General features: G+C 32.0%; 2 protein-coding genes across 4 annotated transcripts; one reads left to right on the forward strand and one right to left on the reverse strand.

The window, feature by feature from the left end:
* Nucleotides 1–10,446: 10,446 nt before the first annotated feature.
* On the reverse strand, nt 10,447–25,917 carry LOC143047150 (uncharacterized). Of its 2 annotated transcripts, XM_076220105.1 has the most exons (4): nt 25,779–25,917; nt 14,694–15,749; nt 13,452–13,633; nt 10,447–11,154 (listed from the first exon to the last, which is right to left on the reverse strand). In XM_076220105.1, exons 2-4 carry the CDS (start codon nt 15,746–15,748, stop codon nt 10,532–10,534), a joined length of 1,860 nt encoding a protein of 619 aa, XP_076076220.1. In that variant the 5' UTR covers nt 15,749; nt 25,779–25,917; the 3' UTR covers nt 10,447–10,531. The 2 variants fall into 2 exon arrangements, with proteins under 2 accessions (XP_076076220.1, XP_076076219.1); XM_076220104.1 differs by lacking the exon at nt 25,779–25,917 and having other exon boundaries at nt 14,694–16,857.
* Nucleotides 25,918–29,681: 3,764 nt separating this feature from the next.
* On the forward strand, nt 29,682–52,068 carry LOC143047151 (uncharacterized). Of its 2 annotated transcripts, XM_076220107.1 has the most exons (17): nt 30,004–30,108; nt 31,163–31,267; nt 35,193–35,470; nt 36,353–36,455; nt 36,905–37,134; nt 37,389–37,517; nt 38,105–38,275; nt 39,299–39,435; nt 39,964–40,069; nt 40,463–40,546; nt 41,435–41,615; nt 44,586–44,675; nt 45,017–45,085; nt 45,954–46,014; nt 46,712–46,774; nt 47,181–47,366; nt 49,684–52,068. In XM_076220107.1, exons 3-16 carry the CDS (start codon nt 35,264–35,266, stop codon nt 47,233–47,235), a joined length of 1,686 nt encoding a protein of 561 aa, XP_076076222.1. In that variant the 5' UTR covers nt 30,004–30,108; nt 31,163–31,267; nt 35,193–35,263; the 3' UTR covers nt 47,236–47,366; nt 49,684–52,068. The 2 variants fall into 2 exon arrangements, with proteins under 2 accessions (XP_076076221.1, XP_076076222.1); XM_076220106.1 differs by lacking the exon at nt 31,163–31,267 and having other exon boundaries at nt 29,682–30,108.
* Nucleotides 52,069–72,089: the final 20,021 nt, after the last annotated feature.

Below are 72,089 nucleotides of genomic sequence, written 5' to 3' on the forward strand. Positions count from 1 at the left end.
ATTTAGCAAGAAAACAAATTCATTGACCCCATTTTTTCTTTTTCTTAACTGAAATCATGTTATAATAGCAATCTTCTGACATTTTATCTTACGTTTTCTTTTTATCACACAAAATTTGATTTTCCATGCATAATCTGTATAAAATCTGACAATTTTGAACAACCTGTAGCATGAAAAAAGTCCAATAACCCATGATTTAAAAAAAAAAATTTTTGAAGCAAGAGTGCACACGCTGAAATTTCTCGCATTCTTTACTATCCATTGATATTATGTCAATACTGACAATAGTCGAACTGTCCCATAAACTTAACATAATCAAGTTAACTTAACATTGACCAATGAACCGTGAAAATGAGGTCAAGGTCCGATGAACCATGCCAGGCAGGCATGTTCAGCTAACAATTTTTCCATACAACAAATATAGTTGACCTATTGCCTATAGTATATGAAAAAACAGACCAAAACAAAAAACTTAACACTGTGCAATGAACCATGAAAATGAGGTTAAGGTCAAATAAAAAAAAAGTTAAAAAATCCATACACCAAATATAGTTGACCTATTGCATATAGTATAAGAAACAAGAATGTGTCCTCAGTACACGAATGCCCCACTCGCACTATCATTTTCCATGTTTAGTGGACCGTGAAATTGGGGTAAAAACTCTAATTTGGCATTAAAATTAGAAAGATCATATCATAGGGAACATGTGTACAAAGTTTGAAGTCGATTGGACTTCAACTTCATCAAAAACTACCTTGACCAAAAACTTTAACCTGGATCGGGACAGACGGACGGACCAACGGACGGACGAACGGACGCACGGACGAACGGACGCACAGACCAGAAAACATAATGCCCCTCTACTATCGTAGGTGGGGCATAAAAACATCTAACAGTCCGTATAACTGTGATTTTCAACAATTTATCAAGTCCAAAGCCAGCAATTTCAGCAAAAATTAGTGAAGAGGAACGAAACACAAACTTGATCTGTAACTCATCATGGGTTAACTCACAAACCAAAAATCAGTCCAATATCAGAAGGCGAGAAAAAAAACCTGTATGATGGTTCAATTGTTGTGGAATGACGGAATGACAGAATGACGGAATTAAGGAATTACGGAATTATGGACAAGGGTAAAACACTCAAACATGAACTCTTGATCCAACCAAATTTTTATAACAGCTATCAAAATTATGAAATTCCAATATAAGACATGTTAAACAGACCACCTGCTTATCTAATATGCCGTTTACCAAATTTTGAATTATTCTATCATAATTAAGCATAAAATCAAATTTCCATAAAGACTATACAAGTTTTGTAGTACTTACAGTCCCATCTGCATGTGTTTTAATTGTATTTTGTATCTCAATCAAATTATCCATACATTTTATTGAAGTGTCTTTTATAACCTAAAAAAAAAATAACAGACTTGAATACAACAATCAGACAAACAGTCAGACAAAAAAAAAAACCACAGACAGACAGCTGAAATCCTGAACAGTTGGGGCAAGTATGGACACAACATTCAAGCTTAATAGAGCTCTAAATTTGGATTGTGATTAAATAGTTGACACTGCAAAGGTTTCTGACACAGAATGAATGTGGTTTAATGAACTTAATTTGTTTTTGCTTTTGAGCAATACACTAAAATCTGAAATGAGAACATTTTGACACCCCACCCCCCTCCACAAATTAATTCTTATTTAAACAACCCCTCCCCCCCCCCCTATTTTTCTTTTTTTGTTTCCCATAATTCCAAAAATAATCTCAATTCAAATTTGTAATGGAGTTGGCAACAATAACTACTCATTGAAATATATAATAAAATATTAAAATAGAAAAGGACATACAATCATGGTTAAAATTTATATTAATTAACAGTAACTTCTTAAATTTACAGCTACACAATAGACAATCATCATTTTTCAATCCATAATTTTCAAGCAGCTTAAGGGAGGTAATCAAGTAATCAAACATATATAACAGTGTTCTTTAAAATTTAATTGGATTACCTCCCTTTACTCCTCTAAAATTGTCTAAATTGTCCTTTACCAGAAAAAAACCTTGTTTCCTCCTTTTTGCCCCTAACTGCTTACTGATTTGAGCAATAACCTCCCCTTTAACCATCCCTTTGTAGTATAGAAATTTGTGGTCTTATTTCAGAAAGATTGTACACTTAAATACAAGTTATTGACTGAAAACTACAAAAATGCTTATTTGGGTCCCTTTTTTGCCCCACTTACCTTTTGAAACTTCCTTGGAACAACAACCCCAAAACTCAATTCCAGCCTTTCCATTCTAGTAAGACACCTTGAGGTACAATGTCAGAGAGATTCGTACAGTTATACATAAGTTATTGTCCAGAAACTACAAACATGCTTGTTTTTGGACCTTAAACCCTAGACTGTTTGCCCCATAACCCTTAAAATAAATCCCAACTGTCTAATTAATGATATTGAACATTGTGGTACAATTTCAGAGCAATTGAAATATTTATCATAACTTATTGTCCTGAAACTAGATAAATGCTTGTTTTGGACCCCTTTGGATCCCTAATTCCTAAACCCCCATAACCGCCAAAAATTAATCCCAACCTTCCTTTTGTGGTTATAAACATTGTGTTAAAGGGGCACTAGCTATCAAATTCATGGTCACCGATTTGACTCAAATTCTCATAGTTGATTTATAACAATGAAAAACATTTATCCAAACTATCGAAAGTCTAAAATAAACAGTTTACAGAGCATGGGGTAAATAATATATAGGTTTGTTTCGTGTGTATTTTAGTCCAGACGTCATCTAATTAACTATCGATTTGACCCCAGATGACCATATAAGCGATGTAAACAGATTAAACCAACACGTGCAATTGGATTTTTATAGGTCTGTTTGATTTTATTTTATAGATTAAAAATAGATGTTTCTCATTTTTTTTAACCGTATAAGAATGATTTTATAGTGCATCGAATTAGTAATCAAATGATTTACCATAGTTTCACTTTCATTGTTGACATTCTTTTTTTTTTAATAACCAGCATTTAAAGAGGTCGACTCATTCACTTGCAAGTGAATAACTAATTATCAATGTTTCTTAGCATAATTCAACAAAATTGAACCTTTCTGGCCGCAAAAAGCGAATTGTTATTTCATTATTTCACTTTCATTATTGATTGAACAAAAAAAAATCAAACTTTATATTTTTTATATATCTCGTAGCTAGTGCCCCTTTAAAATTTTATTGATTTCCATTCACTGATACTAAAGTTATTATCTGGAAACCTTATGTCTTCAGACAATGCTGACAATGACGACTACGACAATGACACACATACCAATGTACGACCAAAAAATTTCTAATTTTTTCGGTCGTATAAAAACTTAACTTATACAACTGAACCATAAAAATGAGGTCAAGTTCAGATGACATCTGTCAGTTGGACATGTACACCTTTTAATCATTCCATACACCAAATTTATAGTATCTGATATATGGACTTGACCACCAAAACTTCACCTTGTTTACTGATCCATGAAATCATGTGAAGGTAAAGTGAAAACTGTCTGACAGGCATTAGGACCTTGCAAGGTTATCACATACCAAATATAGTTATCCTATTACTCATAAGAGAGAAATTAACATTACAAAAAATACTACTTTTTTTTAAATATAGTCACTAAACCATGGAAATGAGGTCAAGGACAATGAACATGTGACAGATGGCATATTCGTAACATGAGGCATCAATATACAAAGTATGATTGAAGCATCCAGGTCTTCAACCTTCTAAAATATAAAGCTTTTAGGAAGTAGGCTAACACCGTCACCGTAGCCACAGCTACAAAAGTCGCAGGCTCGACAAAACATCCTGCACCTATACTAAAACATCAATCAGTACACATCCAACATCTTAAGGAATTGGTGTAAAGACATTATAAACAGTCACAGAAAAACATGACCTTGTGCAATGCCAACATACAGGTATCAACAAATTTTAGATCAATGAATGTGTATATGCATATTACAATAATATTTAGTTTGCTTTTAACTAACTGATACCAATAAAAACAATATTCAGTGAACTTATTACAGTGCTGAATTGGTAAACTTTTAGTATAAGTTTATCTAAAGGATCAATAAGTTTACCAGGATCGTTTCTTAATTTCCAGGCATGGTAAACAACTTTTCCGTAAAAATTGTAATACACTGTCAAGGAATGCGGCATAAGGAGGTTCAATGATTTTAAAGTCGGCACTATAGGCCTTCAGAAGACTTAAAGTCTTCTTCCACCAAAGATGAGGATGTTCTTTCCCGTTTGAAATAAGTTTTCTACAGGTACAACCAAACTTCAAAACCAAATCTGTAAAGGTTTTAAGTAATTTGTGGTAACAAAATTCCTGGCTTAATAATTTACCAATAATACATAGATAAAGTTCGTTTAAATCAAAAACGTCACAACAGACACAGTCATTATGAACGAGTAGTGACATATAAACGCTGTAAGATGGTGCCAAAGGAACATCACAATCCAAAAATGAAAAATTAACAATAGGGAATGTAAATGACCCCTTTTGTCATATATGTAAGTGTGGAGTTTCATGTTTAAAACTGAAATCTCTCAATCTAGGAAAGGACCATTATTACTGTTTAAACTTGATCTATTTAAAGAAAGTTCCTTTGGGTTAATTTTCACAGTGTATAGTGAAAATTCTTCATTATTTAACGAGGAAATATCAACAAGATAACATTAAGTGTTGTTGAATTTATCAATTAAATGCAATTTAGATGGGTCTTTACTAAGTTTGGTATTATCAAGGAGAAAATTAACAGCTTCAATCATCTCATCAAACCTCCAGTAAGAATATCTAGCATATTTACCTTTCTCATTAGAGAAGAAGGCTTTAAATGAGTTGCAGCAAATATATTTGCATTCAGATTTAACAAACGACCATTTAATTAAATAGGAAAACTTTTGTATGATTCATGCATGTTCATATGTGTATGAACAAGTTGCTTTCTTTAAAAAAAGAAAAGCAATACATGAACCTAAGACCGCTGACTGCAGGGTCACCAAAAGATTGTTACTGAATTTGTGTTTGCTTTTGAACTGAAATAATTGCCTGCGAATAGAAGAAGCCAGTTGAAAGTATATATTTACAGCTTCTATTTGAATAGTTATTTTAAAGCTCGACTATTTTATTTATATTACTTGGGAATGTACATAATGTTTCCGATTATTACTCTTTAGCAAATCCTAATTTCCACTAACCGGATGATTTATGCAAATTGCACAAACCTATCGCAATATAAATTTAGACACTCAGTTTGCTTTATAATCTAGAATTCTTGATGCATTTATTTTATCTATCATATCTTTATATTTTGCTTAAATCAATTCAAACATTATACAGGGAAACTTAGTTTTGCCGAAGAACTTTTTAATTCAGAAGTTTATAAATACCTTTACACACTTTCGAAATAACCAATTTATATAAAAAGGTATGCAGATATAAAAAGATACCAGAATTAAAATGATGTTCGCCGGACACGAGTTATAAAGTCTACAAGAAAAGCATTAGTGACGCTCGAATGAAAAAAGTTAAAAGGCTAAATACATTAACATTTCAAATTTAAGGAGTATTCTTTGGGTAGACAATCCTTAGCTTTTCGCACAGGTCAAAGTTTATAATAGAACAGTGACTCAAAAAAGAAATAAAATAGAAACAACTCGAGGTCAGAATACCGTTTGTAATGATGACCGTGCTTGAAAGTCACATGTAAAGCTCTTTCTGCCGTGTCCTGAATTTAGATAACAAAAACAAACATAAGCTTTCACGAGTGAATTTAATAGTATTGCATGCAAGTAGTATTTAAGCACACGAAATAGTAAATAGAAAGCATCTCACTGATACTCAGGAAAATCTAATAGCTGAATTCGAATTTCAAACGGTCTACATTAAATGTTTTGACTCCGGATTCATTGACATTTTATCCAGAATTTTTGAAAACACAAACCGATAGTGCGCTTTTGAAATGTGATCTATAATGTGAATGAATCAAGACGTGTAGGATAGTTGGTCAACACACCCATACATTTTATTTATCGAATGAATCTTTTTTCAAATTCAAACATTCCACTATGTGAATATATTACTATGCAAAATATAAGCAAAGGCTTCTAAATCCATACTAAAACAGTATAAAACAATCAATATTATGGTCGTAATTAAATTTTGTTGTGATAATTGTACACTATTTTTACGGTTGATGTGAGCTGCAAGGAGTTAAAATCATGCTTTATGAATTGAAAACACACAAGTATTTTTATTCACGACCGTTTAAAATTTGAATATTTATAAATTTATCTTACTTTCTGTTTTATGTATATATAATAATACAAAAAAAATAAATGATAATTACATGTACTCATAAAACCCAAACAACAAAATGGTATGTAATACATAACGTAGAAATATAAGGATTATTGTTTATAAACATTTTTTGTATGATGCAATAATTTATTAAGATTTAATTTTTATGTTTCCTGTACAACTGAATATTTAAAAATACCAAAGCAGAGTATCTTGTCATATAAAATGCTTATTTCTTAATTGCAACTCTGAAAACATTCTGATTTCAATCATTGTTAGTTTCTTCAGAAACATAAATACAGTATATGTTTTATACATATTTCTTTGATTCGCATTGAATAAAATAAATTTGATAAGAATAATATTATCTTTCTGTTTTCCGATCTAATATTAATATTTGAACCAGAATGTTCTCTCTCGTAAGTCTATGATGAAATACACAGTATCCCGTGGTTCAATCTTCAAACATAATTAGTTTACATGTTATCGAGACAATAGACACTACCACGTTATAATTGACCTAGATATACACAGTGTACAGTGGTCGTTTTAAACATATAATTGCATCGTCAAGGGCCATCAAGGGACCACATCAAAGACTTGATAACGACCTGTTAAGACTTGTATAAATAACCGAAAACTTTCGAGACGTTCCGAGAAATTGATTCTGACTTCCGGCCGAGAGATATCGAGTGGCCCATAGACACATCCAAAACTCGCCAATAAAAAAGCATGAACCAAAAAACTTAATAAACAGATTGAAAGTCAACTAATTATAGTTTAATCCAATCAAATTGCATAAGATTCAATTCAACTGGTCCTTCATCATAATATGTACATGTGTTGTAAACTGGGTAGGGGGATAATGACAGATATTTTTAGGTTAATTTTTTTGCTATAACCAACAAAATTTTGTAGACCAAAAGTTTTGCTTTACTTTTAAGAAAACATGTCGTTCTGTATTGATATAGTTTTCAATTTCTTCTGCGTTTTTAAGGCAATAAAAAGTTTGAGCATCAAAATAAAATTGAGAATGTCTACATAATTATTGACTCTAAACAAAAAATACCCCCTTTTTGGAAACATTATGCTATGGCTGATCCAGAAGGGATGATAGAGGGCATACTAAGCCCCCCCCCCCTTTTGTTTTCTTTTTTTTTCAATTAAGACTTTAAAATGATTAATCAGACCATCTTTTAATATATTATCAAAGACATTTTAAACCCTTATTTAATTCACTTTAACTAACTAATTTTATTTCAAATTATATTTTTCATATCTTAAAATATAAAAATATCCGCTTTTTCGGTTAAGTATAATTAAAGATTTTAATGCTCATTCGACAAGTGGAGTGCTCCGATAAAACGGAGATATATACCAGAACAGAACAGAACAGAACTGAATAAGTTTCATAACATTTGGTTTAGTAATATAAAGTTAAAGATCAGAAACCAACTTTGGGACTTATGGACTTATGGACACACCTAATTAAATGGGCATTCAAAAAATCAGAATGTGAATATATATGTTCAAACTCTTTTAGGTCATTTTTTAGTAGCAATAAACAAAAAAACTATGTTAATTGGACATGCTTTGATACTATATATGCCCTTGAATTTTTACTAGATAACATTTTTGTTCGCTTTGGGGATTCCGTATATCGTCAGATTATCGGAATTCCAATGGGGACCAACTGTGCACCACTTATTGCGGACCTGTTTTTGTATTGTTATGAGTTACAATTTATGACAAAAATAAGCAAAGACCCATCGAAACAACATCTGATAAACAAATTTAATAATACTTTTAGATATTTGGATGATATTTTGGCTCTCAATAATGACGACTTCAGTATGTATATTAATGAAATTTATCCTGTTGAACTTACTTTAAATAAAGCTAATACTAAGAATGACCACTGCCCTTTTCTCGATCTTGATATCTATATCACTAATGGAAAGCTGAATACTAAAATTTATGATAAAAGGGATGATTTTTCATTTCCTATCGTTAATTATCCGTTTTTAGATGGTGACGTTCCCTTGTCACCATCTTACGGTGTTTATATATCTCAACTTGTACGATTCGCTCGTGTATGTAATAATGTTTTAGATTTTAACGAGAGAAATTTATGTATTACTGAAAAATTATTACACCAGGGTTTTCGATATCACAAACTAGTCAAAACATTTACTAAATTTTATCATCGGTATAAAGACATCATTCATAAATATAGCTCAACATGCAGACTTCTAATACGTTCAGGTATTTCACATCCAATTTTTTATGGAAATATTCTTTATAAAGCACAAAGGTGTCAGTATTCACCTCAGAAACTTACAAAACCTTTGAATAGACTTATTAAGAAGGGATATAATTACGATACTGTTGTCAAGTCATTAAAGATTGCATATTTTGGTGTTAATATTGAGTCACTGATAAGGTCTTTGCATCGGAACTAAACACATTTATTCTAAAAACAGTTGTTGGCATGACACGGGTTATGTTCTTCTCATATATGTTATGATGGTATGATACTAAACCCCTAACGGGAAGGATTGTGCCTGATGTTCATATGATGAAATCATAATCTTTTAGTCAGTTTAATTGAAGTCTGGAGCTGGCATGTCAGTTAACTGCTAGTAGTCTGTTGCAATTTATGTATTATTGTCATTTTGTTTATTTTCTTTGGTTACATCTTCTGACATCAGACTCGGACTTCTCTTGAACTGAATTTTAATGTGAGTTTTGTTATGCGTTTACTTTTCTACATTGGTTAGAGGTATAGGGGGAGGGTTGAGATCTCACAAACATGTTTAACCCCGCCACATTTTTGCGCCTGTCCCAAGTCAGGAGCCTCTGGCCTTTGTTAGTCTTGTATTATTTTAATTTTAGTTTCTTGTGTACAATTTGGAAATTAGTATGGCGTTCATTATCACTGGACTAGTATATATTTGTTTAGGGGCCAGCTGAAGGACGCCTCCGGTGCGGGAATTTCTCGCTACATTGAAGACCTGTTGGTGACCCTCTGCTGTTGTTTTTTATTTGGTCGGGTTGTTGTCTCTTTGACACATTCCCCATTTCCATTCTCAATTTTATTGTATACATACAGAAATACATGGGTAAAACTTAATGCACCCTCCTCTATGGTGTGTGTGTGGGGGGGGATAAAAATCTATGTTATTATTGTGTCACATATTATACAATAAGGTTAAAACCTAATAAAACCACATGCACTTGTTTCTGTCAATGTGTGGTTTACGCTCTTTACAGAGTGGAGTGGGTGCAAATTATGTGTTCTTCAATTGGTTTTTTTACACAATTATCGATTTACATTTTAAATTACAGCATATATTCAGACCGGTATACTCGACTTTACAGAAAACAATTTGAACATAAATATTCTGTCCGAGAAAAATCAGAAAAAAAAATAAATGTCGTACCCTAAATACATCTAAAAGTGGTCGTAACATACATAATCTTCCTGTATTTATATCTCGTTCTCGGCATTAAAGTTAAACATTCATAATATTTAAAGAAAATACTTTATACCCAGTTATTATTATAATTATAGTCGGCCATTTGTTTTGTCAATAAGGGAGCTACCATTTGATTTTTAGGGTGGGCTAGTATGAAATTTGAAAACAAGGCAAGTCATGAGTTTTAGGTCATAAAAAGACAATAAGATTTTTTTTTTGTAAAAAAAGTCAGGACAAAAAATAATGAATAATAAAAAAGGATGTCAGAGACTACAAGTTAAAAAAAATGCAGGATAATTTTTATTATCCTAGCCCCCCTTAAATATCAAATGGTACCTCCTTTAAGAAAAAAGACTGACCTAGTCCCAATACGCTGTTGCTAAACCGCGGAAACGGAAAACGTTAACAGAAAGGATTAGCATATACATTTTACATTTTCTTTTTGGTTATTTTATCTACATATATAGGCCTGTTGTCTTTTTTTTATAGCATAAAATATGTTTACAAAGAAAGATAAATAGATGAATGCATTTAAAATAAAAGATTTCAAATATCTTTCAAACATGAACAGTATTAGATTTATATCAATATAATGCAATTTCGATCCAAAAAAAAATTAAAATAAATTTCACAGTTCTTCAAATTATACAGTCTGGAGAGATTTTAATTATATATTCCTTATTCTTCCATTGTCTCTATAATCTCCATATCGCTATCAAATTGTAAAAATTCTTCCCTTATTAAAGGGGTCTTTACTCTGGTACTTCTTCTATTATCTACCATGTCTACAGATGATTTAGTATATGTAGCATGCTGGTGGAATTCAGCAGTGATTTGTTGGTTACATTGCTGCATATTTCTTTTTTCTTCCTTCTTCTGTCTCTTCCTCTCTCTTTCCTCTTCCTTTTCGGTGTCTCTTATTTCTCTGTCTCTTTTCTTTCTTTCTCTTTCTTCTTTCTTTGCTTCCTTCAAAACTTCAGCTTCTTCCTTTTTTCTAGCTCTTTCTGTTTTTCTTTCTTCTTTTTCTTCTGCCAACTTTACTGCCTCATCACGCTTTGACTGTAGTTTTTGAAGCATTTCATCCCCTGTTATTACCCTGGCTTCTGTAATGATTTTACTAGAAGTTTTTTTTGCTAGAGATGGATTTGCTGGAGGTAACAGCACATCTGCTAAACTTTTTGGAATTAAGTTTTTTGTTACAAGTGGATTTTCAGTTGGTTCATTTATGCTCATCTCTATTTCTTTAACATAGGAGATAGTGTTGCCACAACAGTGACAAAGAATTGTTGATTCCTGGAGCTCTGTAAAAGAAAAAAACTCGAGGTACAAAAATGTAGAATTTAACAAAAGATTAAATAACTCAGAAGTTAATGGGCAAGCAAGAATAACACTATTGAAACTATTAATTTGTTGCTGTGTTACATTTTTTTGTTTAATTATTTTTTTGTATATTAACACATACGATACATACACCTTTAATTAGACTAATTACCGGATTTGTTATCACATAAGCAACATGACTGGTGCCACATGTGGAGCAGGATCTGCTTACACTTTGGGAGCACCTGAGATCACCCCTAGTATTTGGTTGGGTTCATGTTGTTTTTTTCATTTTTAGCCATGGCGTTGTCAGTTTGTTTTAGATTTATAAGTTTGATTGTCCCTTGGGTATCTTTTGTCCCCTCTTTTTTTTAAATGGCTATTTAATCCAATCCTGGAAAAACAGTCATTTGTATAACTTCCTGTTTGGGTCAGGCCGCAGGTCCTCAGTAGTGAGCTGAGGGAGGAAAAACTTTAGAAAGCGATCATTAAGAAACTTTGATAGGGTATGATCCACTATTTCGAAATTGAAAATGAAGAAAAAGAATATTTTGTTTGAAATATGTGCGGTAGGTTAAACAGGTCTCATGAAAAAGCATCATGTATGTCGCATGGTTTAAAAAAAATCCCATTTAGCTTCAACCATTTGTCAACTGGATGAAAAAGTTGTGTAATTTTAGAATGGAATGATTAGTGATTAGGTATATTTATAGCCTGTCCCAAGTCGAGAGTTTGTAATTGTTTGTTTATATGTAATCCCCATTGGTCAATCAATTTTCCCCAAATTAAGTGAAGAGGTGGGTGTGGGGGTCAGTGAAAAAACTATGTGAATTAAGTTTTTTATCCTACATTGAAATTTTGATGTCATCAATAAGTCACCATGGGAAACACAAACAAATGTCTTCGTTTAGAAAACCACTGAACATGCTGAATGGAATGAAACCAAGCATAGCATGAATGTTCTTAATGAGATAATGACCAGTAGTTATTACTTTTTAGCCAATCCAACTTCCAAGATGCCTAGATGGCCACCATGGTGGGGATTAAGTTTAACATAGGACCCTATGGGAAATACATACAAATTTCTTCTTTTAGAGAAACACTGAATGGAATGCAGTTAATATTTTTATACGAAACACAAAAATTAAGAAGTGTTGGTCGTATATTGGTATCACATCATCATTGAGAGAAAAGTAAAATCACAAAGATACTGAACTCGGAGGAAAATCCTATCAGGAAGTCCATAATCACATGGCAAAATCAAATGACAAAACACATCTAAAATGAATGGACAAGAACTTCCCACCTCTAAACAGTCAGCAATATTCTTGACTTTTTTTTCAAAACTACCTCCACCCTTTTTTATTCGAAAATATGCGTAATTTTCATCAAATTGGGAATTTTGGAATAAACGATGAATTTGACTGAAACTTCAATTTACAGACTCCATTTCAAGAGTCGAACCCTGCTTTGAAATAAAACCTCTTTTTGTCAGTGATGATACATAACCAGACCCTCAAATCTGCACCTACAGTAATTTTAGGCAAGAAAAAAAGTTAAAATGAGTGTTTGTCAGTTTGAATTCATGCACAATTAGTACGGAGACTGCACTGTTTGGGAAAAAAGTTGTTTTTGGGAATATTTTAAGCCATTTTTTTTCAAATTGGGATTTTCCTCCAGGGGAAAAGCCTTTTTCTCCATTAATATAAGGCAAACAATATCACTGCTTAACAATATGTATTCATGTATGGGATAAGGCCATAATAAATAATAGGTTTGTTTGCCCAAACGTACCTACCCAGAAAAAAGCTGCCTACTCAAATTCTTTTATTGTCCTGATTTGAAGAAGTTTTTTTTTTAATCAAATAGGCATGAAGACTAATAAACATCTGATACTTCAATTTCGTTTTGCCTACCTACCTACCCACTGTCTCAACCTTTGGGTAGGGTTTGGGCAAACCAAAATATTTTTAAGTATGGCCTAAGGCCTTAATTAATATATTGTTTGTTTTTCCCAAATCCCGATTCTACGAAGCCAGGTGTGGGTAGGTACAATGTAGGTATGGAAATAATTTTATTTTTCCAAAAAGCTTGAACATTATCGGACAATCCTGCAAGCCTGAAAATCAGAAATGAATAAAATAATATTCGATTTAGTTATGACAATAAAATTTTATTATGAGTAGCACCATTTTTGCAAGGTTTGTCGGGATTTTGGAAACAAACAATATTTTATTTCAGGCCTAATATAACAAATCAAATGAAATAAATAGTTTACCATTATTGGTGATTGTTGTTGTATCTACATCTGTAGTTTCTTTATTTGTCTTTTCAGATTTGTTGAAGTCGGCGGGCGCAAGTTGTGAATTTGGAATTATGGATCTGTCTACAGGATACATTCCAGATTTCCTGAAAGACTCTTTGACCCTTGCTAGTGTTGTAGTCTGGTCAATTGCAGTGCTGCAAATAAAAATGATACCTATTACTGAAGAAAAAAGTGTAAGTTGCATGTTCTTGTCAGTGTTTATATATGTTACAGAAATTAGATTATACAGTTCATGTGAAATTGAAGTTTGAAGTCTGCTGACAAAAAACTGAAAATCAGTAAGTATTTAACACCATTAACTTAAAAAATACTTGTTGAGGCCAAATAAAAATATATACTGCAGCTGTCCTATTTGAGCAGTCAAATTGCATTGACTGTATATTTATATGTCATATACAGTCCATGACCGTATATCACCTTGTTTATGAGGTTGACAATGCGTTTCCGTAGAATTTTATTTATGACGTCAATAAAACATACAGGTTTTGGAAATTTTACGTCGTTCGCTCCAAATTTAAAAATGATTGTTTTTACACTAAATACTTCATTTAAAACACTTATATGAGTTGCAGTATATAAAGGATAACCATACATTGTCTCGAAATATCAATCGGTTATTTGTACTCGGCTCGAAACAGGTAGAAATGCTTGGCACAGCCTCGCTTTCTACCTGTTTCTAAGCCTTGTACAAATAACATTGATATTTCGAGACAATGCAGCCGAGCATTTCTACCTGTTTCGAGCCGAGTACAAATAACCGATTGATATTTCGAGACAATGTATGGTTATTCTATGTGTGTGGTTCCAGTTACATACTTTTAAAAAATGAGGTCGGTAGGTCGGCAAATAATTTTTTATTTATTTTTATTTTTGAATGTCAAAATCTGGAAAAAATTGTGTGTTTACCGAAATTGTTTCCAGTATTATACACACCCCAACCGGAAGTCCACCATTTTTAGATATGTTTTGTTGTAAAATAAACAGTCATGATATGTTTTTAGTTAATTTTGTTGCATTCTGTTATGAATTGTTACATTTTAGCCATATCAGATAATTGTGATGGAAATTCAGATGATAGAAATCTATGAATTTAATTATTTTAATTCCCAATCCTCAAAATTTGATTGCTTGAAAATTCGGTTGTACCAAAAAAATACATAAACATATAATCCAAGCATATGTACATGTAAATACCTTAATAAAGCAGGAAACTTGGCTTTGCCTATGGTGGCACACTTGTTCAGGTTTCCCAAGGTAACTGATAATTGGTTCACTTTTTCTTTTAGAGGTCCAAAGATGGCAACATCCAGTGGCTGCAGCAGATGTGTAGTATGAGGTGGTAAACCAATGATGTGAATGTTGTTAGCTTTGGCCTTCTCTATCAGGTCAATACTGATATGGGAATCGTGGTTATCAAAAATCAGCAGTACTGGTCTTCTTGTTCCACAGAATGGTATGAAAACTTTGTCGAACCAGTTTTCAAACAACTCGGTATCCATGTACCCGGATTCAGAGGATCCATATAACCAGTTATCTGGAACACCATCCTTAAAGCTCCTATGAGGCAGGCAACCATCAAAAATCAGAAATGAAGGGAGGACATGTCCATCCGCTGCTATGCACATGTGAACTGTAATGTGACCATGGACTAATACTTTCTGTTGGTAGCTGTGTGACCCTTTTAGTGTTAAAACTTTTTCCTTACTTTTTTCTTTACCACTGAAGCCAGACTCGTCACAGTTAAATATCTGGTTGGGTTTATTTGTTAATCCTAAAGAGTCGACTGTGTCCACTAGCAACTTGAAATATTGGTCAACCACAGTGATATTAGACATGCGTCTCCTGGCTTTGTCCTGCTGTTCTGGTAGTTTTTCCGACAATTCAGGGTGTCTGTTTAGAAGTTTGTTGACCCATTTGTTACTAGGACCTTTTTCCATATTGAATAAAGTTGATCTACCTGATTTCTCAATGATAGAAATTACGAATGCTTTTAACATTCTTCTTGTCAAAGGAAAACCTCTCTCTGCCATATACTTGACGTAGTTTATTAAAGATGTCTCTTCCTCATCTGTCAGCATCTTTGAAGGTCCATTCAAATGGTTGTCATACTTCCCATTGACATGGTCTGATATGGTTGTCCTTGGTACCCCATATTCTGTAGCTGCTTTAGAAATACTTAATTTGTTTGAATTTACTGCACCAATGGCCTTATCAAGGGACTCCTGCAGGTATTGCTTTTTTTGTGGCATCCTTAAAAGTAAAAATAAATACATTTGTATATTTTGATAAAAGGTCAATGAAGGCATATATATATATGAAGATTTAATCTACAGAATAAATTTCTAAGGACACAAGAAATATAATTGCCAATGAGAAAACTCTCCACCAAACCAAACTTTAACAATGAGCAAACCCAATTTAGATTGTAAGCAAAATAAAATAATGCTTGAATAATTATTGTCAAGTCTGCCAAAAACTCACAGAAAGCTTGGCATATGGATAGTTACAACAGTGGTGTACAAGCTAACTGCTTTTTATCTTAGAAGGTGAAAGACCTGGATGCTTCATACTTTGTATATAGATGCCTCATGTTACGAATTTTCCATCTCACATTTATATTGACCTCATTTTCCTGGTTCAATGGTTATAGCTTAGTTTTTATACGACTGCAAAAATTGATTTTTTTTTGTCTTATATCATTTATATTGTTATCACGTTTCTGTCGTCGTATTTGTCTGTGGGGTCCGATTACTTTTAGTTTTCGCTCTCGAACTTTAGTAAAAGTGAATAGAAATTTTAACACAAGATTTATGGCCTTAAAAGGAAGGGTGGGATTGATTTAGTAAGTTTTGGTCCCAACAGTTTAGGAATAAGGGGCCAAAAAGGGCCCAAATAAGTATTTTTAGCTCACCTGGCCCGAAGGGCCAAGGGCCAAGTGAGCTTTTCTCATCACTTGGTGTCTGTCGTCGTTAACTTTTACAAAAATCTTCTCCTCTGAAACTACTGGGCCAAATTAAATAAAACTTGGCCACAATCATCATTGGGGTATTTAGTTTATAAAATGTGTGGCGTTACCCGCCAAACCAACCAAGATGGCCGCCATGGCTAAAAATAGAACATAGGGGTAAAACGCAGTTTTCGGCTTATAACTCAAAAACCAAAGCATTTAGAGCAAATCTGACATGGGGGTAAAATTGTTTATCAGGTCAAGATCTATCTGCCCTGAAATTTTCAGATGAATCAGAGAACCTGTTGTTTGGTTGCTGCCCCTGAATTGGTAATTTTAAGGAAATTTTGCTGTTTTTGGTTATTATCTTGAATATAATTATAGATAGAGATAAACTGTAAGCAGCAATAATGTTCAGCAAAGTAAGATTTACAAATAAGTCGACATGACCAAAATGGTCAATTGACCCCCTAAGGAAAAGACGGGTTGGAATTGATTTTGGAAGTTAAGATTCCAACAGTTAAGAAATTAGGGGCCAAAAAAGGGCTCAAATAAGCATTATTCTTGGTTTTTGCACAGTAACTTAAGGATGTACTTAGGTGAGGTTTTAGAATTTGTGCCAATGCTTGTACTCCTTGGTGTTTTTCCATACAATACAATGTGAAATATTTTGCCCCATAACACCCATTCATTTTAAGACTAAATAGCTCGTGAAAGGTCATCTACCAAAATTTTAGAAGATTCTTAATTTTCTTTCTTTTGTTTTGAGACCTAATAATACCAATGCAAATATAAGGTAAAACTCAGAGTCGGCCTTTTCCGGCCATATTTTAAATCTCGAATATCTCGAAAAGGAGGTCCATGACCTATCAATATTTTTAACTTAATTTTATCCTTAGTTGATGCTCTACCAGCTTATAGTATCAATTTTAACTTCTTACTGTGTATGTAGATTCTTGATTGTTGGTCCCATTTTCAAATTGGTCTACATTAAGGTCCAAAGGGTCTAAAATTAAACTTAGTTTGATTTTAACAAAAATTGAACCCTTGGGGTTCTTTAATATTTTGAATCTAAAAATGTACTTAATTATTGGCCCAGTTTTCAATTTGGCCCAAATCGAGGTCCAAAATTAAATTTTGTTTGATTTCATCAAAAATTGAATAATTGGGGTTCTTTGATATGCCAAACCTAACTGTGAATGTAGATTCTTAATTCTTGGTCCTGTTTTCAAATTGGTCTACATTAAAGTCCAAAGGGTCCAAAATTAAATTAAAAGTTTGATTTTAGCAAAATTTAATTTTTGGGCTTTGATATGCTGAATCTAAACATGTACTTGGATTTTTATACGACTGCAAAATTTGAAAAAAATTGTCGTATATTGCTATCACGTTGGCGTCGTTGTCCAAATACTTTAAGTTTTCGCGTTTTTGCACTCTAACTTTAGTAAAAGTGAATAGAAAATTATGAAATTTTAACACAAGGTTTATGACCACAAAAGGAAGGTTGGGATAGATTTTGGGAGTTTTGATCCCAACATTTTAGGAAATTAGGGGCCAAAAAGGGCCTAAATAAGCATTTTCTTGTTTTTCGCACAGTAACTGTAGTTTAAGTAAAAAGAAATCTATGAAATTTTGACACAAGGTTTATGACCACAAAAGGAAGGTTGGGAGTGATTTTGGGAGTTTTGGTTTTAACAGTTTAGGAATTGGGGGGCCAAAAAGGGGTCCAAATAAGCATTTTTCTTGGTTTTCGCACCACAACTTAAGTATAAGTTAATAGAAATCTATGAAATTTGAACACAGGGTTTATGACCACAAAAGGAAGGTTGGTATTGATTTTGGGAGTTTTGGTCCCAACAGAATAAGGGGCCCAAAGGGTCCAAAATTAAACTTTGTTTGATTTCATCAAAAAATGAATTATTGGGGTTCTTTGATATGCCAAATCTAACTGTGTATTTAGATTCTTAATTTTTGGTCCTGTTTTCAAATTGGTCTACATTAAGGTCCAAAGGGTCCAAAATTGAACTTAGTTTGATTTTAACAAAAATCGAATTCTTGGGGTTCTTTGATATGCTGAATCTAACCATGTATTTAGATTTTTGATATTTGGGCCTGGTTTTCAAATTGGTCCAAATTGATGTCTAAAGGGTCCAAAATTGAACATTATTTGATTTCATCCAAAATTGAATTCTTGGGGTTCTATGACATATGCTGAATTTAACCATGTATTTAGATTTTGGATATTGGACCATAATAGGTAAATGTCCAATTTAAAATTTTAAAGTTTTCAAGTTTAAGTTCTTAGACCACATTCATTTTGTGTCAGAAACCTATGTTGTGTCAACTTTTTAATCACAATCCAAATTCAGAGCTGTATGTATAGAAATACCCATACTTTATAACAGGAAAATTTCTATGAAACTTTGGTGAATTGTTAATATCTATTGATGTAAGCTCCCTTTCAATTTTTATAAATTTCAGATTTTAAGTTTTGGCTTTATGGGGCTTTATTCATAAAAAAAAGGGGGATTTTCAACACTTCGGACAATAACTCAAAAAGGCTTTCACCAATGTCCATGAAACTTTGGTGAATTGTTTATATCTATTGATGTAAGCTCCCTTTCAATTTTTATAAATTTCAGATTTTGCATTTCCGTGTTATGAATTTTTATGCTTAAAAAAGGGGGGATTTTCCAATTTTGGGACAATAACTAACACTTTCACAAAATTTTATGCAACTTTGATAAATTGTTTATATCTATTGACATAAGCTCCCTTTCCATTTTTATAAATTTTAGATTTTACGTTTTCTTAAGTAATGAATTTTTATACTTAAAAAAGGGGGATTTTATGAAACTTTGGTGAATATATTAATGTAACATCCCTTTTGATTTGTATATATATTTCTAGTTGATCATATAAATTCATTTAAAGCATAAAAGACAAGTTAAAAGAGCAACGGGCGTATCATGCGCTAAAGCGCAGCCCTTCATTTGGTCGTATATTGGTATGACGTTGGCGTCGTCTTCGTCCAAAGACATTTGGTTTTCGCACTATAACTGTAGTATGAGTAAATAGAAATCTATGAAATTTAAACACAAGGTTTATGACCACAAAAGGAAGGTTGGGATTGATTTTGGGAGTTTTGGTTCCAACAGTTAATATTAAAGAATTAGGGGCCAAAAAGGGGTCCAAATAAGCATTTTTCTTGGTTTTCGCACCATAACTTTTGTATAAGTAAATAGAAATCTATGAAATTTAAACACAAGGGTTATGATCATAAAAGGAAGGTTGGTATTGATTTTGGGAGTATTGGTCCTAACAGTTTAGGAATAAAGGGTCTAAAATTAAACTTTTGTACTTAGATTTTTTATTATTGACCCAGTTTTTGAAGTTGGTCCAAATCGGGGTCCAAAATTAAAATTTGTTTAATTTCATCAAAAATTAAATAATTGGGGTTCTTTGATATGCCAAATCTAACTTTGTATGTAGATTCTTAATTTTTGGTCCCGTTTTCAAATTGGTCAACATTAGGGTCCAAAATTAAACTTAAGTTTGATTTTAACAAATTTAATTCTTGAGCTTTGATAGATGCTGAATCTAAACATGTACTTAGATTATTGATTATGGGCCCAGTTTACAAGTTGGTCCAAATCAGGATTCAAAATTATTATATTAAGTTTTGTGCAATAGCAAGAAATTTTCAATTGCACAGTATCCAGCAATAGCAAAAAATCTTCAATTGTACAGTATTGTGCAATAGCAAGAAATTTTCAATTGCTCAGTATTGTTCAATAGCAAGTATTATGGCATTGGTTGTAATAGTATTGGCAGATCTCTTTTCTATTGATGATATTTGACCCCATTCCCTCAGTCATGGTCCATGGAATGCCATTTTTATTTCCACCAAAACACGATGGTACATGCGTCAATGAAGCAATGTAATTTTCGTGGTGAAGTTTGTTTCATAGAAACTAAACAATAAGTCGACTATATTGTGTGTAGGACTACATGTATTTCCTGTATTGTTTATCTAACCTTGGCCTCTTATTCTTGTAAATGTTGTTGTAAAGCTTTATATGTTAAGGAATGGTTATTAAAGGAGACCGACATATTAGTGAAAGATGAAATATGGTCACTTTACATGGTTTTAAAACCACTATAACGACCAGGTTGTGCCATTAATCAATTGTTAACAAACTTGCTCATTCACACTTCTTTATTGGTAATAATACGACTAACTGTTGTTCATATTGGTGTGACTGAAACCCACCAACATAACTAAGACATTTAGCATTCAGATTTCCAGTAACTAGTTCTCATCGGTGTATGTTCCGAAAGCGAGCTAATTGATTGTCTATATTGGAGTTTTTTGGTGGGTACGTTTCACAGACGCCACAAATATTCACTCTGTTATAGTTTTTGTTGAGCCCGCAACTTTTGTTGCAGAAAGCTCGACATAGGGATAGTGATCCGGTGGTGGCGTTAGCTAACTGTTTAAATTTGTGAAGGTGGAAGACCTGGATGCTTCATACTTTGTATATAGATGCCTCATGTTACAAAGTTTCTGTCGGTCACATGTCAAATGTCCTTGACCTCATTGTCATGGTTCAGTGACTTCTTGAAAAAAACTTCATATTTTTTGTAATGTTGAATTCTCTCTTATTATAAGTAATAGGATAATTATATTTGGTATGTGCGTACCTTGCAAGGTCCTCAGTTTTCACTTTACCTCGACTTTATTTCATGGATCAGTGAACAAGGTTAAGTTTTGGTGGTCAAGTCCACATCTCAGATACTATAAGCAATAGGGCTAGTATATTCGGTGTATGGAAGGACTGTAAGGTGTCATCTGACCTTGACCTCATTTTCATGGTTCAGTGGTTATAGTTAAGTTTTTGTGTTTTGGGCTGTTTTTCTCATACTTTATCCAATAGGTACACTATATTTGTTGTATGGTATGATTATAGGGTGTACATGTCTAGCGGGCAGATGTCATCTGCCTCATTTCATTGTTCAGTTGTCAAAGTTAAGTTTTTGAGTTTTGGTCTCTTCATCTAATACTACATTGTATCAGCCATAGGTAAACTATATTTGGTGTATAGAAATATTTTATGATCTATAAGTCAGTGGCGCAGGTTTTGTTTGACCTTAACCTCATTTTCACTGTCTACTGATAACGAAGTGTTAAGATTTGGTGTTTTGGTCTATTTTTCTTAAACTATAAGTAATAGGTTAACTGTAATTGTTGTATGGAAGCATTGTTAGCTACATGTATATGTCTGCCTGGCATGGTTCATCTGACCTTGACCTCATTATCATGGTTCATTGGTCTTTATTTAGTTATCTTGGTTAATGTTAAGTTTATGTGACAGTATTAATAAAGCTTTATACTTAGCACTATCAACATAATATCAATGATTAATAAAGAAGGCGAGACATTTCAGCGTGTGCACTCTTGTTGTAATTTTAATAACTTTCTTTAAACATAATGGATTTCTACCAAACTAGGACATGCAGAAGCTTGTTTATGATGATAAGATGGTATCTAGAAGTAAACTTTGTGAAAATAAAATTCCATTTCTTCCGTATTTTACTTATAAATGCACTTAGTTTTTCTGCGGGAAAACATTACCTTCACCCTGTGGTTAAAGTTTTGTTTCGCCTTGCTGGAGTTGAAAAGCGAGACGGGTATGCTTTTGTCGGCGACGGCGTCAACAATGTATTAGTTTGTGATTAGGTCTAGTTTATGGTGAACCACAAGTGGTAGGTCAATCATATTTGGTATGCAGTTGTATAATATTAAAAAGAAGATGTGGTATGATTGCCAATGAGCATACCACATAGTCCGCTATAAAAGGCCCCGATAAGACTAATGTAAAACAATTCAAATGAGAAAACTAATATTGCCACATCTCATTTCCATGGGGGATTATTTGGCCCTGCTCCCTCAGTCATGGTCTATTGACTTAACTTTTGCTTATTTTATATGTATTATTTTGTGATTAGGTCAGTTTATTGGGCACCACAAGTGGTAGGTCAATGATATTTGGTCTGCAGTTATTTCAGCATTGGCATATCTCATTTGCATGGACATAATTAGGCTCCGCCCCCTTAGTCATGGTCTATTCACTTTGAATTTTTTTCTTGTTTGTCATGTATTCGTTTGTAGATTAGGTCAGTTCAAGGTGAACCATTAGTGGTACGCCAATGTTGATTGGAGTTTGTTTAGCCATGTTTCATTGACTTGGAATATTTGCATAACTTGTGTAAGATGTTAAAGCATTGCTATTTTTATTTCAACATTTTCGTATCGAAATTAAAAAAGGCGACACATATCTCTGATAACAGCTTATTAAAACTTTAATAACTTTCTTAAACTATCCTTGGTCCTTGTTGGTTTGTGCCAAACTTGGACAAAAGCTTGTCTATGTCGTCGTATGATCATAAGAAAGTATCCAGAGGTAAATTTTGTAAAACGATAAATCAATTTTGTTCGTATTTTACTTTAAATGGACTTGGATTTTCTGCCAGGAAACGAAAAATTGTTACCTTTCTTGTACTATTTTTGATTCGTACCAAACTTGGACAGAAGCTTGTTAATGATTAAAAGCTTGTATCTTGAAGGAAATTTTGTACCTGTGTTAGTGTGTATCTGTATTTTACTTGTAAATGGACCAGTTAACAGTACGTCCAGTCTGCAGTTAAAGTTTACAAACATTTATTAGATTCATTTACTATCCTGGATTTTTACCTAACTTGGACAGAAGCTTCTTACAATCAAAAGATAGTATCAAGCGGTATATTTTTATTGATTCTTTTCCTCATTTTTGTTGACCCTTCAATTTACAGCAGAAGTAGGCGGGACACTGGGTTCTGCGGAACCCTTACAAATTTTTAGGTCTTGTCCTCTAGTTCATATTGGAGCGTTTTATGCTGTTTTGTGTACTCATCTCGCTGTTGTTGTATGTTATGATTGCATGTTGTACTTTTTCGTTGGAGTTTATTTGATGGTTGTACTCGGAAGCCTTTAAAAGCCTGTAATGTTTTACTTATACATGTTATACAAATTGTGACCTGAATGGACAGTTGTCTCATTGGTAATCTAGTCACATTTTTTTCATATCTATGAGCATTTAATGTGGTATACAAAGTCCGTTTTAAAAGCGGGGGACTTTCTATACTAACTGGACTGAGTACTTTTAAAAACGATGCACAAATATTAAAATTATCGACTGATCTCGGCCGAGCTAATATTGGTATAAAAAGTCCCAGTTTGAAAGAAACCGTTGTTTGTTTCCTTGATTTAAGTACTGTATTCTGGTCTATTTGTTCGATGATATGACTTCTCTGTACGTCATTTTTTTCGATGTAGACCTTTGTGTTGGAGTTGACATGATGATGGTTAAAAGAAGAAAGAGTATAAGTGCTAGTTCTCCCACTCTATTTGAAAGTCACAATTTGTAAACCTAGTAAACCATTAAAGGCCAAACGGACGGCTGTTGATACAAACGTTTGGCTGCCGCTATAATGCAAGCCTTAAAAATACACAGAAAATGACTAGTGTAAAACCTTAAAAACAAGAAAACTAACTCTGGTACACCCACATTTCGCTAGTTCAGTGATAAGCTCTTGGAAGCCTCCCGAATTATTTTTCATAATTAATCAAATGTTTGTTACTGAAAACACAGAATTTAAACTGGAAGTACATAAACAAAGAATATGGTATCAGTAGCGTATCCAAAGAGGGGGTGGGGTGTTAAAACACTTATTTTTGCCATTTTTTCTGCATTTGAATGTGGACAAACAGTTAGACACCCCCCCCCCCCCCCCCCCAAAAAAAAAATACACACATTTTAAAATGGGTGGGATAGGTATGACTTGCAACTCTTTATAATAGATAAAAAGCAATGCCAAACGTCAAGTAATTCCGTCCATGTACAGGTTAACGAATTTAACGAATTTTGTGTACATTGGTTGTGAATATCCCTTATACACCCCTTAAAAGTAACAAGTGCTTGCTTGCTAATACAAAGATGTGACGTAATATCATAACAATGGCCTTGACTTTAAGCGTTGCAGTTTGTAAACAATGCTGGAGACGTACGATTTTATTCTCAAATGTGCATGATTTAGAATAGAATAGAATAGAATATTTTATTTACCAAATTAGGGCCCCAGGAGGGCATATGATACAGACAATATTATTATAAACAATAACATATGCAATACACACACAGTAAAGATATGTAACAAGTGTTATAAAAATAATAAAATAAAATAATATAACACAGAAAATACACTCAACGAAATAGTAGCAATGTATTATTATTCAATGTATACTATGTTGAAAATGACTCAAGTGCACCCGGTAAGTGTATCTTCACTTTGAGAAGACAAACATGAGGCATTAGTAGTTTGTGCGGAGAAATGTCAATATATAAAAATACAAAAAAATACAAAAAGAACCCAATAAAAAACAAAGCAATTAAGCACTCCCACATTTGACTATGAGGTATACTGCAAATAACAAAGTTTATTTAATAAAGGATATTTAATATGACTTATCTGCAGAAAGCACCAAGAGTCGGTGCTTAAAGGGGAGTCCCTACTTGTACTTAATGCAGATGAGTCAAGCTCCTTAATTATTGAAAATATATTTTTAAAACATATTTCTAAGATTATAGATTCTGTGTCCAGCCAGCAAAGATCATCAAGGGACGGTGCCAAAGAATTATGTTGTACAACCTGCAAAGGCAGTCTGGATCAATTTAGGAATAACATTTGTGAATTCCAAAATGTAAGTCAATATATTATTTTGTTATTAAAATCTCTTTTCTGGAAGGGAAAGCGTAATATGGTGTTTCAAATCAAGTAATGCAATGAATCAAATTTGTAGAATATAGGATACAACAGATATATCTTTAATGTTTTCAATCTAAATGTTATATTATGTGTTCAAATATACGAAATAACATTTTCAACATCATTATCAAGTAGGAACAACCCGAAAATACAGCCACAAAAAGCAATATACAACGTCATTCAGCAACCATTTTTGCATCCCAGGTAAAAATCGGATAAAATGGCTCCCATTGAGAATCTTGGATGACAACAATTTTTATAAAATAAATTTGTATTCAAAATCGTGAAATGAATGGCTGAAACGATTCCCAAATGACGAACAGGGTTCTCGAAAATATGTAAACAAACCTTTTTTTGGTCAGTTTCTATTTATTTTTGCTACAAAGGATTCCCCCGTCTGAACATGCGATGCGAGGGTTAAAAAAAAGTGATTTTTGACAAATAAATAACCAAAAACTGATACTTACTGAACTAAATTTTGTCAACAACTTCTTGATGCTTGTCCGTTAAAAAAACACGATGACGTCATCGGATTGACCACGACGTTTCGCGGAAAAAATGCAAATGACGGTAACTGGTAACTGACGGTAACTGGTCGTCGACCAGTAGCAACAGATGATGAGGCTTTGTTTTTTGGTTTTTTTCTCTCCGAAATATTAGATAAAGTCATGAGTACATCGTTTGTAGTCTGTTTGGTTGTTGTCGTTGTTCTTATAAAAAAAAACAGTAGGATAGATGTCAATAAGATAGTAACTCAACTTGTGTAACAACAACAAAAAAAACCTACATACGACCTAAAAACTTTTAGATAGACATTGGCATCGATTCTATAGATAAGTTGTAAATTTTAAGTGAACAAATTTTGGAAAATTGATTTTAATCGTTTTTTCTTGTTTTCTTTTTTTCAACTGCCTTGAATCAGAATGAGTGATTGGGTATCTCTTGTTGCGTTATTCTACCACCCGATGCAACTGAGGTTTTCCTTTTCAATAGGTGTTAGGTACTGCGGGGTTATGCTGTTCAACTGTGGACATGGTATACCATGTTACCATATGGTATCGGGTTTTACTATAGGAATAATAGAACATAGATAAGAATAATATTAATTGACCAATCAAAGTCACACAGTTCTCAGCATCATCGGCATATGGCATCCATATTGAAAAGAAATAACAGTAGGTTTATGAATTTGAAGTATTACCCTGAGAACACAAAACACTACAAATTTCTAGCAGCAAACTTGCACAAAAACTCCTTAATATATAACACAAAGGAAGGCGGCTCCAAATATCATGAACATTTCGTCTTAATCAGACCTATGTCGCCTTCCATGATTTTGAGCTTTGGGAAATTTCCACACATTTTCGAAGTATATTAACTCCGTGCTTTGAGATGAACAAGTATTGTAATACTATATTATTTACTTGTTTCAACTTGTGAAGTGGATGACTATAACTAATAGTTGGATAGTTGTCTAAAATTCACGTAATTTAAAAATATCTCGAGGCACGTTTTATAACCCTTGAGTTCACTAAAAAGCCGACTTGGCGATTTAAAGCCTCTAAGCTACTAAAAATTAAGTGTTGGTCGCTATTTGGGGAACATTATTTTTACAACTGGGCTACGTTTTAAAAACCCTTACCCGGATTTAATCGGGTCTGATTTGGTTACAGATTCAAAAATATCTTCAGCGATGCGCTTGAAAGTAAGGTGATTACTGACTGCAGCAGCATCAAGCATTTTATTAACCATGCCTATTTATATACACAACACTAACAGACTAAGTCAAAGAATACAGAATGCTATAAGATGAGATCTTCTTCTGTTTCTTTCTTGTAACACTGGTTCATGGTTACTTTCTGGCGCATGCCGGATATAAGATAAAAATAAATGATTCACAACAGCATGCCATTAAACAAAACATACAAATAAATACTAATAAAAATATCAGGTTTAGAAAATAAGCCTGAACATATAGCTCTACCGAGCTTTAAACGTTATTACAAACATGTGACCATAGTCTTGGACTTTCAATTATCTTGAAAACAATGAAAAGTGGTTTCAAAGCATACAGATTTTTGCCCAAAATTTTATGGATATGAGTAGTACAAGATTAGTCTGACGTCCAACGTCTGTTTTGCCAGAAAAGCTTGGGCCATGGGACGTCAGAGATAGTCTTATATCAAAAAGTAGATATTTGCCTGTCCAAAATATGTGCGCTGCTTCCTTGCTTCTGGTGCTGACTAACGGCCTTGGCATTATATATGTATCAATTTGTTCATTTTTATACAATCTTATATACTATCATGTCGTTGTCTGCGTCTTCCGAAGAGACATTTAGTTTCCAGACAATAACTTTAGTTTTAGTGAATGGATCTCTATAAATTTTTACCAGAAAGTTAAATATCACTAAGGCAGCAACCATTTGATTTTCTGGGGGGGGGGCTATGGTTTTTTTTTCTGGACAAATTATTTTTTTCGCGGCAAGTCGAAAACAATTTTTTTCTTTCAATTTTAGCATTACATATAGTGGCAGCTGAGGGTGAAACAAACAATTTTTTTTTCTCAGAATCAAAAACAAATTATTTTTTTCTCCAAAAACTGGAAACAAACTTTTTTTCCAAAAAAAAACCATAGCCCCCCCCCCAGAAAATCAAATTTTTGCTGCCTAATGGAAGGTTGGGATTGATTTAGGGGGTTATGATCCCATTATTTTATGAATGAGGGGCCAAAAATGGGGCATAAAATAAGCATTTTTGTGTTTTATAACCCTTTTCTCCATGGACATTTTTTTTGCACACTTGATTTGCATAGGATTTTTTCATTAAAAAAAATCATCAGGTTTAAAGTATCAATGCATTGGAAAAACAAATATTTCATCAATGAAATTCCAGTCAAGATATTCTCATGAATATCCTTTTCATATTGGATACAAATTTTCTTTGCTTTTTCCAAATTTTTGAAAAAAGCTTAAAGAAGAAATCTTTATTTGCACAATATTGCACAATAGATTTGTAAGATTTTGACATTTATTTAGGGTCAAAAACTCATATATATTATGTCAAAATTTTTATCGAAATCCAAATTGAGAACTGTATCAAGCTTGACTGTTGTGTCCATACTTGCCCCAACTGTTCAAGGTTCAACTTCTTTGGTTGTATAAAACTGCACCCTGCGGAGCACCAGGTTCATTTATCTCTTCACTTATGTAAGTTTCATCAACCTGCCACCTATTAGTTTCTCATATTTAGACAGTTCACAGTGACCCATAGCTTCTTGCATTTGAGGATATTAGGAACAGTTTCTGTCACTTAATTATCTAACCATTAAATCATAGTTTACAATATGAATATTCATGTCATATATGCTATTCTATAGCTAGAAAAGATGTAAATTTGTAAAAAAAACAAAAACAAACATGCAGTCATTATGTTATGAATTCAATAGCCTTTTTCCCTTTCCCTAAATCTGAACTCGGGCCAAATAAAAATATGTGTGGTTCCAGTTTCCCAACCGATCCTAGTATAAACCTGTTCCGACCCTAAACTTTTTTTTTCATTTCTAAAAAAAAATTTTTAGACGATCAAATTTTCAGGACTTTGAATTCAAATAATTACAATGAATTAAATTCATCAATTTCTGTTATTTGAATTTGCAGCAGAAGTTTTCTGCTATGGCTAAAAGTCAACATATGGTAACAGAATGCAAAAAAATCAACTTGCAAATAACAAGACTGTTTATTTTACAACCCAACACATATAAAAATGGTGAACTTCCAGTAGTGGAGTGTATAATACCGGAATAAAATTCAGATTTTGACAATCCAAAATTTTTTATTTTTTTCAAATGAAAAAAATTTCAGACCATTCAACCCTCCTTTTTAAAAGTATGTTATTAGAACCACACATATATTTTTATTTGGCCTCATTATGAATTATGTCCCTTGAAACATTCAAAATACACTGTATACATACAAAATATAAGTAAGAAGATATGGTATGAGTGAAACAACTCTCAATCCAAGTCACAATGTATAAAAAGTAAACAATTATAGGTCAAAGTCAGGCATTTAACACAGAGCCTGAGCTCACACCAAACATCAAGATATAAATAAATTTGGTGTATTAACTGTCTTCTGATTGGTTAAAATTATTAGTTTTATTTTCAATGTTGTCAATTTTGATGACGACACGCCCACTCTGACGTTGTGTATTCATACGCCAACATGTGACTGTGTACGTTGTACGTTGTTATTGTTTATATAAATAATATAAAACATTCTTTGAGCCTTATTTTTGATAGAAATTTATTTATAATGAATGGCAATAATTTATTTTGATTTTATTGAACCATAAAACTAATTTTTGACTCTTCACATTTGACATAATCCGCTTTGCGGATTATTCAATGTGAAGAGTCAAAAATTAGTTTTATGGTTCAATAAATTCAAAATAGATAATAACCATTCATTAAATAAAGGGTCCAAACATGACAAGTCTTAACACAATTCAAACAGAAAAACCAATGGTCTAATCTATTTACAAAACGAGAAACATCTATGAATCATATCAACATTGATTAACAGACAACAACTACAACTCTTGTTATTCTTTCAGATTAAAAGAATTCATTTTAAAAGAAAACCGCCAAAAGTGAAGAGAACTGTATTTGATGGGACACACACTAAAACCAAGTATGTTCGAATGACACCTGTGGTAGCTGAAGATGTCAAGATAGAAGAAGTGACCTATCAAAATAATGAGAAAAGAACTGTCCAGACTATTTTTTCATGTCCAGGTACTCTTACTATTAATGTAAAATATGTAATTTTTTGCTATTTATAATTTAAACATGGTCATCATGATACATTAGTTGGCTAATATACATTAAGGTCAAGGATCAGTAAATAAACTAGTCCATAGATTTTTTTAAAACTTAGAACTCGATTAGATATTGAAAATATACATCAGAAAATGTGAAAAAAAGTATATGTCACCGACTTCGTTTTCAAGAAAAATCCATTTTTAAAATGGACCGAGAGGGTAGTAAATTACATTGAATATATAGGGTAAATCTATATTTTTCTTCTACAATTTTCGGTTTCTGGTATAAATCACGAGAACCGCTCCATAGAATTTTTTTTTAACTTAATATGTTTTTCCTCTTTGTCTTACGAATTAGATAATATTAAAAAAAAGTATGGTCACCGACTTCGTTTTCCCTGTAGAAGCGACGCAAACTCAACATTTTGACAAAAAAAAACATCAAAATTCGTGACGTCGTAATTTTTATCATATAACGTCAAGTTATCATGCTAATAATTTCCAACGTTCTTCCTGTTGATTATGCACGATGATTATGTGTTTCGTATTGATAGTATGGTATTAATGAATGGGTGTTTTTATAATGGCCCTGTTATATGTCCAAGGTCTGTAATAATGGTCGAGGAAGTCTGTAATGGCCCGAGGCAACGCCGAGGGCTATTACAGACATCCGAGGTCATTATTACTGACCAAGGACATATAACAGGGCCATTATAAAAACACCCATTTTTTAATACATTTATTAACCAACTGAACAAAAGTGTATGTGTTGCTGCTAACTTGATGTACTGTCTTACACTTTTAATGACAGTTTAGTTTGAACAAAATAATTTGTACTTCACCATTATAAAGCTTTAAATATACCAAATATCCAAGATATTAAGTAGAAAGAGATATGTGTTAAAAAAAACAGGATGAACAGTGATCCCTTTATATGGTTCTTTAATGTTGGTTGCTGGTTACTAAATTGAATAAAATACAAAAAGGTATTATACTCTTATATATACAGAAAAACAGGGCCATTACAGAAAAACAGGGCCATTACAGAAAAATCAGGGCCATTACAGAAAAACAGGGCCATTACAGAAAAAAACAGGGCCATTACAGAAAAACAGGGCCATTACAGAAAATATGTAATTTTTAATAAACAGTCAATTTTGGCAATAATGCACATAGTTGGTTAATAAATTCTTTTTATCATAAGAGTCTGGATAATTATCATAAATTTTTATTTAGTATTACCAATATTCTTTATTCTTTATATTTTAGCACCTCATTATACACTTTTTCCTTTTTTTTCTTTTTTGCATTTTATTCTGCAATTTTTGCCCATTATTCTGTATTCCGTAAACCTCAATCAGACCCTCTTTTATGGAACATTTTAAAAAGAAATTATACGTTGTAAAAAATGTGATACATGTATGTTCATTATCAATAAACATATCTAAAACAATTACTAATTCAGACAAAAATACGTTGTAAGTACATGAACGCAAAAATGGTAAAATCTTAAAAATAGAAATCATCAGGGTTACTGTCTACAAGTTGACGCAATAAAAGATGTAATTGAAGCTATATTTTTTATGCCCCCTCAACTACCCCTGTACGTCTGTCCGTCTGTCATTTTCTGGCCACCCGTCCTTCTGTCCGACCGCCTCCCTTTATAGTTTATAATTATTCCGCAAAACATCTACAGTTTGAATCCTAGAACGTACTTTGCTGTCTGTTTGCATGTGGTCAGGGTTTTGATCTTTATTAATATTTGCTCTAATGAGAGATAGTTGAACTTTGTCATTTGTGGGTAACAAATTCATAAATCTCTTAGACTATCTTGTAAGTCATCTGTTTACACTTTTTCTCCGTTTCGATATATGATTTGGCCACTTTTAAAAAAAACCCGATTTTTTTAGCAACGGAACATGTAAAAGCTTGTGTTTTGGTACTATATCACGACAGAACGTGTTCTGTCCATATACTGCTGCTTAACATCGCATATATAAACAAACATTATATCAATGATTCTACAAATTCTTGAAAGAGTGTCGTGTGGTTATTTATACATCTTCAAGTTAACAAGTAAAACACGCAGACTAACTGACATCTTTGTTAATATCTTTTTTTGTTCTGTATAAAATTTATTGTATACAAGTCTACAAAAATGTTTTAAAAAGTTTACTAAATGGTCATTGTTCCATAAGTGTACATATGTATGCTCGAAGTATATATAGAATCAGTACATGATACACAACATGTGACAAATAAAAGGGGGGTAGTAATGACAGGAAACTAAATTAAACTAAGGCTTTGATGGATGTAAAATTTAATAAAACTCGAAGTTACATAAGTGGAACAGGAAAATAAGAATATATTGCATCACTTACAACAGTGATTTTTTATTCATTACTGACCAGCAACACCCGAGATAATCCAACGATTTTTACTTGTCCAAGGGTCCATATGAAGTGTGGACCTTAATGTTCTTTATCTTTAGATATAACGCTTATTCTGTAAAATCTTCAATTAATGATTTTGTAAAATTCTGTACATGGTCTACACTATTATATTAAGTAATTATTTTATTTTCCGTTGTTATTCTTTATAATTTTGCAAACTTTTTTGTTCAATTTTGACATTCGCCAGTATTCCTTATTCTGCAACTCCCTTTGAGATCTAATCATGTGTGACAATAAATTATTGTGCTTCTCTCTCTGAATTTCTCTTTCTCTCAAGACATTTGTAGTCTTTGTAGTACAGTGTATTTCGGTCGTTTAAAAACATTTCCGAGGAAACAAAATTAACGGAGGTTGAGACATATGACATAAAAACAGATGTACATATTTATGTTTGATATATCTACAACCCCCCTCCCCCTCCCCCCCAACCGAAAAAAAAACAAGAAAAAAACAATCGCACACAGGCTGAGACATGACTGGTAATATTGTGTTTTGTTATTTAGTCAATCTACACAAATGAGGGGGGACCTTAAACGGGACTCCGGGATCGCGTGTTTTTCAGCACGGGATTTCGGGATTGATCCTTTATGGATCCGGCTATTCTTTTTTTCGAATTTCGGTATGGCGGGATTGAAATTTCTATAAATTCGGGACCTCGGGATTTCATGTTTTTAATCGATATAATCTCGTTCTCAACCTTCAAGTTTTATGAGTGAAATAGAATTCAAAACAGTTCTATTGCATATTTGAGATGCTACTTTCACCTAGGGTACATTTTTTTTATTCGGTTAATTTTTACCCATATATATATATATAACAATTTCCTTTGAGAAGACAACCATACGAATCAATACTATTAGGATATTAAGCCCTGTATAAATCTTCAAACCATATACAATTTATACATGTATCTATTTAAAGATTTGTGTTCTATTTTTAACATCGAAATTGCGAACGTGAAAGAAAGCACCATTACAAAAACAAAAAACAACGTTAGATTACAAAATGTAGCGATGGATTAATGATCGTGAAACATCATTTTTGCTTATTTTTAATTTGTTATAGTCTAAAACTGTGTATGAATATTAAACTATTGTTCCAACCGTGAACATATTAGTTTATGTGGTTCATTTCCGTTTTCTCTAATTTGAAAATATTTTTACATGTTCCGACTGGTGTGATAATTTTCAAAATATGGGAGATATTATAGTCTTACCGACACCGTACAATTATACTAAGTTTTAACTTTAGTATTAATGTCCCAAACTTACACCCCTTCTGCTTATTTTCTGCTAGACGATGTCTTTTCCCAGTGAATATAGGGTTTTTGAAAGGACAGTTTTGACATACTACATATAGAATACTTCCGAGACCACACTGTTTTTTCTCATCACAATTATGTAGAAATAGTAGTGAGCAACAGTTTTCACACTTGTTTTAACTAGTCGGCAGATATACAAACTCTACCACCCTATGTCCTGATTTTCATTTTGAAGATCGTCTTCAGGACTGTTTTCATATTCATTTTCAATTTTTAATTTTAGAAAAACAAGTTCATTCTAATAGAATTAACATACTTTCCGTCAAATTTACCGTTGACGTTGTTCCATCGAAAAGTCGCCGGGTGCAATTTTAACAAAGGGACGTAATTCATACAAAACGTCGCAATATTTCGCGGAATCCGCTAGACGGCGTTCATTTACTGTTACTTGACCTTAAATGGAAATATATAACTTTTGAATAAATATTGATACTTTAGTATGTTCTTCCATACCTTGTGTCATGTGATGAAGAACTATTGGTATGTGAAATCCTATTTGTTTTTATGCCCTAGTTTATGATGATCTTAAAATCTGATCCACTTGAAACTTAGTACACATGTGTCCAATAAGAGGGTAGCAGTGCTTTTTATTGTCAAGCATCAAACCTTTGTTTTTTGCTACTATCAGCTTCAAATCATGAAGTTAGCCTTAATTTTTTATCGTCATTTGCCAAATCGCATGTTGACTTTGTTGTAGCTACCAATAAGCATAAAATGGAGTTTGATATTTATCATTAACATTTTTTCAACAAATTTTTTACAGTAATTTATCATATAGGGTACCCAAATACTTCTCTCCAATAATTATTTCTAAATTTAATGACAAATTAGATTTTTAACCCATTTTTATTGTCCACTGAACATTGAAAATTATAGTACAAGCTGGTCGCTCATAATTGTATTATGTATTCATAATTTGATTGTGTATGTGTCATTTCATCCTCTAGTTTTCGTGATCCTCCCATTTTTATCGCACCTGGCCATAGGTTAGCTCACCTGGCATTTATAGTTGTGACACATTCAGAAACCTATGCTTAGTCAAATATTTAGCCAATCTTAACTAATTCAGGATGGTATCAAGCTATAATCAATTGTCATTAAATAAATATGGGATGAAGTATCCTATTTGACTTACAGTTTTATGCAATACATTCATAATGGTAAATACTATCCACCCTGATTTTGTCCACTCTTGCTATAGAAGTTTTAGTTCTGTTTTGGATTACTTTATGTAACCTATTGATTTGCATTATCATGACGTTTTGGGCAAAATGTATTTTGTAGAAAATTCAGGCAGTTGCACCTTGAAAACAACCAAAGGTAATAATACCTATTCTGAAAAGAGAAAAAAGGTTATGGAAGCATGGGACCTATTAAGAGAAAAACTTCTGGTGACAAGAATAGAAGAATTTTCACCAGCATCATATTCCTGCTGCTTCTGTGATTCACAAGAGCAGGAAATAATTTATTGCCAGGATTGTGGTCCTACTGCCTACTACTGTCACACATGCTGTATGAGAATACATAAAAACATATTGTTCCACAAACCACACCAATGGAAGGTATGGTCATATAAAAATATATAAGGTTTTAATTATTGAAAATTGGTTCTTGAGTCATATACTCTAGAGTATAAGAAAACATATTAGTATAACAATCTTTTGTTTATATTACCAGTTACCATGCCAGTCTCAACCTTAAATTTGGAATTAGAAATTGGGCACTAGTACCACAACTACATACATATTACTCATTTTACTTGATAATCATATTTATGACAATAATGTTAACTCTGACCAAATAGAGATGAATTTCCCAACTGATCAGAAGTTGACCTATTAATCAAATACTTTGAAATTTTACAAACAAAAAATTTAATGATATGAATTGAAAATAAATTAATGTTGCTGGATAAATGTATTATTCATAAAATTTGAAATTCAACTGACAATGAACCGTTATTAAACAATCATGTTTACATTTTAAATGAAAAAAATGTTTTAACTTTACTGTTACATATATATTTGATTACTTGAATCATCTATTATATGACAGAATAACCAAACTTATGATAAAGAACAAAAGTGAGATGTTATTTTCCTGTGTAAAGAAAAATATGTTTGAAAGAAGGTATACCACTGAGAAAATATCTCATAATAATGTCCTTGTATAAAATATTTATACATGATTAATATGCATCAAAATGCAAGTGATAAGTCTTTTAAGTTTTATACTTTGCAATAATGGTTGTTCAGAAATCTTTTTATTTTTTTGTATGATAAATATAACTGACAAAATCAAAATCTCTAAATGTTTTGTCAAAGTAGTTTTCAATGAGTTTAAATATTCTTTTATTTACCTCCCTTTTCTTCACCTAAATATAATGCAACTACACAACTTATTAATTATGTATTTTATTTATATGTAAACTACATATTTTTCAGCAATCAATGTATGTACCTATGCTAATGACCAATGAATTAGCTAGGAAAGACCATGTTTGTGAAACATCGTATTCTTCAACTATTTATGCTGTTGACGTAAAAGGTAAATATAAAATTGGATAGACACACAAATACTACTAGTGTTTTTGACCACTTTGTTAAAACTAAAGGCATTAAAAAAATGAACTAACAAGGAAGAATTGATTGGTGAGAGCTGCTAGATTAATACTACAAACAGCCCCTTTTGCTCCTTCTAGCTGTATAAATAATATTGAAAACTGATTATGTCATTATGTTTAGTTTAGTTTTTCATGACATCTTATCAATATAATTTGTATTGGACGTTATTAACATACAGTATCGTACTTGACTTTTTATACTAATGTATGCAATGTATTTTGTTTGATTTTGTTTATGAGAGCCTCAGGGAAAGTTAGTGATAAAGCTAACTGTTTATTACTCTTGAAAATAAAGTAATGTTTAATCTTAAAAATAGCAACATCCGTGTTACAGTTCACAGTCTACAATTTTGAAAACTATTTCCTTTTGCAGGTTCCCAACATATATGTAGAATCAAGTTATGTAGGTGTGAAGATCCAGCAGTCACCTTACTGCGTTACAGCCTATGGCCAGCTACACCAACCAATCCAAGAATTTCATTTGATCTTAGATTCATGGAGTTATTATCCATTTTACAACTTGAATGTTGCCTGCCTGCAAAATCATTTTGCGAGGCTTTAGAAGCTTTACACTCCAACTATATCAAGTTAATTTCCAATGCTGTAAGTACTAATAAAAATTCACCTGAAATTCTAAAATGTCTTGTATGATGCTTTGGTAATGTATCTTTAATATCAGATAAATTTTTAAATGCTTAATAGACATGCAAATATTAGATAGTCTATTAAGATTTATTCAACCAAACTCTCTAGGCTTTAATTGTTCAATATATTGTGATCTACAAAATCAAGTTCTTTTATTAGAAATTGATAAATTTTCAAATTTTCTTGTATTTTAAATACATAATCCTTTCCAGGAAAAAAACATATACCGTTCTGTTGTTGGAGATTGTCTCACAGAATATAACTATCATAGATCATCATTAAATACCAGAAAGAATGTCACAGAATCTTCTTTTTCTACAGAATGTCCAATATGTTTGAAGGTAACAGTTATTAACAGTTATTATTTATATCTGATAATCTAAAAATGCATCTTCTCAACATTTTATTTTTTTATAACTTTTTGACATCCTTTATTGCAGTTTGCTTAAGGTGATGATTGAATAAATGTATTGTGCCAATTTGAAACATGAATCAGTCAAAAATATACTTATCAAGGTCAGATAACTAGTGTGACAATATTTGATTATGAAATTTTTATCCTTTGTATTTCAAATTATAAAAGACCAACACCTGTTTAAGGACTATTTAGGTATTGATAATGTCTTAATTTATATGTGGCAACAGGTCTTGTAAGTGCAACTCCTTAACCATGTAATGCAAACTTTACACAATTACAGTAAACTTCCAGAGAATGTGCATTAAGAAAATGTTCCTAGTCGGGTATAGTTCAAGGGAGATAATTGCAATGATTTAGTCCAACATTTTAATTTATGACAATAAGCTGTAAGTCCTCCTTAATGGCTTTATCAATATTGATAACAATTTACAGTAACAGGACACAATCTGGAAAATATGCACTCTTGTTTTACCTGTTTTCTCAATTTCATACGTTATAATCTTTTTACAGACTCCATCAATAGTATCTATGGATGCCAACTTTGACCTTGTACACAAGTGTTCATCTGGAATTGATCAAGGGAGGCAGTCCGCTAGACACAAAAATCTATTTTTTCTTGACCATGGTGATCTTAAAAAATTTATTGATGATTATGCAGTTGAAACCAAATCAACTAATAGTGTAAGTTTATTAGGACTTTTCCAGAAATAAGTGAAAGGGGCAACAGGCACTTTTAATTTCACCCTACAAAGTACAAAGTTTTAAATGTACTATACTTCATTCATACTTTACCAAATAACAACCACCCATCAAATTTGACATTCATTTACATGTATTACTAATGTGGTTGTATTTTTCAATATTGTTTCTACAGCAAATTCTGTCATGGAATACTAGACACAGGTTACAGCACTTTCAATAATTGTGTTTTCAACATCTGTCTTGTACATTGATAAGTCTGTCTGATAATAAAAAACGTGCCTGTTTGGTAGAGAGATAAAGTAAACAAAGGTGTTCATTATCTATTCTAACATGACGTCCTTCAAACGCTTTGAGTACACACCCGTGGTAAAATATGAATATATTGGTTGGGCTGTTCCGATTGTACTTTCACGTCATATGATTGTTTATGAATGAAGTACACGACGTCATATAATGATGACGTGATAATTTAAGCATTTTACGGGAAAATACACGCTTCTGATACTGAAAATCATCACAACAAGGAAACGTAAACAAACGATACTAAAATGTGGTATAAGCCCTTTTTTATATACAGAGAAGATATGTAAAAAAAATTATCATTAAAATTCATCCAAATCTATCTAAATATATTATTGTAAATAGTTTGAGCATGTCACTAATTCTGTTTGCTACGTTCTTTACCGCCAATCTAAAAGTGCGTTAATTTATGGGAACGACAAATATTTGCCTCCACCTAGAGCGCTTCGATCCAAAGGAATTGCCATATTTGTCTCATTAGAATCGAAATAATTCATGGGGGCTTGAATATATCTAGATTTTAACACGGGTTGTTCCTTTATGCCGATATTTTACCCCTCGCTATAGCCCAGGGTAAAATATTTGTCATAAAGAGCCAACCCGTGGTAAAATCACGATATATTCAAGCCCCCATGAATTATTTCTTAAATATAATAAATTATATATGTAAATTGGAAGAGTTTGTTTCATTTTATATTTCAGGAGTGTTCCAATTTCCAGGCTGGAAGTGTCATCAGGTCAAAAGTTAAAAACAAAAAACTAGATGTCACTGGAATATTTGGTAGTGTCTGCAAGCATGACATACCTATTTATTTTGCTGATTTGGCCCATGGAGAAAGGTATTTTTACTTGACCTCCGTGAATTTAAAAAAAATATTGGAGTACCCTTAGTGACTTTCTGTGACCATGTTTCTTTTACTAAAGGTTGTAAGATCATTCACTATTGAATATGAGGCAGTTATTTGCTTTCCAGCAAATGTAGGTTGAGGTGATCTACATTTTGCTGCTGTGAATTTTGTTGAATTTTCCATTCAAGTTCATGTCAGGCAACAACAGGTTGCAAAATTATGTAAGCTTGCTCACACAAAGAAATCACATCTTTATCAAGTCAAAAAAGTTCACTGCATTTCTTTCAATGATTCAATTCAAGTAGACAGCGGTTTTAACAAATCATTTAAGCTATTTTATACATTTTTTAAATTTTTATCATACATGTCATACTTGTACCTTGATTCTTGAACTGTTTGTTTGTAAGATCTATCTGATTAGTGTTAAAAAAAAAAATATGCATTTAAAACTACAATAAATAAGAAACTATGCATTGTCATGTTGATCTTCCATATACTATATCATAAATGTGTTTTCAGGTTGAGTTATCCAGTTTACATTTTGAAATGTGTATTGGAGAATAGACCTAATGATCATTTGGTTGTCATGTATGATATTGCTTGCATGTTACATAAACATTTACAGGTAACTATATTCTTATTCAATACCCTGATTTATCTTGATGAACATTTCAATGAAATACAAGAATGTGCGATTATTGAACACCCACTATGGAGACTTGGAAGTTTATAATACCTTATCACCATTTTTTATGAGTATATGATTCATTCTGTTTGTGTCTGTCCATATGAATGATTTTTAATGAAAGTTTGTCCAGTTGTAGTAAAACAACTGCATAAATGTAGAGAAAAAGTATGATTTAAAGCAAATGTTTATGCGTTTTTAACTTGAACCATTCTGATGAGTTTGATTGAACTAAAACCAAGTGTTTTGATTGACTTAAATTTTATATACATCGTAATGAAAAGATTATCTATTTAACACTTTGTATTATTAACAAAAATTTTCTATTTTCAGAAAACCAATAACAATGATCTATTAGAAAAGTGTTCTTTTGCTGTGCCAGTCTTTCATAGTTTTGTGCACAATACAGTATGTCAGGTAATTTTCGAAATCGTGAAAATCTCTCTTGAAAAACTTTCAAATATAGTTAACAGTTCAAAATTTTACCTTTTTGGTAAACTTAAAAAAAAAATTTAATTGGAAGACTATACATATACACATTTTCCTTATTTGTCAAATCAGAAATAATATTAAATATTAGAAATTCCCTTATAAATGCAATTAAAACCCACTATCCTCATGTTAACCTGCTTGACTCAAACTCAAAACTTGAACAAATAACTTTAGAACTTAATAAAAATATTTTGTTTTATCTTAGATAGGTATAGGAAGATAATGTATAAGTGCCAATGAGACAACTCTCCATCCAAATAACAATTTATAAAAGTAAAAAATTATAGGTCAATTATACGGCCTTCAACACGGAGCCTTGGCTCACACCGAACAACAAGCTATAAAGAGGATATATAAAGATATCAGTGAATATTATAAGTTATCTACGTTCATATCCGTAGATATGGAAATCAACATGGGTCATTTGCATAGCTAGGTCAGTAGTCCCATTCTTTGAAAATGTGGCAGTCAAGTGATGCATTTAATGAAATGAGTGTAAATGATTGGCAAAATAGGACAAAATTGTAAATGAATTAAATATGTAATTACAAACATCACAGATAATCTACAGAATTCAATATTTCACAAGGAGCAATCATGGAACTAAGGAAAACTTATCCCCGGGATAATGGTTAGCAACGTCAAGGGATATGGGTTAGCAACACCCAGGGGCTATGGGTTTTGTAACGACGTGCGTTAACCAATCAAAATCCTAGATATATACTTAGCCGGGGATAAAATTTGTTTATACAATTTAAGAAATTTAACTATATGTAGTCAATCAAAAACATTTCCTGATTTCGCTTTCTTCAGCTTACATATGGCCAAAGATTTGCAGATTCAACAGGTATGACCCATGGAGAAGGAATTGAAAGATTATGGTCATACTTGAGAGGCTTCCGTAAAATAACAAAGGAAATGACCATAAGTAACAGGCAGGACCTGTTAACAGAAGCTATGCTGCACCATACAGAAAAACAAATATGGGGTATAGGTATGTCATACTGATAAACCATACTATATCCATCATAAGAAAGTTCTAGTTTTGCTAAAATATATGTTGTAGTGGATAATTTTAAAAAGAAATTTTAATGGTTAAGGGCTTATGGTCTTACCAATCACATATATATGTATTAGCTTGGATGGATGGTGATGGATGCCTTTTAAATATAATATTTCTAAATTGTAAGACAGAATTGCATATAAAAGGACAGTTTCATGTTGATTTACCTTTTATTTCATCCATTTCATATCTTGACCAGTTTTTAAGCAGTTATATATATATAAGCTGCTTTATGCGAGCACCCTAGATTGATGTGCTACCCAATAAATGCTGAAATATGTGCCACTTTTATTATCTGGCTGGCTATCATGTTATTTATAACTAATTGGACACTTTTTTCATACTTTTTATTCTGGAATAAAAAAAATATTACCATAAAAACGTTAAATGGATGTCGATTTTCCCAAAAGTTTTGAAGTTGCACACAGGAAGTAGTGCTCGATAGAAATCCTTCTATAGTTTTTTATTCCCTGTGCTGTTGGTTAAGATGTCAAAGAACAATTGTATGAAATATTTGATCGCCGAAATTCTATAAAGATGAGTCGTTTACATTTCCCAAATGGCAAAAGTCGTAGGAATATTGTTTGTTATCGATACGTATAATTACATACGTCAGTAGTCTATTAATCAGCTGATATAAATTGGCGGTAATTTCAAATTACATAGAAAACGGAATTTACGTACCTTTTAAATTGGGAGGATTCTGATGATACATAGGTACTTTATTATTAATCATTTTATTCGTTTTTTGTCTGAAATGATTGAGATTATTTAAATCATCTTAATTCAGTAATCTCAAATGTATGCTCATTTGTATTCTTGTTAATATTATTCCGTTATCTCGCAAATGACCTCCTTCATGCTTGTCAAATAAAGTTGTTGTTATTGTAGTTTTCTGATTGGTCAATGTCAAGGTCATTTTAAGATTGTTTCGCTTTGGTGTTACAATGTAACATAATGCTACACGTGCTTTGATTTACCTCAATGTGCTTCAATAAATATTGAGATTAAAACTTTAATAACTGTTTTCTAAAGGACGGCATTATTTAACTTACAAAGTCGCATATTCTGTAAAATATTAAGTCCGAATCTGTGACGCGTATCACACCGTAATTGTTTTTGATTTTCAAGGACTTTTCGATTTCCGGTACAGAAAAATACGACTTTTTTGTTATAATGTTTCTTTTTATAATTTTTCACATTTAAACACTCGTTAAGTGTTCTTGAATCAGTTCTATGCGGTTCCTTCAGCAACTTTATGCTGGTAAACGATTTCCCCATGAAAATAATGTGAAAAGAAATCGCATGATACGATAAAAAGGTTATAACGACTAACGAGGCTCGAGAAACGTTTATGTTTTCAACAAGTTGAAGTTACAAACAAGTTTTTCTTAATTCCTACTATTACAGTTATTTAAAGTTTAAATAAATGTTTTTTTATAATGATATTAGTAATTGAAGACAGTTAAACCGTAATCAAGATATTTTAATTCAGTTATAATTTGAGACGTTAATAAAATGGCACTAGCTACGGTTACATGTAAATGTAACAATAATAAAGAATATTACTGTTACATTGGAGACTAAATGCCGGAATGCATGTTTGGGTAAGGACCTGTTTAATTACGAATGTAACAATAATTATTGAGGCTATACATTGCGTTATTGTTACATGAAAAACAGTAATGTACGATGGGACTAGAAATATGTGCTAATAATAAAAGTTGAAGACATTTATTTTATATTTACAATACATACATTTATTACATACAATTTATTTACTGTAATTTTTTATTTACAATGACAATTTCTACAAATTCAGTAAGTGTTTTTTTAAAGTCCGACACATTTTTGATGAACGAAATTATGTCCTCCACTGATACGTGTACATACAGAAGTTCTTAGTATTTAAGTGACAGTTAGCAAACTTTGCTTTTGATGTATCAATTTGCGTCAAATTGTATAGCTGTATGAAATTTATGTCTTGATATTGTTTTAGTTTCCTTTAAAACGCATCCCAAGTTTTAATGTTTTTCATCCTAAACAAATTGATTCAAAGTATAATGACAGTAATAAGGGAAGGTGTGCAGTTAAATACTTTAAAAAAGTGAAACCATTGAACTATATTTTTCGCCTTTGGCACTCCTAATCTTGAGTAGTATCTTTAAGAACATCAAAACCATTAATATGTAAAACTATTCAAGTTATACACCATTTGTTGAATAATAATATTTATTTTTTATCAGTATCAGGGGCAGATCCAGCTATTTGATAAAGTGGGGGGGGGGGGGTTTCAACTATATGCTCCCATTCAAATGCATGGAAAGGTGCATTTATAATGTGGCGGCTTAAACATCTTAACTGGCAAAAAACTCTCCCCTGACATTGGACAGTGTATGTGTATAATCTCAGACATTGAATCTTTATAAATATAAATTGGAAATAACTTTTGAAAGTGGTAGGATTGCATAACATAAACATTACTGTACAAGCATTATTCATTTTATTTGATACTTTAGAAATAGCTGAGAACAATGCCTTAGATAAATATTTTGACTAATTTTTTACACTATTTATCTGAACTTTGCCTTTGGGTTTTTGATTAACTGCCTATAGCACCCTTTGGTGCTTTGATTATGATTAGGTATTAGATATTTGACCAGTCAATGGACTCAGGAAGTAAAATAGGGTTTAGAATTTATTGGCTCAGTGTAACCTAAAATTCAAATAGTAACATGACTATATAGTTGATAAAGTGCCTTGTGTTTTCTATGATATGCAATGTTCTAGTTAGCCCAAAATTGAGGGCACGTTCCATCTGATACACAATTGTTTTAGAACACTTATAATGTCTTATTCAGGCTTTATACCTCTTTTTGTTAACTGACATTTGTTTTTCAGGTAGCAGAATGGCAGAGAAACTGAAAAAGTGTGATAAAGTTATGCAGGACAATGATGCTATTATTTCAGAAATTCTTGTTGAATTTGGAGGTGACTAAGTAGAACTTAAGAAATATCACATTTAAATTTATTAGGATGTATTTAGTGATAAAATGAATATCAAGTTTGATTTTGACAAGTATTGCTTTCCTTATTCTAGAGTTATTGAAAATTGATATTTGCTGCTTCTCCCTCGAGCACACAGCATTAGGGAATTAGAGCAAAAACTGGTTGGCTTGGAGTCAGAGTAATGTGTCTGGGTATGGTGACAAGTCTTTTTCTCTTTGTACTGTAGGGCTAACAGTATTTAATCATTACGTTAATTGAATAAAATACTTGCTTGATTTTGATTTATTCAAATATATTACTTAACAGAAATTTTCTTTTTTCAGAACCAATAGAAGTGATTGAATCCTGGAAGGGAGATTGGAAATCACAGTGCAGCAAAAAAAATAGCAAAGGTAGCATTTGATATAGGCAATTTAGAAAATGACTAACCCTTTTATATTTATCTCCCCCAAACCACATCAAGTTTCGTTTTAAGAGTCACATCAGATAATAATTCAACCTGTCTGTCATACTGTCCATAGATCTTTTCAATGTCACAACTCTTTCAAACATGGAAGGATTTCAAATCAACTTTCTATGTAAATTTACTGAAAACAGTTATTGTTTTGCTGATGTATGAATTAAGGCTGTTAAAATTTCCACTTGTATAACCAGAAATATACTAGCCTGATGTCCTGGACGAAGATATTTACAACTTGGGCAGTCAAAACTTGTAATCCAAATGCCTGACAGACTAGTACAATAAATTCTTAATAAAATAGAAAGTGGAAATCCCTTCCTAACTTTCATTACTTTTTGGATAACAAGAAGCAATACATAGATTGGCTAATTTTATTTGAAAAAAAACATGAATTTTGGCAACAAAATATCAGTATCATTCTTTGAAAACATGCTGTAGATAATTTTGTTCTACTGATCATGTGCAAAATACAGGAAGTATTGCATAAATTGAAACCTTTTCTAGAAAAATCACTTAATCGTTATATTTCCCAGATTTTACGAGTGACTTTTTTATGACAGGTATGATAAATATTTTAGTATGCATCATCAGTTTTGGTGGACTATTAGTTATTCAAACAGGACTAATTCAATCTTGCTACCAATAAGTCCTGGGGAAGTGATCTGTTACAACAAATAGTAACCCATGATAACCCATAAATTGTTATAAATTTCTATTTCAATTTGGATATAATGTTCAAATTTGAAAATTATCATTTCTCTCTTCTAGAATTAGGGAATAATAATTCTTTTTATTTTTAGCCCTGTATCTGAATGCAGATGAAGAGTATGTTGAATGTTTAAAGCAGATTGATTCTAAAAAGTGAGTTTATTTTCTTTTAATTCTTATATGATTTGCATATTAGGGAATACACTGATATGATTGGTCGAGAGAAATTCTGGTGGTTGATCTAGACATTGGTTATTTTTCCATAGATGACGTTGAAAGAACTTCTTTTCGTAACCAATGTAAACCAGATGACAGCGATCAAAACACAGACGTTATCAAATTTATTTTCACTGCATGTTAATTGTTGAATAAAATAATACACTAAAACATTCATTTGAATGATAAAAGTTTTTGCAGTTTACTTTTTATCAGATAGAAAATTTCATTGAGTACACCAATTGAGTTAACCAACAAATATATTCATGCGCCAGGCATATTCAATGACATAAATATTCAATTCACGTGGGATAGAGGTAACGAGTGTGGAAAATGTATTCCTTATCTCCAATAATAAAGAATTATGAGGATTAAACGCCTTTTTAAAGGAATTTGTTGGTGTATAAACTGGACCAAGTCACTCACAAACATATCATAAAAGTCCTTCAGTGATGTACTATAAGTAGATGTAAATAAAAAATCTAAACATTCTAAAAAAATATTAAAATTGATAGAAAATACTTTATTTATGAGGCTTAATATAATGATACAACTTATACCACTTTTATTATTTGCTTTGATGAATGAAATTTAATTCGGCATAATTTTTTTTATATATTTGTATGTTTTACAGGCAATTGTTCGAGTTAACTGATACAGAGGATGAAAAAATGGAATTAGAAAGATGCATTGAAAGGTAAAATATGTTCTTAAACTTGTAAATTTTAACCATCAATGCAGATTTAATTCATATTGTTGGCAAACCATCTCATAATTATTTTTTAGCACCTGTGGTACAGCTGTGGAGAGGTAGTAAGTTCTACCTCTGTATGTCATTCCACCCATCCATTCATACGTCAAAAATTTGATTGTCTATTAGTAACTTGAGTAGTTAGTAGTAGTATTTTTTTTAGGCCAGGCCAAACAGAATTTCTACTGATTATTTTTTCAATCAGTTGATTTGAAAGTAAAAAAATTTTTTTTTACATAATTTTATTACTGGTTGATAGGTTTATTACTGGTTGATAGGTTAAATATGTTGTAAAAATGTTTTTGATATGAAATGTGTATCAAATTTGATGTTGTTTTTTTTCTCTCTTCAGACTATCTGTAGAGCTGTACAAAGTTAAAGAAAAAATCAAGTTTCAAAGATCTTGAACTTTCATCAGAGAGACAACAGCAAATTTTCCAATCAGCCAGGAAAAAGAGAATATATTCCAGCTTGGTCAAGTTAAAAGAGCTTGCGACTGACCGCCAATATTTGTCTAGTCTAATGAGAAAATATGCAGGTATGGTTTTTCAAATGCATATACTTTTATTGCAATGCTCACAAAACCCTAGACTGTCTAGGGAAAAAAGCAATTAACTGTCATTATTTCACATCTTCAATAAAATATAGATAAAATATATATGTTTATTAATTAAACAATGAAAACCAATCAAACAATAATTCGCTATTATGTAATTCCAAGCCATAAAAAAAAGAAACATCTAACATCTATCTGAATATGTGACACTTTAATAAACAAAATTTATATTATATTATATTTAAACCACATGTTTCAAAACAAGATTGGGACAAGGTTTTCATTATTTAATCACTACAGGTGTCTGTTTTATTGGAAATTATATACCACTACCCCTATATGAATTCCAACCAATAATTAATATATGAATATAACATTAGCTGTAACGTGCAAAACACTATAAAAATTCAATATGCAGAGAAAAAAAAAATTATCAATGGATAGATCACATCGGTCTTCAGGCGTGAATAACAGAATGATACTGTAAATTCAGAAATTGTTGCGCTGTTTTTAATTGCAAAAAAATCGGACGGGGTTATAATCGCCATAATTTAAACTCTCATTTTGAAAATTTTATGTGAATTAAACAGTATTTTTTTTTTTCATGACACAAAAATTAAAATTTCATTATAGTCTTAAATGATAAAATCGCAATAACAATTGCACGCAATAATTTCTAAATTTACAGTAACCGGTAATACAAGAAAAATGTTTGAATAATTAATCATTTTTAACATTTAAAAAAAGGGGAGTACTGAAAAGGCATACATGATACAGGTCACTTTCAAAGCTATTGTGTAACAACACCTTGCAGTTCTTGTGAATTACTAAATATCAGTTGCAAAAATTGGTCTGTTTTAAAATGTTGAATTTTAATAGGTCCAATGGCAAGATGTATGTATTCTATTAATATGATATGTCCACTGTTATAAACACTTGCCTTATTATTCAGGGTTTCAAATGTAGCAATTCTATTTGATTGGGCTCAAGTTTAGTGTTGGATAATCGGTTGAAATTACCAACCGATTATCTATTACAATCGGTTGACAGCAACCAACCGACTATAGGTTATAATCGCATCATAATACCTTGCCCTTTTGTTTAAATGAAATCATGCATTTAGTCTCATTGTACATGTCTAATGTGAATATTCCATATCATTGCAGAGTTTATATATTCATATTTGATCTTTTGTTTCCTTTTCATATTCTGGCGTACTAAATTATAATCCTGGTACCTTTGATAACTATTTATTTAGCAGTTAAAACAATGAATTGATAAGAATCAAGATTCATATTGAAGATATTTTATCTCATAATTACAACATTAATTACCAACAGTGACACTAACATTTCTAAATTTCAGTGGTGTAATTAACTCACAATACAATTTCAATAACATAGCTGTATAAACATTTGAATGCTTCTAATTTAGAAAAGATATATAAAGTTTTAATTTTAAGAAATTTAAAATTAACAGAAAAAAATAAAACAATGCATTTGCATTATAATATATACAGTATAAACAAAGGGAATTAAGCCAATGTCTGTTAATTCGTGTAGAATGCTTTTTTTTTCTCACTTTTGTGATAATTATTTTCTGTCAATTGTGTCATTCGTGCGTCTGAACTTATAATTGCAAGAATGCAGAATTATTACATAGTTGAACCGTATCCGATTCGTGATTCTTATATTTATAACAATGTATAAATGGCGGACAAATTTCGGAAAATTTACAAAAATAAACGATGTTTGGCAAGCAATTTGGAAAGGAATACATGTATATGACGTTTTTTTTATGCTACAAATGAATAAAATATTAATAAAAGCAATTTGCAACACGTTCTAATGAAGCAAAGAAATTATTTTGTCTAAAATCAGAATGATTTGTACGCTCTCAAGTAACAAGTACCGGTATTGAAAGAATGTATTTCATACAAAGTTATTAATCTTAAATAACATTCCATCAATCTGCAAATATGTATAGTCAATGCCTTTGTCACGTTTATAAAGAAGGAAATTGGTTGTCTTTAATTATAGGAAGTTTGACATTGTTATTGTCATCGACCGGGTATTTTTTGTTATTATTTGTTTGACTGCGCATATAAAATGCAAACCGTAAACGGACCGGAAGTTGACAAGTTAAAAGTCCGGAAACTTTAACGACAATCGATTGAACAACATCCCAATCGATTATCGACATCGCCAGTCCCAACCAACTGATTTCCGACTTATTCCGATCATCGGAACAACACTACTCAAGTTATTGTTTTGCTAAAATTATCAAATCTTTTTTTCAGATGGACAAGCTATTGGTATACGAGTCAGCAAACAGTTTACCATCAATTTGAATAAGATAAAGAAAGAGGTTGAGAATTACAATGTTGTTGTAAATGAGGAAAACCATTTTCAAATGTTTTTGACTCCAGCTTCAGAAATTTTTAGCCAACTTGATTTGAGGAAGCTTTCAGAAAAACAACAAAAAGCTGTACAATCAAAATCTTTGTATGAACATGCAGCTGATGAATACAAAATGATCCTCAAAGAAATTACAGACTTCTTTAACTATATATCATACCAAAGCAGTGAGATAACTAGATCTATTGATAGTTTGATATCTCAGGAACAAACACGCTACAATTTAGGAATGATGCAGTACCTGTCATTGAAACATTTCAATATAGAATCATTATTCAATAATTGCTTCCGTCTTTTTGAAGATCTTGTAACAGATTTTCAAACTGTGCCTAATACTGTCCATGACCAGTTAATCATTCATATGTCCAATTCAACCAATAAACCCTATGAAGAGGAATTGGAAATTATACTACAGGAAATTGAGAATTATGAAAACAATGAATTGGATGGTAGTGGCGACAACTTTGTTGGTGATGATGATGATGTTATGGATGAGGATGATGATGATGATGAGGAGGAGGATTGATACTCATCATTATGTCTTGTATACATGTTAAAGAATGAAGATTTGATGTGAATAGTTTTATGTTTTAAATGGATTTTGTTTGTCTGCTATGGACCTTAAATCTTATTTATAGGTGATGAAAGTTATCTATTCAAATTAAAACTCAGTATTTTCAACATGAATATAGTCACAATTAATTCTAACAGATTTCTTTTTTAACTGAAATTGTCTTGTCCGTAGACATTACCACAATATATTTGTATCCAATTTCCTTGATTTCAGCCTAATTTGATAGGTAAAATGTATGTTATTTTTTAAAGAGAACACATTCAACTATGTCAAAATTGAGTTTTAATAATAGTTTGATTGTTTTAAGCAGTCAGATATATGGATTTCAGTTAAAAGAATGTGTCTTCAGTTTTGCTTAATCGGTAAATTATTGAGATATGTAAAGAATTATGGGTACATTTTTATATTTTCCAAAATTTAAAAAACACAGCTTAAAATTTAATTAGTAACTTTTAATCTTAACTTTAACAATCATCTTTGAAAGCATTTAATTGAATATCAATAAAATGTCTTGTCCGTAGACATTATCAAAAGGTATTTGTTTCCATTTTCCTGGAAGTTAAGCATCATTTGATAGATAAACCTGATAAAATGTATGTTTTTTTTTTTTCAAGAGAACACTTTCAGCTATATCAAAATTAGGTTTTAATAATGCATTTCATTAAATATGAATACAATGTCTTGTCCGTAGACAAAACATATAAATTGTATTGCTAAGTTTGATTGTTTATTGTAAGAATATGCATCAAGTTATTTTAATGTTCTATACACCAAAAGAAAGTTTTTTTTTGGAAGTTTTGTTATTTATAGATAATTTTAGATACAGTTTTATCAGATAAGATTAATGATCAAAGAAAGCTACTGTTGTTTGAAATAACTGTGAGTTAAACATGTTCTTGTCATTTTTTTTTTCAATTAAGGATGTACACCTCTGAGGAGCCAAAAATTTCTTGAATTAAACTTTTTTTCTTAACCTGATTTTTTGGTTTATAAGACTGTAACAAAATAATTGGTGAAGAAAAAATCATATGGTGGTGCACTTCTTTTTTTGCTACGGCCCTTTGAAAATGCCCGATTTTAATGATTTTCCCATTTTTCATCGATTTTTACCTATTTTTGGGCTATTATCATGAAAAAAATGACAGTTCCACAATTAAACTTTTTCTCATACTTTCTATAAAGATGAAGTGGACCAATCTGAATAAATTTTACTTACAAAAACTATAGGTAGGTGTTAATATAAGAAAGTTTTATCATATTTTGACGCTTTTTTGTGTAAAATTTACCATGCTGTCAATTTTGTATTTTTGTGATTTTTCTCAGTTTTAAGAACAAAATGCATATTATTTAAACTTTTTTGTTATAAATGAATGAAAAAAGACATATCAAAGAAATTTGAAAAGACCAAAATGATATGGGATGTACATGATTCTTGTAAAATCATTTTTTGTATCCCTCACCCATTTACTCAAAATTTTGGCTAAAAATACTGACTTGATTGGTTGTAAAATTTGAAAATTGGATTACGCAAAAACCATTCATTGTAAATACACAATTTTTTAACAGATTTATGTTTGCTTTTAAGATTTTTAAAATTCATTGATATTTTTCACTTCTATCACATGTTTTGGAAATAATTCAAGAACGAGATTTCAACGAGACTGAACGAGACTGAAAAGTCAGAAGAATACATCCTTAAAATGTTTGATATTCAATAATTCTAAACATATTTTGTTGTCTTTGTCATTGACCAAAAATCTGACACTGGTGACCATGTCTTGAAGCCAACCATTAAAGAAAGTTATACAGTTTTTAAACACCATTTATGTAATAAAAATATTAAATATTTCTTCCAAAAACTGCATGTAATTATATAAAATGCTTCCAGTGTTAGCCTAACGATAGCAATTTTTCATAATTTAAACCATTTTTGAACCAAAATATAAAAGAGTTTTTCCCTGAAGTGATACTCATTTTTGACTTCATGTGAAACACAAAATGCACATCTGATCTTGGCTAGGCCGAAAAGGGCGTGTATTTTTAAATTGTGGCTGTTCTTAGATTTTGACCTCAGTATTTTTTAAAGTAATAAAATTGCTCACTTAATAAGGAAAAAGTAATATTCATTTTTGTAGTTTTTTATTTCACTAGCTTTTCTATATTATTTTTTTGTGAATCAAAATGTTTTGTTTTATAAAATTCAAAATATTTACCAAACCTGCACAAACAAAACATCATTGTTAAATTGAATTATCTTATTTTAAGGTATAACTTTACTTTGATCTTCAATTATAATTTATGTGTTACTTTATATAAACGATAAACATCATTGTTATATGTCATTTCTTCATCATATTCATTACTGTGACTGAAACAGATGAGATGATGTAATGGTGAATTTATTTGAATACAGCTTTAGCCCACCTGGGGGTATATAGGAATCACCTTTCCGTCAGTCAGTCTGTTTATCTATCTGTCTGTCCATATTTCTGGTAAGTGCAACTTGACACAGTTGCAGTACACAACCTGAGAATGTGTGCAGTCGAGTGGTTTTCTTGGCTTTAGTTGACACAAATAAAACACTTCTCAGGTTTTGGATTCTATTTATTACAATATCAAAAAGTTGTTAACAAAAAACCCTCACACTTAGATGCGAAGGTCAATAACAATATCCCCTCATGGGATGGAATCAATCAGTACATAGTAACTACTAAATGAATAATATGGTGACAATGTAACACAGTGACTGAGTATAAAGACTCAAATGGACATGAGAATATAAATTAAAATTGAGAATGGAAATGGGGAATGTATCAAAGAGACAACAACCCGACCATAGAAAAAACAACAGCAGTAGGTCACCAACAGGTCTTCAATGCAACGAGAAATTCCCGCACACGGAGGCGTCCTTCAGCTGTCCCCTAAACAAATATATACTAGTTCAGTGATAATGAACGCCATACTAATTTCCAAATTGTACACAAGAAACTAAAATTGAAATAATACAAGACTAACAAAGACCAGAGGCTCCTGACTTGGGACAGGCGCAAAAATGCGGCGGGGTTAAACATATTTATGAGGTCTCAACCCTCCCCCTATACCTCTAGCCAATGCAGAAAAGTAAACGCATATCAATACATACATTTAAAATTCAATTCAAGAGAAGTCTGAGTCTGATGTCAGAAGATGTAACCAAAGAAAATAAACAAAATGACAATTATACATAAATAACAGCAGAATACTAGTGTATATAGTTCAAAATGTCTGCCTTCATGCTGAGTAAAACCAAAAGAATACTTTCAAAGAACAAAGAGATTTCCATCCACACATATACATGTGATTCAACTGACCAATGAGAATAGACAAAGTGACCAATACTGACCATCAATACAATGAATAGGCATTTAAAGGGTTCACATACCAGAACTCAGGTCATTACCTTAATTAGCATATAAAGATAAACAAATCCAATAAATATGTTCCAATGGATATTTTATTATAAAGAAAGCCATAATATCATATAGATCAAAGTACAATTTTGAAAGTTAAAACTATATACATACAAACCATTGAAATTTCACCGTTCCACATGTGCATGAAGAAAAATAATCCTGGTTCAAACTGATTTCAAGAGAGATAATTAAACTTTATTATTGCAATATGTGGTAACAGGTAATGCAAGCACAACTATGCCTTAACAGATTCATCAATATTAATGAAACTTAATATAATCATGCATGCAGAACACAACCTAAGCATGTCCATGAAGGAAAATAATCCTGGTTTAAGATATTCAAAAGGAGATAATTGAACTTAATTAGTTTATTGAATATAATAAGTGAGGGTAAAGTAAAGTAAAAGTAAAGTAATCTTTATTTAAAGTCGGGGTTTCATATATACATAATAACAAAGAACATGAGCTCTTAAGAGCTCTTTAACCGACTGATATTAATAAACAAAACATACATGTAATAACATCAGATACACATACAACACAAACATACAGACATCACACATATATATTAATACATAGATAGCACATGCAGAATAAAAGCTAAGCAAGATATATTAAAACAAATGTCTAATATCAGCACATATATAGTAGCACATAGTATTTATATAATAGTAGCACATGCAAACTTAAACACTTTAAGCACAAACAAAAGACTGCATGCAGCTATAGCAAAGGTAATGCATAAGCAAAAGAAATAAATGGCTAAATAAAAATTAAAAATAACTGCAAAAAGATAAAACCATAAAAAAAAAAGCAAACAAACAGCAGGCTTCGAGATCAAGTTATGGGGCAGCAAGTAAGTACATTATTTACAAGAACTGCATGTACATTTTTCTGAAAAACACCAGGTGGAGATAAAATTTTTGAACTGGCCAAAAGTTGATAAGCTCCTTGCCTTTTAGTGAGTTGATTCAGTTATATCCAATTTTTTTCTGCTTCCCAAACACAGTCCATAGTTCGTCTATCCCTGTGCCACGAAGTAGCTTAACAGTAATGACAGCATCATCAGTAAAGACTTCGAATCACGACTTGTTTACGTTCGTTTTTTACTGCATCTGACACATGTGCCATAATTCTAGTGTCAGCATCTTAATGTGAACATGGTGCTAAACTTGAAATACATGACGTAAAGATAGAATACCCTGAGCATTTGTTCCTACAACTACCATACGCATCCAATAAATCAGCCACTCTTATAACAGTATTTCAAGGTATTTTTTTTAAGGTAAGGACATAATACCATATCAACATACTAGTTATGAAACACCTTGAAACTAACAACTGTGGATATAATCTTGGATACGAACATAGACAATACCAGTGGTTTTAAGGCTGCTATCAGAAGCAAAAGCTACATTAAGGGGAAAGGGAATACACAGGCAAATCCAGGGTCAAAACAAATTCCTCAAAATCTTCTTTTCACAGTCAATTATTTAATTCAAAATGTAATTTCTGTCCTGCCTTGTTTTTTTTTTTTTTTTTAGTTTATCCTGACTTTGTTTAACATTAATTGTCATCCTGACCTTATTTTTTCAAATTGTCTCACCCTGCCTCTTTTTTAAACTCAAACTCCTGATTTACCTTTTTTCAAATTTCATCATAGCCCACACAAATGGTATAGCTCCCTTATTAACGTATAATCTACCTCTCCTTCGGTTTTAGCTCCGTTTGGTGTACTTTTTAAATGTGTAACAAAACTCAAAAGTGAAATGTTGATTGAGTATATATTAATTACCATTCTTTTTCTCAATAATATGCTTTGAGGGAGATGGACCAAGGGAGAGTTGTACCTAAATTTAGAATATTAAGTAAACTGGAAAAAAATGTTTCTCTTCTCAATCTTTAACTTCCCCATTTTTTCTACTGTGTTTATTATTGAAATGATGTCGCATATAAACAAGGTCTGATTTATCTGCAGCTACATTTTGTAACCCCAGTCACCCCCTCATAAATACTATTGAACTGTGCAGTATATCTGAGGTAGTTAATGCACACCTTTGCTGTGCATTATCCAGATCATAGATTTTACCCATGTCAAGTGTTAATAAATTGTATACTCCGGTTTTAACATTGCAAAGAAAAATGTTTGGACATTTAAAACATATGATTGACTATAGTGCCTAACAAGATTTTGTGAGGTAGATGAAATTGACTTTAAAACGATCGTTTTGACTTTTGATGTGCAGAAATAGGCAGATCGGACATATTTTGACTTTAGTTACTTACTTCTTAAGTTTGGGATTAATTGTAATCAACATATTCCAATGAGACTGAAAAATGCTTTTTTTTATTATGATAAATAATAATTTTACCTGCCGTAGTCGTGCGTAAAATATATTTCGGTATTTCTCTTACGAAAATGACTTGTTTAATGGAACAAAACGTATTATTTGTAAACTTTCTCTTTACTCTTCACAATAGGCTTTTAAAAAATAACCTTTCAACTGTATATTCCGAAAATTTTGTGAAAATCGAATAAGTGGCAATTCTTACCTTTCATACCTTAACTTTCATTGATAAAACATAATATTGACTCGTCCAGTGTCCAGTTTGAAGGTCATTTTAGTTACCGTACACATTCATGCACGTTCTAATTAGTCAAAAGTCATGTATGAAAAGCATAAACAAGTTTGAAGGTAAACTAATAACAACTTAATCCAATCAAATTGCCTACGATTCAATAACAATGACCAGTCCACATCATAAAAATGTATAGGGATAAACTGGGTAGGGAGAAAATGTCAGATATGTTAAGTTCATTATTTTGCAATAACGAGTAAAAATTTGTTAACCAATAGATTTGTTATAATTTCATAAACATGTCATTATGTATTGGTATAGTTTTTGGATCTTTCATTAGCGTATTTAAGGCTGTAGAAAGTTTGGCCTTCAAAAGTCAACATAATCATTGACTTTATAAAGAAAATTCGCCTTTTTAAAACATTGAATGTTTCACAAATAATACGCGACAACAAAGCAAAATCATTTCTTAAAACACTGCAAAAAAAATAATTCTGATTGATGCAGTGGTATTGTCATAAATTGCACTGGAGTGAACAGTGGTACATCAAACGTCGAATTCCCTCACACAATGTTATCACACACTATAATAAAGAGTAGGAAGATGTAGTATGAATGGCAATGAGACAACTCTCACAATTTCTAATATCAAACCATTTAATATGGGTCAAATTACGGTCTTCTACACGGAGCCTTATCTAACACCGAACAACAAACTGTCAACGTATATTTGTTCCACCTAACAGAAGTTCCAGTGGAAACTTTATTATAAACAATGTCATAATACCTGTACCTGTCGGAACAAATATTCTATACTATGTATCCTGTTAGGACATCTACTGTAATATTTATTCCTGTGGAAATAATATTCCAGAATAGTTTTTCCATTTGGAACTTATATTATGAAGGAACTTCTATTCCGTGACAAAACTACTAGGCTCCAATAATTATAAATATGATAATAAATGTACATATATAGTACATGAAACACTGAATAAAATGAAGTAATACTATATTTGAAATGAAAACTCAATGACTTTCTTTCAAAGAATCTTTATCAGATTCTGAGATTCGAAAAAGAATGATTCTTTATTGATAATTCATTTTAAACAGGTCGGGAACTCTACCTTATATGGATATGCATGTATTAGCATACTTATGTCCTCGCACATGTGATTGTTTATTTACGTGTGCATGGCGTATCATAAGGGTCAAAAGTATATTTTGTTGCAAAAGCTATATCTTCAATTGCAAATGCTATATTGAATACTGCAAGTGCTATATAATTAGTGCAAATGCTATAATAAATACTGCAAATGCTGTAATTATTATAGCAAAAGGTATTGTACCTGTATTTGTAGCAAATGCTGTATACTTACGTATCAAAAGGCTCAAAAGTATATAATGGTGCATTTGCCATCATAAATGTAGCATTTGGACTAATAAGTATAGCATTTGCACTAATATTTATAGCATTTGCACTAATTAAAATACCATTTGCACTAATATTCAGTTACCATTTGCAATTATAAATATAGCATTTGCAATAGTTCAAATTATTTAAATTTTCAAGAATTATGGAAACGCCTTGTTATTTCTTTTTACTTGAGTCTCCACCTATTTCTAAAATTACCTCAGCCTCTTTTAATTACATGCTTGACATAGCAGAATAAGAACTCTTCTGACATTATTCCTGTAAAATTGGTAAACTTCTACCACATGTGCAGCGTTTTTTCGTTAATGGCGTATACCAATAATTTGCACGGATTTCTGAGCGTATTTCAAAACATTGTTAATGACAAAGAACGTGCTTTAGACAATGACGATGCTTTCTTTAATTTTATGGATGATGCATTGAACCGGGTGAATGCATTGTAAATAAAATTTTCAAAACATCTTTTTGAGCAAGTAAAATACATACAAACTACTCATTGAAGTATAATTACTACGAAAAGGAGTTATAACAGCTTGAAATTAAAAGGTCTATAGTAGGGGGTTAAGTATGCTGTTTTTTTTTAATTTAACGTCCATAGTAGGGGGTTCAATGTAAAATACGGGGATCGCCCCGATATTCCGACACCCCATTAGTCCGACACTCCAATAGTCCGACAAAGTTTAATAACTACAGGAATAGAAAATCTTCTTCATGAGGGTGTGGATGGTGTTAACGGAACAGAGATTAATGGGTGAACATATACAGAATAAAGAAAAAAGGACCAAGAAATAAAGAAAAGCATTTAATAAGATGCTAAAATATAAATACATACAAATTAAAGTATACAGAAATGTATGACCCCCTTCAAATCCAGACCCTCCTTCGTAGAATCGTTGTTGACATGGTATTTGAACTACTCTTTTTTATATTAGTATGCCACAACAGATAATACCATACCATCTATCTGGTATTACTATGAAACATATATACAAAATGTGATCTATATGGGAACCGTGACGTTGTACTAAGAAGGATATGTCATCAGATGTGGAGATGTCTCTCATCATAAAGAATAATGTTCACATGATTAGGTCTCGGATACAGTGTAAAAACTGTAAAAAGTGTCATTTTACCATAAAGTGGGACTATTGTATCGAAACATTAATATTTACATTCATCTATACTGTACACGAAACAAAGATCAAAAACTTTAAAACAAACAGAGAGTTATCGAATTGTTACATTGTAATTGATAATACACTCAAAAATTGGCGAGTTTAAGTTTAAACTGTGACATCGATAGTAAAATTTTCAATCGGTGACAAGTGTGGACACAGATCAGTGTGAATAGTACGTTTGGATGTTTGACAGTGTTTTCTGACAAAAAGAGTTTTCTGGTTTTCCGCATAGGGTTCTATGTTGAACTGTTGTGCCCAGTGACAGTCAACCTGTACCAAATACTGAAAATGATAGTCGTACATTCAATATTGTGTTTTACCGTGATCAATATATATAAAAAGATGTGGTATGAGTGTTAATGAGCGACTGTTACTCTCCATCCAAGTCACACTTTGTAAAAGTAAACCATTATCAGGTAAATCAAGCCTGTCGTGAAGGAGACACTTCTTTAAATCAGTGCTGACCGATCATATATTTTATTTAGCTAGACATTGCTTTAAATATTAAATCTACACATATTTGGAAGAGATATATAGCTCTGCATTTTTTCATGTTAATCAATCGACAAAACTTCACAAATAGATACTGTATAGGAAAATGTGGTATGAGTGCCAATGAGACAACTCTCCATACAACTAACAATGTATAACAGTTATAGCTCAAGGGACGGCCTTCAACACGGAGAAATGGCTCACACCGAACAACAAGCTAAAAAGGTCCCCAAAATTACTGGTGTAAAACCAACGGTCTAATCTATAGAAAAACCAGAAACGAGAAACAATTATGAACAACATAAACAGACGACAACCATTGATTCACAAAGTGTGTTCACTACTCCGCGTCTCAATTATTCTAAATCATGCATTAAACGTTGTTTGAGAAAATATATCCAACTATTTTCACTAATACATAGTTACCAACCAACCTTGATAAATTGCATTATCTGTTCTTAGTCATTCGATGGACAAGGTCAAGTGATTTTAATATATTATGTACAATGCAAGTGAATATAGAAATATGATCATTTGGTCTTCTTCCGAATGGCAGTAAACCCTTGCCAAAGTTGGACATCCGTTTGGTGTGCGGGATGCAACAACAAATGTCATGCAGAGTGGTGTATATAGAGAGTAACACGCTATCTGCAGGTTAAGAACCATTGCAACAACTTCTTGAGGGGCTGTCGGTGAGTTTTGTCTGATCCCATTGCTAGGCAATTTCCTGTCCATATTCAATATTCTGAGTGTCCACTCGCAATCCAAGTTTTTATTGACCTTTTTTCATCGCGGATAGCATCTGTTACAGGACCTACCTATAATTATATTTATTATTACATTGTTTTCGACCTGAGCATTTATGTAATATTTGCCACTGGACATTAAGCAAAATTTTGATATCTTAAGTACTGTATGAATATGTTATTATTATTTTAAGGGATTAGTTCTTAACTAATGGGGTTATACTCTTGAAATTAAGATTATTCATATAAAATATTGTTCAACTATTCCATGTCGGACTAATGGGGTGTCGGACCAATAGTGTATCGGACCAAGGAGGTTATATGCTATATATAACCTCCTTGATCGGACTAATGGGGCGTAGGCATAACAGGGCTGCCCCATCATTCCGATAACCCATTACTCCAACAGACAATTATACCGAAATCTTTTTATTCCAACAGCTCATTAATCCGACAACGCATCTTTCATAACATCTTTGCTAGCCAAGGGGTACGATCCATTTCCCTCTCTCTGGAGAGATGGGAAGAGGATCGTAACCCTTGGCTAGCGAAGATGGTTTCATAAGTGTATGGGTAATTTTTTCTCTTAAAAGACCGACTCCGTTCTCAATAATATATATGGTTGTCCGTTTAGATTCCGATCTTCTACTCGTTCACACACCAATGAGACAGAGATATTCGAGGTTAATAGGTAGTATGCCTAGTTTATACACCAATGAGACAGAGTATTAGATTGGTATACAGGGCCGTAACTAGCCTCTTTTAATAGTGAGGCAAAATATTTTCGCCGAGCGGAACGAGGCGAAAAATTTTGTGCGAGGGGTCTGGGGGCCGCTGAAGGCAGCCCCCAGAAGATCTGAGAAAAATAACGCAAAATCGTGCATTCTGAGCGTTTCCCAGACTCTTTCTTGCATTGAAACGGCTTAATTAAATAATCTTTAGATATTTTTTTCGACAATCAGGTCCCAAAGCAAAAACAAAGATTCATTGTAATTTAAGACTTTTAGGTATTAGAGACAACATTAAAAGACCGATATGTAGGCCATGATAAAGCAAAAATCGTAATTCTCATAATTATTAATACCGTATCTGTCTGTCTGTTCTTGTCTTGTATTATGATTCTATTATGATTAGACTTTGGTGATTTTTTGTGACTAGATTTAAATATAGTGATATTGCAGTATTATACTTTAAGTGCTTGTACTGAGGGGGGCAAGGGGGGGGGGTCCCAATAACAGCAAAACAGCAAATTGATTTGGCTTATAACAGATAACAAGGATTTAAAATGGACAAAAACAGATAACAGTAAATGAAATATTAAAATAAGTCGGGTCATTGACAAATCAAGTATTTCTTATTACGGGTATAATCCTTTGTAAGGCAGCAACCATTTGATTTTCTGGGGGGGCTATGGTTTTTTTTTCTGTACAAACTTTTTTTTTCGCCTGCCGCGAAAAACAATCTATTTTTTTCGCGACAAGTCGAAAACAATTTTTTTCTTTCAATTTTAGCATTACATATAGTGGCAGCTGAGGGTGAAACAAACAATTTTTTTTTCTCAGAATCAAAAACAAATTATTTTTTTCTTCAAAAACTGGAAACAAACTTTTTTTTCCAAAAAAAACCATAGCCCCCCCCCAGAAAATCAAATGGTTGCTGCCTAATGAATTCCATTTTCTATGAACATGTTCTTAAAATTATGTATCTAGAATATGTTCACTACTCAGTATATTTTTATATGCTCGTTTACGGGATTATGGAATACTGTTGTCCGTCTGTCGTCAACATGTCAAACATTAACTCCAACACTCTTTAACCAATTTGCATAAAACTTTGGAAAAATGTTTATATTTATTGACGTGAACTCCCCTTCGTTTTTTGATAAATTTCAGATTTAAAGTTTTTGAGTAATGGGGTTTTATTTAATAAAAATGGGTTTTTTTTCAGTTTTCTGATAATATCTCAAAAATCCTTTCACAAATTTGCACGGAATTTTGGTGAATTATTTATATCTATTGACATGAGCTCCCTTCCAATTTTTATAAATTTTAGATTTTACGTTATAGCTATTGTTGTAAGCGCCCTTTCTATTTTCATTAATTTTAGATTTTATGTTATTGAGTTGAGGGGTTCTATTAAAAAAGGTGATATTTTCCAGTTTTCAGACAATAACTCAACAATGTTTTCAGCAGTTCTCATGAAACTTTTTTTGAAAATTTTTATAAATACCTGATATGACATAAGGAAGTTATCGAATATTTCAAAAAGGGCGACGGGCGTATCATGCGCTCATGGCGTAGCTGTTTATTTGTTATAGAATACTTTTTTCAGCATTTATTTTTAAACAGTTATAGAAACTCTATAATTTAAATACTGTGTAATAAAATTGAAAATAGAAATTAGGAGTATGTCAAAGAGAAAAAAATGATGGCTAGTAAAAAAGGGCAGTTATGGTATCAAAGCAGGTCCAATTGACATATAGTTCTTGTGCTTGTTGCTACTGAAAAATGACCTAAAGGAGTTTGAAAATATATATTCGCATCTGACTTTTTTTAAATGCCCATTTAATGAGGTGTGTAAATTTTTCTTAATAAGACTATGAGGCAAAGTGGTATATAGGGTAGAAAAATCAAAAGCACCAATTATAAGCATGCAATTTATCAAGTACGTCGAACCAATTTTGACACTCCAAAAGTAATTTATTCCACTATTTTCATAGGCTCAATTTGAACAATTTTTTTTATCAGGCTTTTGATTGCACCAAGTGTACTAGTAAGTAGAATACATAGTTTAGTACGGGAACAATGGCTTGAAGACAAAATAAATCTTTGTTTGTAATGAGCTATGTGCAGCTTCGGAACCCAGTACATGGTTGGAACTTTCATTGTACAATGTGTTTGGTTCTGCTTGAAAAGAATCACAGAGCTGAGTCAATGTACCATATTAAATAAAAGGTTAACTGTTTGTAAGGACCTAGTCCTTAATTGAGATTCTTGTCAGATATTCTTGGCCATATGTTTTCCTTTTTGTCATATTAAGAATTGCTCTGATTAAATATGCTGGTACGGGAAACAAGGAACATTATCCTCATACAAAAAAATAAGATAATTCTAAATACATGTTCTAAAAAATGGAATTTATTACAAAGGATAATCTTAAGATATACTGGAATTGTCCTGGACCTCACTTCTGTGATGGGTATATGTTAATGGAATCCTTCTCCGAATACAGGACCAACTTATCAGTAGTGGTAGACCCCAATGTCCAATGATCTCCAATTTCTACCGAAAATTTGCTGTAAAAAATGCTAACATTCCAATTTTCAATAACAGTTAACAGCAAATACATTATCACAATAACAGATAACAAAAAAACTAAAAGCCCAATAACAGCTAACACAGAATAGGACAATAACAGCTAACAGCAAATATATTTTCAGAATAACAGATAACAAAGAATTAAATTGCCCCATAGCAGCATAACAGTTAAACCCCTTGCCCCCCCCCCCCCCCCCCCTAGTACTGCTTAAGTCCACACTAGGGACCATCTTCACCTTGTTTTACGATCTTTTACGGTATTAATGATTCTTTAAAAGTATTGTTGAAGACCATCCGGCAACTATCAAGATGAAGAGCAGGAACACAAACTTTGACCATTGATCATTTGTACTTTTTCTATGCATTGACTTTGTGTGCGATTATGTCCCCATACTCCTTTATTATCTGTTAAAGGGTGTCAACACGACTTAATGCAAGTTAAATTTAACCTTTCGATGTAAAAGGTCATATATGGCAATACCTTGTTTTTTTTTCTTCAAATTATTTGATACCGGGAAATATGTGACCTTACTTTAATTCAAACCATGTCAGCTATCTAGTTTTATTTACAATAAAACAAACTGTTTGTATTCTTTGATATCAATTTCAATTATCCATGCAGAAAGGAAATTTTTTTGTGTGTGTCCACTGAGTAGCATCCCATGTTCTTAAAATATATTTCTCGCACAATTCATTTCTGGACATCGGTGGACATGCAACATTGCAAAACCACATTTACAAATGAAAATCAACGCTCAGACTATAGTCATAAAGTAGGACAATAAAAGAACAAAATCTACAAGCCCGGAACACAGAAGTACAAACAATAGACCATCAACTCTAAAAACTAAAAGGAAAATAGAAACATGGATAACGAAAAAAAAATCCAGGGGATAAACCAAAGAGTGAAAAGAACTTGCTTCTTGCAAGACTTTCCGTGAAAACAATTTAATATGAAAACAACCTTTTCTTTCATTTTTTTTTTAAATTTTTTACATGAGGCATTTGCCTCATTTGCCTCAATGTAGTTACGGCCCTGGTATAGGTTATATTATGTTCATGCACCAATGAGACAGTTATTCGATCGATTTACCACTAGTATAACGTTCTTATACACCAACCAGGCAGAGATATTCGATGGGAATAAGCTCTATACATTGTTCATACATCAATGAAACAGTTATTCGACGAGTGGCGTTTTTGATTGTTGAAGGCCATATACATATACATGTACTTGATGATATCCACGATATCTGGTGGAGAGTTGTTTTACTGTAATTTTTCGTTGTGGAAGGCCATGCATATAACATACAATTCTTGCTTGAATTCACGTTCTCTTGTTGAGAATTGTCTTATGGTAAAACAAGAGTGAACACGCTGAAATCTCTCGCCTTCTTTACTAATTGATATTAGTTGATAATACTAAATTTGAAGGTTTATTAAAACTGTCTCATAATCTTAACATTAACCAAGAAAAAACTTAACATTGACCAATGAACCATGAAAATGAGGTAAAGATAAGATGAACTATGCCAGGCAAAATAAAAGTTTAACAAATATAGTTGAACTATTGCTTATAGTTTAAGAAAAACAGACCAAAACCAAAAACTTAACACTGTTTAATGAACCATAAAAATGAGGTCACGGTCAAATAAAACATGCGCGACTGACATATAGATCATTAAACATTTCCATACACCAAATATAGTTGACCTATTGCATATAGTATTAGAAAAAAAAAACATAACTCAAAAACTTCACTTTGACCACAGATGACACCTGGCAACTAGACATACACACTTTACAATCATCCCATACACTAAATATAGTAGACCTATTGCATACAGTATAAGAAAAACAGACCAAAACAAAAAAAGCTGAACAATAACCATTGAACCATGAAAGTGAGGTCAAGGTCAAATGCACCTTCCAGTTGAATATGTACACCTTACAGTCCTTAAATACACTGAATATAGGTGACCTATTGCTTATAGTATCTGAGATATGGACTTGACCATGCACCAAAACTTAACCTTGTTCACTGATCTGTGAAATGAGGTCAAGGTTAAGTGAAAACTAAAGCTAACGCCTCCACTGCCTGATCACTATCCCTATGTCAAGGTTTCTGATATAAAATTTGCAGGTTCGACAAAAACAATCATTGTTAAAGGCTAGATTACATTTAATTGCTAAAACCAAGGTTTTCTGGTGGAGAATTGTATAATTGTACTGATTATTCATTGTTGAAGACCAAAATAACATCCAGTTGCTTAAATCCATGATACATTTTAAAGAGTTGTCTTATTGTAATAATCATCATTGTTGAAGGCTCTGGTGGAGTTTTCTTATTGTTTTAATTCTTTATTGTTGAAGGCTCTGGTGGAGAGTTATCTTATTGTGATAATTCATCATTGTTAAAGGCTCTGGTGGCGAGTTGTTTTATTGTTTTAAGTCTTCATTGTTCAAGGCCAGAAAACATACAATTACTTAAATCCACAATATATTTTGGAGAGCTGACTTATTGTAACAATTTATCATTGTTGAAGGCCAGATAACTTTTATTTGCTTAAATCCATATAATCTGTGGATAATTGCATTTTTGTACAGATTATTCATTGTTGAATGCACAATATCTGTTGGAGAGTTGTTTTATTGTTACTATTATTCATTTTTTATGACCAGCTATGTAACATTCATTTGCTTAAATTCACTGTCTCTGGTGGCAAGTTGTTTTATTCAAACAATTCTTCATTGTTGAAGGCCAGATTACATATTATTGCTTGAAATCAAGTATTTTGGTGGATACTTGTTTTAGTGTACAGATTATTTATTGTTGAAGGCCAAATAATGTACAATTACTTAAATCCATGATAACTGTTGAAGAGTTGTTTTATTGCAAATAACGTTCTTTCTTGAAGAATAGATAACATAATATGCTCTGTTCGATAGAAATACACTTTATGCAACTGGATATCTGTTATCCTATTTTGGCTGGGAAAAAAATCTATATCAAAAGTCTATAACTGTTTGAAACTATAAGTTGTTCTAAGAACATTAAATATTAGATATTTCACATTTGAACATGTTGAATGTTCCTAAAACCAATCACAGCTGTTCAAGGCTAGTAAATGTGTACTTGCATAGGTCGATTTCTATTCAACGCAGCTTATGTATTGGCTTAAATCCAGGATTGCTGGTGGTCAGTTGTTAAATTGTATATATTAATAAAAAATTTAAATCAAATTTTATTGGAAAAAAACTGTCCAATTAGATTTGGAGTCAGATTGTATTCTGGTTCCCATGAATCATGGTCATGGCTAAATCCATCCCAATGAACCAAGTACTCTCGTGAGCTTCTAACAGTTCTAGTGGCAATGATGCCTTTCACTCCCCATTCTGAAAGAAAAATAAAACATTGTAGTTATATGAAAAATAAAGAAGTTCATTTATTTCATAGCAAAGTGATCTATATGAATCTTTTTTGGTGAAACTGACCTAAGTCTATATGTACAGCAATGTTAATGATAAATTTAAACAAAAACAAAATGTCAGTTAGTCAAAATATAGAATCAATTTTAATAGTTTGTTTATTAGAAGAAGTTAATTTTAACATTCAATTGCATTATTTCTAATCAAAAAGTTATATTTTAACTATGCCATAAACATCAACAGCACAATTTGTCAAGATATTTGACATGTTATAAATATACCAAATACATAATATCATATAAATAATTTCTGTTCAAGTGAATTATTAGAAAATAACAGATGACTGATAAATCCAGATAATGCAGAGCTTTTTCTGTGTCATTCTAGTTATAATTAAAATTCTAACTTGCACTTTTATTACCTTTGTTGTTCTTTCGCTTTTTAGTGGCTTTTGTCCTGTTAGCAGCTGTCCCTCTTGGTCTTTTGCTGGTATGTGTGACTGGTGGTGATGTGAGTGTATGTGTGACTGGTGGTGATGTGAGTGCATGTGTGACTGGTGGTGATGTGAGTGTATGTGTGACTAGTGGTGATGTGAGTGTATGTGTGACTGGTGGTGATGTGAGTGTATGTGTGACTTGTGGTGATGTGAGTGTATGATTGACTGGTGGTGATGTGAGTGTGTGTGTTACTGGTGGTGATGTGAGTGTATGTGTGACTAGTGTTGATGTGAGTGTATGTGTGACTGGTGGTGATGTGAGTGTCAGTGTGACTGGTAGTGTATGTGTGACTGGTGGTGATGAGAGTTTATGTGTGACTGGTGGTGATGTGAGTGCATGTGTGACAGGTGGTGATGTGAGTGTATGTGTGACTGGTGGTGATGCAAGTGTATGTGTGACTGGTGGTGATGGTAGTGTATGTATGACTGGTGGTGATGGTAGTGTATGTGTGACTGGTGGTGATGTGAGTGTATGTGTGACTGGTGGTGATGTGAGTGTATGTGTGACTGGTGGTGATGTGAGTGCATGTGTGACTGGTGGTGATGTGAGTGTATGTGGGACTGGTGGTGATGGTAGTGTATGTGTGACTGGTGGTGATGTGAGTGTATGTGTGACTGGTGGTGATGGTAGTGTATGTGTGACTGGTGGTGATGTGAGTGTATGTGTGACTGGTGCTGATGTGAGTGTATGTGTGACTGGTGCTGATGTGAGTGTATGTGTGACTGGTGGTGATGTGAGTGTGTGTATGACTGGAAGTGTATGTGTGACTTGTGGTGATGTGAGTGTATGTGTGACTGGTGGTGATGTGAATGCATGAGTTACTGGTGTTTTTTTTAGTGTGAGTGTTTGTTTGGCTGGTGTTTTTTTTTAGTGTGAATGTTTGTTTGGCTGCTGTTTTTTTTAATGATTTTTTGACTGTTGTTTTGTTTGGTTGTATATGTGTGACTGGTGGTGATGTGAGTGTATGTGTGACTGGTGGTGATGTGAGTGTATGTGTGACTGGTGTTGATGTGAGTGTATGTGTGACTGGTGGTGATGTGAGTGTATGTGTGACTGGTGGTGATGTGAGTGTCTGTGTGACTGGTGGTGATATGAATGCATGTGTGACTGGTAGTGTATGTGTGACTGGTTGTGATGGGAGTATGTGTGTGACTGGTGGTGATGCAAGTGAATAAATGTTTTCTTCAACCTCAGGAGTTACCAGTAAATTATAGAGTAGTTCTTCACTTCCAGGTTCTACAAAAAAAAATTCATTAATATGGTATTTTTCACTGCATCTCCAATATTTAATTTTCATTACCAAATTTTCTTGGTTTGAAAAAAAAAAAGTTTTTATAAAACAAAGTATTGTCCCTAAAGCATTGCCACAGGAAATATGCATAACATCAGGGCTCACACTACTTCAGAATTATAGGGAGAAGTGACTTCTCTTTTTGAAATTGATAGGGAGAAGTGGTGAGATTTAAAAGAGAAGTGCTCATTCGCACGGTGCGCTACAATGTTTGGATTTTACAATAGTATAAAGGACCATATGTAAATAATGTTCTTTTTATATTGTTCATTTCATATCTGAGTAAAAAAAATACAATTAAAGTAACATTTGAAATTAAAAGTTGTTTAAGTTTTACTAAGGTTCTTGTGAGAAACTTGTTCCAACTAAATATCTAGCACTAAAAAAAAAAATTTTAAAAATGTAAAGAAACTATAATATATCATTATTACAATTTAATTAAAAATTATCTTGTGTATGAAATTCAGTGTTTCTCATAAAAAAATATAAAAGTTATTAAGCTGGGCCATAATATATTGAAATTAGTATGATAGTCTCAGTGTTAAGCAACTTTAATCAATAGTTTGAAACAATCCATAAAAAATATAGGGAATTATATACAGCAATCAATTAGATGTAACCAAAAGTCTCTTAATGTGTGTGGAATATATTTCCCCATATCCAATCTTTTGCTCACTAAACACATCATTTTTTAATTGTGATAAATATATTTAAAAAATATTAAATTAATTATTGCAATTTCAGGCTAAGCCGGATTAAAAACCTGGTTTAAAATCTCAGAATGTGAGTTTTTATTATTGCTATTCTCTCTTTCTTATATATTAATTAATAGCAAAAACATAGCAATAATTTCAGAAAAACAATACTTTTATAAGAAATCTTGTTATTAGCAATATACATACCAATTCCAATAGCAGCAACTTGAGAATCATCATTCTCAATCTGGTGGTGTGACTGACTGAAATGTAGAAAATATGGGATTCAAATAATCTTTTTGCCTATTTTTATTTATCTAATCTAGCAAAATTTGTAACAAAGTTGTATAGGTAGCTTAATAATAAATGTGTTATTATTGATTCGATTGCTTTATTGTAGTAAATGTTAATGAAACAAAAAATTGTGCATGCTCTTGTGCTAAAGATACCCCCTCATATAACTTATTTAGGAGAATGGCTGGTCAGATTGAAAAATATTTACAAAGTAAAAGTGTATAGGTAGTTAATATCTGAAAAATTGGAAAAGTGCTCACATATTACAACTCACCACTGTTACGCTGCTCATTTAATGGATAATTGAACAGATGGACAAATCGATTGCAATAAAGGCTAGCCCCAACCCCTTTACAATGGGGTTATAACATGAAATCTGTAGGCATACACCAGATGCATAGTATTATAAAGAACAATATAAATCAAATCCATTTTAAAATTCATGAAAGTTTCATTAATTTTGAATTGAATGAATAAATACAGTGGAAAAAGTATTCACAAAAATATAGTACTTCAGAGTATTAGTTGTCCTGTGTTTTTTAATGAAATCCTTTTTACAATGCAGCTGAAAGTGATAAGGTGGTACTTGGAAGAAAACTATTCTGGAATATTATTTCCACAGGAATAAATATTACAGTAGATGTTCCTAACAGGATACATAGTATGGAATATTTGTATTACTATGAAACATATATACAAAATGTGATCTATATGGGAACCGTGACGTTGTACTAAGAAGGATATGTCATCAGATGTGGAGATGTCTCTCATCATAAAGAATAATGTTCACATGATTAGGTCTCGGATACAGTGTAAAAACTGTAAAAAGTGTCATTTTACCATAAAGTGGGACTATTGTATCGAAACATTAATATTTACATTCATCTATACTGTACACGAAACAAAGATCAAAAACTTTAAAACAAACAGAGAGTTATCGAATTGTTACATTGTAATTGATAATACACTCAAAAATTGGCGAGTTTAAGTTTAAACTGTGACATCGATAGTAAAATTTTCAATCGGTGACAAGTGTGGACACAGATCAGTGTGAATAGTACGTTTGGATGTTTGACAGTGTTTTCTGACAAAAAGAGTTTTCTGGTTTTCCGCATAGGGTTCTATGTTGAACTGTTGTGCCCAGTGACAGTCAACCTGTACCAAATACTGAAAATGATAGTCGTACATTCAATATTGTGTTTTACCGTGATCAATATATATAAAAAGATGTGGTATGAGTGTTAATGAGCGACTGTTACTCTCCATCCAAGTCACACTTTGTAAAAGTAAACCATTATCAGGTAAATCAAGCCTGTCGTGAAGGAGACACTTCTTTAAATCAGTGCTGACCGATCATATATTTTATTTAGCTAGACATTGCTTTAAATATTAAATCTACACATATTTGGAAGAGATATATAGCTCTGCATTTTTTCATGTTAATCAATCGACAAAACTTCACAAATAGATACTGTATAGGAAAATGTGGTATGAGTGCCAATGAGACAACTCTCCATACAACTAACAATGTATAACAGTTATAGCTCAAGGGACGGCCTTCAACACGGAGAAATGGCTCACACCGAACAACAAGCTAAAAAGGTCCCCAAAATTACTGGTGTAAAACCAACGGTCTAATCTATAGAAAAACCAGAAACGAGAAACAATTATGAACAACATAAACAGACGACAACCATTGATTCACAAAGTGTGTTCACTACTCCGCGTCTCAATTATTCTAAATCATGCATTAAACGTTGTTTGAGAAAATATATCCAACTATTTTCACTAATACATAGTTACCAACCAACCTTGATAAATTGCATTATCTGTTCTTAGTCATTCGATGGACAAGGTCAAGTGATTTTAATATATTATGTACAATGCAAGTGAATATAGAAATATGATCATTTGGTCTTCTTCCGAATGGCAGTAAACCCTTGCCAAAGTTGGACATCCGTTTGGTGTGCGGGATGCAACAACAAATGTCATGCAGAGTGGTGTATATAGAGAGTAACACGCTATCTGCAGGTTAAGAACCATTGCAACAACTTCTTGAGGGGCTGTCGGTGAGTTTTGTCTGATCCCATTGCTAGGCAATTTCCTGTCCATATTCAATATTCTGAGTGTCCACTCGCAATCCAAGTTTTTATTGACCTTTTTTCATCGCGGATAGCATCTGTTACAGGACCTACCTATAATTATATTTATTATTACATTGTTTTCGACCTGAGCATTTATGTAATATTTGCCACTGGACATTAAGCAAAATTTTGATATCTTAAGTACTGTATGAATATGTTATT

Source organism: Mytilus galloprovincialis, chromosome 10 (assembly GCF_965363235.1).
Source record: "Mytilus galloprovincialis chromosome 10, xbMytGall1.hap1.1, whole genome shotgun sequence".
Classification (NCBI taxonomy): domain Eukaryota; kingdom Metazoa; phylum Mollusca; class Bivalvia; order Mytilida; family Mytilidae; genus Mytilus; species Mytilus galloprovincialis.

Coding starts and splice junctions, on each gene's coding strand:
- LOC143047150 (XM_076220104.1), bottom strand. CDS start 15,805: ATGCCTTCATTGACCTTTTATCAAAATATACAAATGTATTTATTTTTA. Junction 13,634..14,693: donor AAGTTTCCTGCTTTATTAAG/GTATTTACATGT, acceptor TTTTATTTGCAG/CACTGCAATTGACCAGACTA. Junction 11,155..13,451: donor AACAACAATCACCAATAATG/GTAAACTATTTA, acceptor TTTCTTTTACAG/AGCTCCAGGAATCAACAATT.
- LOC143047151 (XM_076220106.1), top strand. CDS start 30,015: ATGACACCTGTGGTAGCTGAAGATGTCAAGATAGAAGAAGTGACCTAT. Junction 40,070..40,462: donor TGTTACATAAACATTTACAG/GTAACTATATTC, acceptor TTCTATTTTCAG/AAAACCAATAACAATGATCT. Junction 41,616..44,585: donor AAAACAAATATGGGGTATAG/GTATGTCATACT, acceptor TTTGTTTTTCAG/GTAGCAGAATGGCAGAGAAA.